The sequence below is a fragment of the Podarcis raffonei genome, chromosome 8, assembly GCF_027172205.1.
Source record: "Podarcis raffonei isolate rPodRaf1 chromosome 8, rPodRaf1.pri, whole genome shotgun sequence".
Taxonomy (NCBI): Eukaryota; Metazoa; Chordata; class Lepidosauria; order Squamata; family Lacertidae; genus Podarcis; species Podarcis raffonei.
Genome location: NC_070609.1, coordinates 17075160 through 17145208, shown reverse-complemented (window position 1 = coordinate 17145208; position 70049 = coordinate 17075160). Strand labels below are relative to the sequence as shown.

The 70049-nt window shown below is 46.2% G+C and overlaps 4 protein-coding genes across 8 annotated transcripts; 1 reads left to right on the top strand and 3 right to left on the bottom strand.

Moving 5' to 3' along the window:
• Window positions 1-5422: 5422 nt before the first annotated feature.
• LOC128418482 (phospholipase A2 inhibitor and Ly6/PLAUR domain-containing protein-like) lies at window positions 5423-19770 on the bottom strand. Its single transcript, XM_053398193.1, has 5 exons — window positions 19719-19770; window positions 16743-16859; window positions 7799-7951; window positions 6540-6715; window positions 5423-5599 (listed from the first exon to the last, which is right to left on the bottom strand). Exons 1-5 carry the CDS (start codon window positions 19768-19770, stop codon window positions 5462-5464), a joined length of 636 nt encoding a protein of 211 aa, XP_053254168.1. The 3' UTR covers window positions 5423-5461.
• A 14144-nt stretch (window positions 19771-33914) lies between these two features.
• On the bottom strand, window positions 33915-45171 carry LOC128418479 (uncharacterized). Its single transcript, XM_053398188.1, has 5 exons — window positions 45062-45171; window positions 39491-39689; window positions 37442-37588; window positions 35879-36013; window positions 33915-34236 (listed from the first exon to the last, which is right to left on the bottom strand). Exons 1-5 carry the CDS (start codon window positions 45077-45079, stop codon window positions 34127-34129), a joined length of 609 nt encoding a protein of 202 aa, XP_053254163.1. The 5' UTR covers window positions 45080-45171; the 3' UTR covers window positions 33915-34126.
• A 1495-nt stretch (window positions 45172-46666) lies between these two features.
• LOC128418476 (uncharacterized) lies at window positions 46667-55004 on the bottom strand. 2 transcript variants are annotated; one of them, XM_053398183.1, is made up of 5 exons: window positions 54783-55004; window positions 50953-51154; window positions 49568-49714; window positions 48024-48158; window positions 46667-46965 (listed from the first exon to the last, which is right to left on the bottom strand). In XM_053398183.1, the coding sequence occupies exons 1-5, from the start codon at window positions 54897-54899 to the stop codon at window positions 46904-46906; spliced, it is 663 nt and encodes a 220-aa protein (XP_053254158.1). In that variant the 5' UTR covers window positions 54900-55004; the 3' UTR covers window positions 46667-46903. The 2 variants fall into 2 exon arrangements, with proteins under 2 accessions (XP_053254158.1, XP_053254159.1); XM_053398184.1 differs by lacking the exon at window positions 54783-55004 and adding an exon at window positions 52308-52492.
• Window positions 55005-55096: 92 nt separating this feature from the next.
• On the top strand, window positions 55097-66842 carry LOC128418477 (uncharacterized). Of its 4 annotated transcripts, none has more exons than XR_008331707.1 (6): window positions 55097-55262; window positions 55669-55727; window positions 61346-61549; window positions 63605-63762; window positions 65010-65162; window positions 66615-66842. XR_008331707.1 is itself a non-coding variant. In XM_053398186.1 (6 exons), exons 2-6 carry the CDS (start codon window positions 55709-55711, stop codon window positions 66704-66706), a joined length of 600 nt encoding a protein of 199 aa, XP_053254161.1. In that variant the 5' UTR covers window positions 55097-55262; window positions 55669-55708; the 3' UTR covers window positions 66707-66842. The 4 variants fall into 4 exon arrangements, 2 of the variants coding, with proteins under 2 accessions (XP_053254161.1, XP_053254160.1); XM_053398186.1 differs by having other exon boundaries at window positions 63631-63762; XR_008331708.1 differs by lacking the exon at window positions 61346-61549.
• The last annotated feature ends 3207 nt before the right edge of the window (window positions 66843-70049 follow it).

Sequence of the window (70049 nt, the reverse complement as noted above, 5' to 3'; positions counted from 1 at the left end):
TATGCGATTCATGGTTCTTAAATTATCATTTATAAAGATGCCCTACTGAAATCCCCCCCTTTTTTTGTCTTGCCTCATTTCCATTCTCCTAATGCGATGGATATAGAAACATACAATGTGCTCCTTCGAGACATTATTGTTTTCATGCAGCAGGGCTACTGAAAGTCTTTCATTTTATTGATATTCTCTTTTTTAAGGATGATGGGTTTTTATTGGAAAACAGGGTATATTTAACATGAGCCATTGCCTTTGTCTTTGCTTTTGTTTTATGTGGTGTCTAACTTGGTTCAAAAGAGCATATATATTTTTATCATCTTCCAGGCCCCAGAAAAAAGCACTGCTGAGGTGGCAAAGCTAGACATTGTTCAGGGTTATTGACAGGTCCCAGGGACAAAGTGATATTCAGTGAATATTGTGCAATGATTCAAAAGGGATTACCAAGAGCTGAGGAAATCAGGTTCTGCAGTTTCTTTCCTCCTTGTTCCAATTGCATCACATTGTTGGGAAAGAGTGGAGATACTTTGGGTCATCTGATATGCTTGCCTTCAGCCACGTTGTCTTCAATTGAACTAAGCTTGTTCTTTACACATAACAACCTCATCTAAATGTATTCTATTTCTCTATCGTCTGGAAACTTTCCTTATTCTCTGCTACCTGGATCATTTTTTAAGTGTATATTTTATTGATTTTCATAAACGTATAACAATCACTAAACAGCTGCACACAATCGAAGTTTGCCACCTTTTCTGCAATCTCTCCAGCTACCACATAAGTATTCATATTTTTCTATCATTTGTTCTTCTTTTAGATTTGCTACAGAATTATCCTACGTTATTTCATCAGCGTTGTATGGAAGCATCCATCCAGAGTGTGGTCATCTTGAACTAAAGAATCAAGAAGGTGACGGCATCCAGATTTGTTCTCATTCTACTGATAACACATTGCTTAGATGCTTTTAGCTAGGATATGAAGTAAATGGCCATAAAATGTCAAAGAATGCACCAGTTGTTTCTTTCCTTATACTTGCACTGACACACTGAATGGCCATTCTGACAGTAAGGAAAGCATTGGGAATGCAGAACATGAATGAACTTTGAATTCTCATGTTAAATGTGAGGTTTCTGAGAAACTCACATCTCCATTTGAAGCAGTTGTTCCTAGCTATTGCCTTGAGGCTCATGTGGTCCTGATGCCACGTTAGATATGGAAGACGTGTACTATCTGCCAAAATTACTCTGTGTTTCTGAAAAATATATTATCTGATTACAAACTGTATATATGTATTTAATAACAACAACATTCAAAATTCAGGAGCTTAATTGTAGCAATACCACTGAGGCTAAATGCACTTTATAATAGCTTGATTTGCACATTTAGAAGGTCTTTCAGCTAAACCATCTTGAGTCAATATTTACCAGCATTTTTGGCTTGGTCTTTCTTTCTTCAGCTGCTAGTACGTAAGATATCACAAGGTGCTTCATTGCTTTCAATTCAACAGACCCACACAGCTGCTATTCTGGTAAGAAATACTCAATTATACAGACCTAAATAAGAGAGAACTTGACAATAGCACATCCTGCTATATCTTAACATATGACAATTCACTATTCCTCTATGTTACACTTATGTTGTTGTTGTTGTTTAGTCGTTTAGTCGTGTCCGACTCTTCGTGACCCCATGGACCAGAGCACGCCAGGCACCTCTGTCCTCCACTGCCTCCCGCAGTTTGGTCAAACTCATGCTGGTAACCTCAAAAACACTATCCAACCATCTCATCCTCTGTCGCCCCCTTCTCCTTGTGCCCTCCATCTTTCCCAGCATCAGTGCCTTCTCCAGGGAGTCTTCTCTTCTCATGAGGTGGCCAAAGTACTGGAGCCTCAGCTCCACGATCTGTCCTTCCAGTGAGCACTCAGGACTGATTTCCTTAAGAATGGATGCGTTTGATCTTCTTGCAGTCCATGGAACTCTCAAGAGTCTTCTCCAGCACCATAATTCAAAAGCATCAATTCTTCGGCTATCAGCCTTCTTTATGGTCCAGCTCTCACTTCCATACATCACTACTGGGAAAACCCTGGCTTTAACTATACGGACCTTTGTTGGCAAGGTGATGTCTCTACTTCTCAAGATGCTGTCTAGGCCTGTCATTGCCCTTCTCCCAAGAAGCAGGCGTCTTTTAATTTCATGGCTGCTGTCACCATCCACAGTGATCATGGAGCCCAAGAAAGTAAAATCTCTCACTGCCTCCATTTCTTCCCCTTCTATTTGCCAGGAGGTGATGGGACCAGTGGCCATGATCTTCGTTTTTTTGATGTTGAGCTTCAGACCATATTTTGCGCTCTCCTCTTTCACCCTCATTAAAAGGTTCTTTAATTCCTCCTCACTTTCTGCCATCAAGGTTGTGTCATCTGCATATCTGAGGTTGTTGATATTTCTTCCGGCAATCTTAATTCCAGCTTGGGATTCATCCAGCCCAGCCTTTCGCATGATGTATTCTGCATATAAATTAAATAAGCAGGGAGACAAAATACAGCCTTGTCGTACTCCTTTCCCAGTTTCAACCAATCAGTTGTTCCATATCCAGTTCTAACTGTAGCTTCTTGTCCCACATAGAGATTTCTCAGGAGACAGATGAGGTGATCAGGCACTCCTATTTCTTTAAGAACTTGCCATTGTTTGCTGTGGTCAACACAGTCAAAGGCTTTTGCATAGTCAATGAAGCAGAAGTAGATGTCTTTCTGGAACTCTCTAGCTTTCTCCATAATCCAGCGCATGTTTGCAATTTGGTCTCTGGTTCCTCTGCCTCTTCTAAATCCAGCTTGCACTTCTGGGAGTTCTCGATCCACATACTGCTTGAGCCTTCCTTGTAGAATTTTAAGCATAACCTTGCTAGCGTATGAAATGAGTGCAATTGTGCTGTAGTTGGAGCATTCTTTGGCACTGCCCTTCTTTGGGATTGGGATGTAGACTGATCTTCTCCAATCTTCTGGCCACTGCTGAGTTTTCCAAATTTGCTGGCATATTGAGTGTAGCACCTTAACAGCATCATCTTTTAAAATTTTAAATAGTTCAGCTGGAATACCATCACTTCCACTGGCCTTGTTATTTGCAGTGCTTTCTAAGGCCCATTTGACTTCACTTTCCAGGATGTTTGGCTCAAGGTCAGCAACCACACTATCTGGGGTGTACGAGACATCCATATCTTTCTGGAATATATCCATATCACTTATGTAGGGAAGTGTTAATTATAAGTTCGAAAAAGCAGAGAAAAAGAAAACATTGTCAGCTACGCAAATACTAGGGTGGTCAAACGGAGCTTCTTTATTTATTCCCCCCAAAATTGTAGTAATGTTTTTTCTAAGGTCAAGCTAAGAAAAACCAAACAAACCCTTTATCTGCTCAGTTTTCCCCTTTCTGCATCCCAGCTACCCAGCAACGCTCTTTTATTTATACATTATTTCCTAAGATTTATACATGACTTGATTGTAAAAGAAGAAGCAGTTACAAGCAGATAAATATGAGAGGGAAAATCAGAATATGCAAGTGTTAAAATACTAAAACAGATTAAAATGGCAACAACTTTCTAAGCATCTGAGTAGGCTTGTCTAAACAAGCATGTTTTTAGAGTACAGTGAGTGCCCCTGACTGTTCTCAGTGCTAGAGAAGGTACTGGCAAGAGATCCTGCACAGCAACTGAATTAATTTACTGAAAGACTATTTCCCAAAATTCAGCCACTTAATGGTACTCCAACTAACAGTAGAAATATGGCAGAGTCACACTCCTCCTGCCTCACTTCTGGTAAATGTCCTACATTCTGGTGACCAGGGGTGCATCAGTCCCATAACCACATGTGAACCCATGTTGGAATGAGTTTAGTACATTCTTCTCATTTAAGAATGCTTGCAGCTGCGCCTACAAAACCAAAATGCCCTTGGAAGCATGACAACCATATAACATGCAAATAGAAAGACAGATAAAACAATAATATATGCTAAGTGTAAGTTTGATTTTGGTACTTCCAGATCACAACACTCTTATCCCGAATGGTCTGCAGTGCCCAGCCCGCTTCACTTACAAAGACAAAAATTGTCTGAGTGATGAGATCATTGACTGCCATGGGAATGAAAATCAGTGTGTTGATATTTGAAGTTTGTATGTTAAGAAGTAAGATTTTTACTGAGCCAGGAAACAAATCCTGCAAATTCCATGGCAAAAGCATGCTTACCTCTTTCTGTCTCTCCCTCCCTCTTTTATGTTGCCAGAAAAGTAAGATGGGACCTTTCTTCTTCTTCTTTGAATGCCAATATCAACACACACACACACACACACACACACACACACATTTGGGCGTCACATGACTCTGATGTGCACTGCAGCCCTAGTCAGCATCAACAGGGGTTAATAATGAGAGTAGATGTTGAGAATGGAAATATTAATCATTGGCTTTATTTTACTTTGTCCTTGTCTAACTGATCATAAAGTCTTTAGTTTCCGAAATGTATGAAAGAGAGAACATAGTCCCCTTGCTTCTACCCTGACTGCCACTGTTATATTGAGAATAGGATGTAGAATAACCTCCTGCCTTGTGGATTCCACAATTTATTACAATTGGGGGGGGGGGTTAATACCTATTTGTGACAGCCAGGCCTTAATTGCACCCCTCTGGCACAGACATTGGTTTAGGCTTCATATGATTCTGATGAGCACTGCAGCCCTAGTTAGCATCGACAAGGGGTAAATAATGAGAGTACATGCTGAGAATGGAAGACAGATCTGGCTGATTAGGACAGAGGCACTTGCATTTGGGTTTGTGTGTGTTCATGCTACCATGTAAATTTAGCAGTAGAAGGAAGTGTCACCAACGACTCTGGGGTTGCGCCGCTCATCTCGCTTTACTGGCCAAGGGAGCCGACGTTTCTCGCAGACAGTTTTTCCGGGTCATGTGGCCAACATGACTAAACCGCTTCTGGTGAAACCAGAGCAGTGCATGGAAACACTGTTTACCTTCCCGCCAGAGTGGTACCTATTTATATACTTGGACTTTGACGTGCTTTCGAACTGCTAGGTTGGCAGGAGCTGGGACCAAGCAATGGGAGCTCACCACGTCGCAGGGATTCGAACTGCCAACCTTCCAATCGGCAACCCCTAGGCTCAGTGGTTTAGGCCACAGCATCACCCGTGTCCCTATAAGGAAGTAGGTTTGAACAAAATACCATGTCAGTTCTCACACTTCCCGTCAAATACCCTTTCTCATCATTCCACACATTCTGCATATACAAAACAGACAGATACAGAATACAGATTCTATGTGTCAGAAGAGTTTATTTTGATCATGAATTCCACCAATAGTGAAAAAGAAAACCCAGGAGGCGTGAGCCCCTCCTCTCACCATAAGCTGTTAATATATTCTGCTGGTACCATGAACGGTGAATTGACAAGGAGGAGATCTTTCCTCTCTCCTACCTACCCTTCGAGCTCAATCTGCTTTGTGGCATCAGAGCATTGGGTTATAATCTTATCCAAATTAAAACGGCCAAGTGTAATCTTTTTTCCATTAAGGGCACAGACGTCTTCAGTTGCACAGCCTTTGAGTTTCAATTTCTTAATTACTGAATCTGGGAAATAAAAAGCATAAGGTTTACATGAGTTCTTTATTAGGTCCTTGGGGATAGGGAAGAACATGGTTATAAAAGATAATGTGTTTGGAACCAACACATGGTATGATTAATGTGTCAGCAAACTATCACTAGTGCATGCCTTAGGAACCTTAACCTGTTAGCCAATGAAGCCCAGCAGGTGGCTAAATTTGTCGCTTTTACCAAAGCTATACCCAATTGCCTTACACCAACAACACATCACATATAATATGTGTCAGGTAGATCTGCTGCTGCTGCAGAACAACCGGGAGCCTTGAAAGCCACTCTGAATTGCTGCTTGAGAAGCAGGGCTTGCAGTCACAGTCAATAGGCTGAACTCCTTGTTGCTGTCAATGCAAATCAGCTGAGTGGCACCAACAGGAAGCTGTGCTGGCATCAGGATCCAAGAACTCAATGCAACTAATTTCTGAGGAAAAATGAATAGTTGTGCACTGGCAGAATGTTTCTTTCTCCCAGCCTCCTTTTAAAAAAACTTTTGGCCAAGGTGTGTGGTAAGACACAATCCTCCTGGACCAGCACTCAATGGTTCATACTGCTGTGCGGAGGAGCAGTCATGTGCCGGCTGGTTCTGCACCTTCCCTTGTATGCCTCTGCCCTGATGCCCCTTGTGCATTAGAGGAAAAGGGTGTGCTGTAAGGAGCCTGTTGTACTTGTTTATGTTCCCTGCACAATGCAAAACCCTGCCCCTGAGTGAGTCTGTCCCCTCTAGTTCTTACGTAATTTTAGCGGGGGGAGATTGGAACCCAAAACAGGACTAGAGCATCCTCCTTTTCCTCAGAGAAAGAAATCAAAGCTATATACATATAACACATATAAAAAGCAAACAAAGATTAGTCATTGCTTTTTGGCAGTGACAAAGAGACAGAGGAGCAGATTTTCTTGGCTGATTGGAAATAATACTCACATGAAGCCAGGGAAGTATAGTCAATGCACTTGGTCTCATTGCCAAGGCAGCTGACAGTCCCCTTACTTTCGCAATTGAAATTTGATCGCAAATAGGTGAGGTCGAAGCAGGCTGGGCACTCTAAACCATTGGGGGAAAGATCCTCACGAGGTGGAACTATCAAAGTAAAAACCTACAGTCAGTATATGAATGCACTTCATCCCCCCTTCTCTTTGTTGTTAACTTTATTTCATGGTTTCTAGTAACTTCTAACCAAAGCTGGAAGTGCTATCTCCATATTGTACTCTATATTTGCCATCAGCTTTGCAGAACCGTAACATCTGCTGAGCATCTATAAATAATGATTTTGTGTTACACCTTTTGTCAGGTATGCTCATTTTCATTCATTTTTCCGTGGTTCTTACTTTGTACAGTGGTACCTCGGGTTACAGATGCTTCAGGTTCCAGACACCTCAGGTTACAGACTCCGCTAACCCAGAAATAGTACCTCGGGTTAAGAACTTTGCTTCAGGATGAGAACAGAAATCGTGCTCCAGAGGCGTGATGGCAGCGGGAGGCCCCATTCACTAAAATGGTACCTCAGCTTAAGAATGGACCTCCAGAACGAATTAAGTTCTTAACCCGAGGTACCACTGTATGTGGTGATCTAGCAAGCTATTTGAAGCTACAGTCAGCTGCATTCTCTTAGAAGTAATCTCGTCTCTGTCTATGGGTGCAAGCAAGTAGTCGGCAGACCCAGAACCCAAATTTGGTAGAGCTATGTCCAGAATTTCCACATCCATGCCTCCAGCCCCAGCCCTTACATGTGTGAAGTTTGACTGATCATCTACTTCATCCATTCCAGATTCATCGTAGAATCATGGAACTGTTGAGCTGGAAGGGACCCTAAGGGTCATCTAGTCCACCCCCTGTAATGCAGGATACCCAGCTAAAGCATCCAGAACAGATGGCCATCCAATCTGCTTCAAAACCTCCAATAAGGTGATTCCACACTGTCCTGATCGAGACCATTCCACTGCAAAGCAGCTCTTAATGTCAGAAAGTTTTATCTGAAGTTTAGTTGGAATCTCCTTTCTTGTAACTTGAATGATTCAAGGATCAGTTGTAGATACTTATTAGACCCTTGCACCTAGTGTCTGAATGGACTGAAAGACAAAGATGCTCTACTTTGCCTGTAACTGGGTGGAAGTCAAATGACGGGTTAATAAGCCATTAACTTACAGAGATGCAGATACTCACCATACAGAGGTTCCTTATTACATTTCTCTGTTCCGCAGCAGAAGACCTTCATCTGGAGGTATTTACCACTGGCTGAAGTTAAACTGTAATCACCTGAGTGGCAACGTTCGGACTTACTACATCCCCGGAAAGTTGCCACTTTATACTTTGATTCTGCAAAGAACAAAAGGAAACAAATCACAAGATCTGTGAGAATTCTGATTAATTCCTCGAAATGTATTTATTTTTAATGATGCTTCCCATTAACTAAATTGTTTACTCTTCAATGCGAAACTACATAATGCAAAGTTCTTGAATCAATAGATGAACCTAATCACCCTGTCCTGAACCAGCAGCATAATCAGGGTACCCCATTAGAAGGGTCTCGATGGAAGTCTCCATTCCCACCAATGTCCTTATCAAGTCAAGTCAATCTGGGTAGACTGGCGCCTTGTGAGAGGCCATATTTCATGACATGACCCCGAAGTGATTTCAGCCCTCCAGCAGGAGATTGGAATGACCGCTCCCCGCTTAAAAACGGGGGGCGCCCTTTGCGTGGACGCGTGCAGCCCCTGGATCTCGAGCGGCTCCAATAGCTTAGGCTTGGCCTTGCCTTCCCTCAGGTGGGGTACCTGGAGGTCTCCGCCTACCTCAGTCATTTGCCCAATCCCACCTGGGGGAAGCGTTGCCAAGGAGACCAGTCCAGGTAGGGGAGGGATTACCTGCCCACACAATAGAGGGAGGATCTTACCTGGGAATCCTCACTTGGCTCCAGAGCTTCTCCAGGAAGGACGTCGCTGGACTTCCTTGCTCCAAAAGGTAAGCCTGGGGCCTTTGGCCTCCCCCCCCCCCCGCGACAGGGTTCCCAGAAGATAACGGGGGGGGGGGTAATGGATTTCAGGATACCCCTTTTAAAAGGGGATCCTTTTCCCGAGGCGGGCCCTGATGCCCCGGGGTGTTGGGTGGTGGCATGGGGGCCCCTCTAGCTGCCCCCCCATGCCTGCGGGGGCGTGTGGGCCGCGGGGGGGGGAGGCAACGCCACACGCGGCACTTCCCTTTCCCCGCCAGGCCTGGCGGCCCCGGGGTACGGCGGGTGGTGGCGGGGGGGTACCCAGTCACCCCCCAGGGCCTTGGAGGCCACCAAGCGGCCTCGTTTAGGCCGCAGGGAGGCCCGCCGCGTTTTTGTGAGGCCTTACTGGGCCTCAAGGGGGGCTCCTCCGCATTCCGCGGCCTAGTTGGGCCTCCCGCGGCCCTGGAGCCTCCCCTGGGCGGCGGGGGCCTTCCCGCTGCCCCCGCGATCGCCAGAGGAGCCGCGGGCCGCACCGCGCGGCCTCCCCGGCTCCGGAGGCCTACCTGGGCCTCAATGGGGCCTGGCTGGGCCTCGAGGAGGCCTTGCCACGTTTTGCGGCCTAATCAGGCCTCTGGCGGCCCAGGAGGCTCTCCTGGGCGGCGGGGGCCTTCCCGCCGCCCCCACGATCGCTGGGGGGGGGCCGCGGACCGCGCGGCCTACCCCGGCTCCGGAGGCCTGGCTGGGCCTCGGGGGGGGGGGCTCTGCCGCATCCGGCGGCCTAGCGGGCCTCCTGTGGCCCTGGAGCCTCCCCAGGGTGGCGGGGGCCTTCCCGCCACCCCCGCGATCGCCGGGGGGGCCGCGGGCTGCGCTGCGCGGCCTCCCCCGGCTCCGGAGGCCCAGCGGGGCCTCAGGGAGGCCTGGCTGGGCCTCGAGGAGGCCTTGCCGCGTCTCGCGGCCTAGGCAGGCCTCTGGCAGCCCTGGAGCCTCTCATCGGGCCTCCGGTGGCCCTGGAGCCTCCCCCCGGGTGGCGGGGGCCTTCCCGCCACACCCACGATCGCCGGGGGGGCGCGGGCCATGGCCCGTGCCCTCCCCTGGCTCCGGGAGGCCTGGCTGGGCCTCAGGGAGGCTCCGCCAGGTTGTGCGGCCTAGTTGGGCCTTTGGCGGCCTCGGAGCCTCCCCTGGGCGGCGGGGGCCTTCCTGCCGCCCCCACGTTCCGTGGGGGGGGCGCAGGCCACACCATGTGGCCTTCCCCCACCTTTGGCCGGCCCTTTGTGAGGGCGCAGGGAGGTCCTGCCGCCTCACATGGCCTACGCCATGTCTCTGGCGACCCTGGAACCTCCCCTGGGCGGCGGGGGGGGGTCTTCTGCACCCGGCGGGCATACCCACCCCCACCCCCCGGGATGGCCTCTGCATGGCAGCATGGGCCTCTGCTTGCCCCACACCCCCATAAACCATGGCAGGGCCTGCTTAATGGTGGCTCCACGTCTGCAGCCATTTCAATGGTGACCGCATGGCGGCAGCCATTGTGCCGGTGGCCGCATGGTAGCAGCCATCCTGGATCTGGCTGCATGGCGGTGGTCATCACACCTATGGCCTCATTCGGTACGTATTGGTTTTACATCTCACCATCATGGCTTGCCAGCAGGTGCAGCGGACAGCAGGCATCGCGCTCATTATCAACAAGGGGAGACCCATGGACCCCAACTGAAACCTGTGCAGTGATTTTCTAAACTATTGCTCGTCTTATTTTGCAGCCTTCAGTAGCGATCCCTGCTGCGACTCAGTTCTTGCCTTATCCCCTCCCCTCCCATCAATTGTACCCTTACCTTTATCACTAGTCTGTGTTTGCAAATTAATAGTGGGCATTTCCTACCAACCATTGCCCCCCCTTCTTACGGATTCCTTAGCATACCCCACTCTATTAGCCCCACACCATGCCACCAAAGCGTCAGGCTGCTTCTCCTCCCCGCACCAGAAGGGGCACCGTAAGGGGTGCGCCCACCAAGCCTGCCCAGAGACAGGCAACCGGACAGCGGAAGGCGCGTGCAACCAGGGAGGAGCAGCCCAAGCCCAAGAAAGCCGCGCCCAAGAGGGCAGCGGCACCTAGAGGGTCTTCTGGGTCCATAAGCCCACTAGCCTTGGCAAGCCGTGCCGGCAGGGGGTTGGCTGCCAAGCCGAGACGTGCAGAGAGCTCCTCCTCCACCCGCTCCTCTCTTAGTAGCGGTCTCTCGCACTCGGTGCGTGGAGACAGTAGGGACAGGACCATCGCCCGGCTGAGGCGCCGCCTGGAGCGGCGGGATTCGCGCAGAGGGAGCTACGGGTCACCTCACGGCCGCAGGCGAGGGCGCAGTAGCAGCTCCTCTGACCGCGGTGCTCAGGAAGGCGGGTCACGTTCATCATCCGCATCCACCAGGCGCAGAGGTAGGTCCCCCCATTCCAGCTCCTCGGACAGGTACAAGAGTGACAAGAGCCCTGAGTCGCGCAGATCGCGTCATCGCGGGAGGAAACACCACAAATCCAGGAGGAGGGGCCACAAGTCCAAGAGGGACTCGTCTGGATCATCTAGTTCCTCAGGTAGGTCCAGCTCCACTGATAGTGAACGGGGGGGAGCATCAAAGGCTATTGGGTTACAGGCCCCGACGCCCCAGGGCTGCCGCACTGGGTCTGGCGGCGCCGCAACCGGAGGCACAGGCGTGAACATGGTGCTATCGCGCCGTGCGGGGAGGAGGGCATTGACTCCAGAGGTAGAATTAGGAAATCCAACCACAAAAGAACCGACCAGCCCCCAGGCATTCGCATCCGTGAGAAGTTGCGGGAACGCATCCTTAATGGGGAGTTCGTGGATGTGTTTGATCTGCTATCCCCTGCCGCTTCGACAGCCCTAAAATCTAAATCCGCCGAGCAGAGAAAAAAAGATAAAAAAGTGAGTGTTGAGCGTACCTTTCGTAATTGGCTCACTGCATATACCAATTACATGGGTATTATAGTCGCCAGTTACCCTGACAGGGGTTGGCACCTCACCAACTACCTACTCATCATCCTAAAGGCTGAAGCCATGGCGGGGGGGGAGGCGGCACTCGCCTATGACCAGGCATTCAGGGAGCGGGCGGCAGAGGACGACACAGTTAGATGGGATATCAAAGATGACGACGTGTGGTCTGAGTTGGTTTCCCCGTTCTTCAAGAAAGGGCCCGACAATGTGAAACAGTCCAAATATCAATCCAAGGCCCCCAAGAGATCTTGCTGGGAGTATAACAACGGCTCCTGCTTCAGAGAAAAATGTCGATTTGCTCATGAATGCGAGCGCTGTAGTGGATCTCACCCCACCATAAAATGTTTTCGGGGGAAGAAGCTTTTTCGAGGCTCCCGCGGATCAGGCGCAAGCACATCTCAAGACAAAAGAGAGGCCGGAGCCTCTACAGGCTCCTCTGGCGCCCAGCAAAGCAAAAACAATGCCCGCAAATAGCGCTCTCCTTTCCCTAGCCCCCTCACCCATATCTCTATCAGCAATGCTGCCTTTGTTACACCAGTACCCCAACAAAGAGGCAGCAAAATACATTGAGGAGGGCTTTAAGGAAGGTTTCCGCATCCCAGTGGTAGGCACCCCCTCATGCACCAATCCCCCCAACCAAAAGTCTGTCCGAGATATGCCACACATTGCCGAGAAGAAGATCACCAAAGAATGCTTGCTGGGGCGAGTGGCAGGTCCCTTCACAGAACCTCCATTTCCTAACCTCATAGTGTCTCCACTAGGTATTGTACCTAAGAAGGCCCCAGGCGAGTTTCGATTAATACATAACCTTTCTTACCCAAAGGGTGGGTCAGTAAATGATGCCATTCCCCAAGAACAATGCTCAGTCAAATATGCATCTCTTGATCAGGCAATCAGGCTGGTTAGGGAGTGTGGCCCGGGCGCGCTCATGGCAAAATGTGACATCGAATCAGCCTTCCGTCTGTTACCAGTCCACCCCAGGGACTTCTGGTTGCTAGGTTTCAAATTCCAGGACCACTGGTACTTTGACAAAGCTATGCCCATGGGCTGTTCCATCGCATGCGCTGCATTTGAAACCTTCAGCACATTCCTGGAATGGGCCATGAAACGCAGGTCAGGGTCCCACCGCATTTCCCATTACCTAGATGACTACTTTTTCGTGCAGCCAGCAGGCTCTGACGCGTGTGCTAGGGCGCTGGCATGCTTCATTCAGCTGGCAGCTGAATTGGGCATCCCATTGGCGGCGGACAAGACCGAAGGTCCGACCACTGTCATCTCATATCTGGGTATTGAAATGGATTCTGTCAGCCAAACCTCACGCCTGCCCCTGGCCAAACTCGCCACGTTGAGGGAATTGATAACTAACATGATGGCCCAGAAAAAGACCACGTTGCGTCAGGTCCAGACACTCTTAGGACACCTCAACTTTGCATGCAGGGTTATCTCGCCCGGTCGCGCCTTTTGCGCACGCTTAGCCCGTCTCACAGCTGGCGGTGTTGCCCCCCATCACCACATCAGGGTCACCCACACCATAAGGGAAGACCTCAAAATATGGCTAACCTTCCTGGAAAGTTACAATGGGGTATCCTTCTGGCAAGATTGGCTGCTGCCTAAGGAACAGCTACAGGTGCACTCTGACGCCTCTGGTCGCTTTGGCTTCGGCGTCTACTTCAGGGGTCACTGGTGCGCGGAGCCTTGGCCGACATCTTGGCACGAGGAGGGCATTACACGTGATTTAACTTTTCTTGAGTTCTTCCCAATCCTAGTGGCCCTCCGTGTTTGGGGGCACCTCCTCAAGGACACCAGGGTGTGCTTCTGGTCGGACAACCAGGCGGTGGTAAGAATCATTGCGAAGCAATCCGCAAAATCCAACAGGGTAATTCGCGTGCTCCGTCTCTTCGTGCTAGAATGTCTGAAAGGTAACATCTCCTTTTCTGCGCGGTTCATCCCGGGCCTCAATAACGACATTGCAGATGCCCTGTCTCGCTTTCAGATGGAGCGCTTTCGCGACCTAGCACCCGAGGCCGATCAACTCCCAGAAGCCTTTCCGGAGGACCTCTGGGAAATTGGACGGGAGAAGTGACAGCAGGAGTTCTGAGTGCCCTTGCACCATCAACGCTGCGGTCCTACACCAGAGCATGGTCCCAATTCGAGGGGTTCAGAGATAAGTTTGGCTCACGACGCAGACGTACAGCTAAGGAGTCTGATGTTCTAAAATATTTGGTTCACCTAAAGCGTAGGGGCATGGCCCTTAAAACCATCAGCCTGCACAAGGCCGCTATCTCCTACTTCAGCAACTGTTTTTGGCTCCCAGACCCCTGTAACACTTTCCACGTAAGGAAGCTTCTTGCGGGGTGGCGTCGCTCCCACCCGCCCATTCCAGATAAGAGGAGGCCAGTAACCATAGAGATCCTCCAGTTGATATGGGATGCGCTCCCCAGTATTTGCTGGTCCAACTATGAGGTCAGGCTCTTCAGGGCAGCCTTCTCCCTGGCCTTCTTTGGTGCGCTCCGTATCGGAGAGTGCATAGGGGGCACATTGTCACCTCATCGCAGGGGCTTGTCTGTGGCTGATATCAACCTTGACAGGCACATGATACAAGTCAAAATCCGAGCCTCCAAAACCGATCAACTAGGTAGGGGTTCCACGCTAAGTCTAGCCTCCTCCCCGCACACTGGACCATGCCCTGTTGCGGACACACGCAAATTCCTGAAGGTACGTCCTCCAGGACCAGGCCCTCTCCTCATTCATGCATCAGGCCGCCCCATGACCCGTTGCCAATTTGTCTCAATAATGCGCAAGGCCATCCACGCTTGTGGAGGCGACCCGGCACAATTTTCCGGGCATTCCTTTCGCATCGGTGCAGCAACCACGGCAGCTGCAAGCGGCCTCCCGGCAGAACACATAAAGACAATGGGGCGGTGGCGTTCAGCTGCCTTCAAAGGCTACATTAGAGACTACCAACAGGCATTGACAGATTCCATATAATCCTTTCTTTCAGGCTCAACCCCCAAACATGTGTGGATCTTCGGCCACAGCATTGTGCATTGGGCGGCCATCCATGCCACTACTGGTCCAGGCAGAGAGCATCTGGGTCTTCAGCCAAAGATCTCCATTTCCTGGTTCGGACAACGTGGAATGCGGTGGGATGCCCTGCTCCCTCGGTTGCGTCACGAACTTGCGTTCCGCCACCCGCCAAACGCGGTTGTGCTCCACCTTGGCGAAAACGACTTGGTCGTGCGTAAAAGCATAGTTCTGATCAAAACAGCTATCGCAGACCTGGAAAACATACACGCCACTCACCCCAGTATTACGATTTTCTGGTCCGAACTTCTGCCACGCTTGCATTGGCGTGGCAACATCAAACCCACCAGACTTAACTACACTGTGGAAAAAATCAATAGGGCACTGCGCTCTGCAACCACTCGCATGGGAGGTCGCGTCGTGAAACACCCCAACATTAAAGTTTACAGGCAGGAGCTATTTCGGCCCGATGGCGTGCACCTATCGGACCTTGGTAACGAGCGTTGGCTGAGCGACATCAGGCATGGCCTGACTGACTGGTTGGAGGATGGCAAAGGCGCTTTTCAGATGTAGGTAGTCTTGGCGGCGAGACCGCAATCTTTGCGGTCTCGGGTGGCGGTATCAGGCCTTGGGCGGAATCCTTTAGTCCATCTTCCTCTTTGCGGCGGCGATACCAGGGTTCCCCGTTAAAGGGGTTTCTGAAGGGAGGCTTTGGCCGTGCGCCGAAAGGTTGTCATTGCTCTCCCCTGCGGCGGCGGCGTAACGGGGGCGGCTGTCTCTGCTTGAACATATGTTCTCCAGAGCCGGCCCATCCCCCACACACACACTGAAAAACCCTGATGCTCCCTAGATCCCCGGCTGGGGGCTGGGGAGGGAGAACGCCCAATGCCTGAGCCAAGGTCTACCCACATTTGAAATTCAATAAAGTTGTGGCCAATTTAATCCCATAGCACGTTGTCTCGAGTCGTTATTCCGCATGACGGGGGGACCGCGGGGGATCTGGGGACTCCGCCTGTCCACGCAATGACCGCTCCCCGCTTAAAAACGGGGGGCGCCCTTTGCGTGGACGCGTGCAGCCCCTGGATCTCGAGCGGCTCCAATAGCTTAGGCTTGGCCTTGCCTTCCCTCAGGTGGGGTACCTGGAGGTCTCCGCCTACCTCAGTCATTTGCCCAATCCCACCTGGGGGAAGCGTTGCCAAGGAGACCAGTCCAGGTAGGGGAGGGATTACCTGCCCACACAATAGAGGGAGGATCTTACCTGGGAATCCTCACTTGGCTCCAGAGCTTCTCCCACCCTACCCACCCTCAGTTAATGCCTTATTTTGCAGGTTAACTTTTCTTCACAGGTTTCGCAGGTTAACTTTTCTTCACAGGTATGCGGGCGCTGCTACGTAAGGTCGCTGTTAAAGGGCCGGAAAGGAATTTCCCTGCATTGGCAGGTTTCGCCTTTCCCGTAGCAAAACGTCACAACTTTGGCAGTATCAGGCCTTGGGCGGAATCCTTTAGTCCATCTTCCTCTTTGCGGCGGCGATACCAGGGTTCCCCGTTAAAGGGGTTTCTGAAGGGAGGCTTTGGCCGTGCGCCGAAAGGTTGTCATTGCTCTCCCCTGCGGCGGCGGCGTAACGGGGGCGGCTGTCTCTGCTTGAACATATGTTCTCCAGAGCCGGCCCATCCCCCACACACACACTGAAAAACCCTGATGCTCCCTAGATCCCCGGCTGGGGACTGGGGAGGGAGAACGCCCAATGCCTGAGCCAAGGTCTACCCACATTTGAAATTCAATAAAGTTGTGGCCAATTTAATCCCATAGCACGTTGTCTCGAGTCGTTATTCCGCATGACGGGGGGACCGCGGGGGATCTGGGGACTCCGCCTGTCCACGCAATGGATTTACAACCAATGCCTGAGCCAAAATTCTACCTACACCTGTAATCAATAAAGTTGCGGCCATTTTTAATCTAGATCATTTTCTGTGTGAGTTCATTAAATCACACCTCACACAGGGGAGGGTGGCACTGGGACTGGTACCGAAACCACGTACAGCACATTGTGCTCTTTAGAAAAAAGCTGGTATTTAAATGCAAGTTATAATTTTAAAAATTATATTAATTTACACATGAACATGGGGTGAACAAGAGTAATTGAAAAGTTTCAGCTCACCTATATTGTTATCCAGAACACCAGAAACACAGATTTTATTAGAGTAACAGAGCGTGGATCCATTGTTTTCACATGAAGTTGCCCTACTATGACAGTCAGAACATTCCAGAGATGTCACTGTATAAAGGAGATAGAGGTTGGTGCAGATTTCCTGAGATGGTAACGAGCTTAATGGTACATTGGATGGAAATGGAAAGTAAGTCGATATAAAACATGAGAACCCCACATGCAAGTACCGTATTTTTCACCCTATAGGATGCACTTTTCCCCCTCCAAAAATGAAGGGGAAATGTGTGTGCGTCCTATGGGGCGAATGCAGGCTCCTTGGCTTCAGCGATAGCAATACGAAGCCTCCAAAGCCTGCACTCCGGAGGCTTCGTGTTGCTTTCGCTGAAGCCAGGAGAGTCTGCTCTTTGAGGCTAGTGGTGGGGGAAAGCAGCGCTTCCCCCCAGCACCAGCCCCAGAGGATCAGGGGGGTAGTGGGAAGGCGCGCGACACCTTCCCGCTACTCTCCGACCTGGTTTGGAGGCTGGCGGTAGGGGAAAGCAGCGCTTCCCCCCAGCGCCAGCCCCACAAGCTGGGTCGAAAAGCCCGCAGGATCCGCGCAGCCTTTAAAGAGCGCGCCGCTCTTGGGGGCTTTTCCCCAAGGAGGGAGAAGGGACTGACTGGCCGAGTCAGTCCCTTCTCCCTCCTGTGGGCTTTTGCGGGAGATGGGGGAATTCCCCCACCTCCCGCAAAAGCACGCAGAAGCCGTGCGCTCTTTAAAGGCTGCACGGCTTCTGCTGGCTTTTCTACGAGGTGGGCGAATTCCCCCACCTCGTAGAAAAGCCTGCAGGATGCCGCGTACCCTTTAAAGAGCTCACCGCTCTTGGAGGCTTTTCCCCAAGGAGGGACAAGGGACTGACTGGCCGTTTCAGTCCCTTCTCCCTCCTGGTCGAAAAGCCCGCAGCAGTCGTGCGCGGCTCCTGTGGGCTTTTGCGGGAAGTGGGGGAATTCCGCCACCTCCCGCAAAAGCAGGGAGAAGGTCTTGGAGTAGCGCACAGGCTGCGTGCGGCCTGTACGCTGCTCCCAGAGCTGCGGGGGGGGGATCATATTTTTTTTCTTGATTTCCCCCCTGAAAACTAGGTGCGCCCTATGGGCCGGTGCGCCCTATAGGGAGAAAAATACGGTATATCAAATATATTTCCGATTTATACATTAAATTTATGAAGGCAAATGCTGTTTTACAAACAAGCCAAAATACTTTAAAGTGGGAGAAGGTGTCCTTCTTCCTAAGGAGGTGGCAGACAAGCGGGTAAATATGTTTTCAACAGGAAGGCTGTCACTTTGATAGTAATGACTGGGTGCCAATGCAACATTCCCATCCCAGTAATTAGGAACAGAATCTTGATATGTGTTGATTGTTTTATGTAGTGAACTGTCCTGTGATTTTTGAATGAAGGGCGGTATACAAATTTAATAAGTAATAAATAAATAAATAAGTAAATTTTGTGCTCTTCTCTCTTTCACAATGGGGCCTCAAAAATTATTTGGAGGTGTTCAGTACATACTGTCAATAAGAAAACCTATCTATAAATTACTCTAAGAGAAAGATTAAGTAAGATTAAGATTTTGGCTGTTGTCTTTGTCCATGGAGTTTTCTTGGCAGGGATACTGGAGTGGCTTGCCAGTTCCTGCTCCAGGTGGCTCACGTTTGGTCAAAACTCTCCACTATGACCTGTCCATCTTGGGTGGCCTTGCACGGCATAGCTCATAGCTTCTTTGAGTTATTCAAGTCCCTTTGCCATGGCACGGACTGCAAGAACATCAAACCTCTCCATTCTTAAGGAAATCAGCCCTGAGTGCTCACTGGAAGGACAGATCCTGAAGCTGAAGCTCCAATACTTTGGCCACCTCATGAGAAGAGAAGACTCCCTGGAAAAGACCCTGATGTTGGGAAAGATGGAGGGCACAAGGAGAAGGGGACGACAGAGGACAAGATGGTTGGACAGTGTTCTCAAAGCTACCAGCATGAGTTTGACCAAACTACGGGAGGCAGTGGAAGACAGGAGTGCCTGGCGTGCTCTGGTCCATGGGGTCACAAAGAGTCGGACACGACTAAACGACTAAACAACAACCCAACAACAACAAGATTTTTGGCAAAAGCAGTCCTAGGTGTAAATGGAGTTTAGATCAGCAAGCTATAGAACAAACCTGCTCATGAAATCCCTACGTATCCTGTTTGGTTAAACTCATCTTGGAAGTGTCAGATGGACACAATGAAATTCAAACACAGAAAACCATAGGGGAATTGATGAAGTTCTATCACAATAAGGGAGGGCAGCTGAATGAACCTGTCCTAAAGATATTTGGTAGCAAAGTGCTTACTAGAATGCTCTGTGGTATTGAATAAAACCTTTTTTGAAGCTAAACTCTCTCCCATCAGTAATATCAACAGTTCTTATTTGTACAGAATCCAGGTGGCCAACCAATAAGGCAAGAGATGATTGCACTCAGTTCAGATTACTACTCTTTTCCAGACCTGACCTCTGCATTGACCTTATTTACTTATACTATGATAATAATAATAATAATAATAATAATAATAATAATAATAATAATAATATTTATTTATACATACATACCCTGCCCATTTGGCTGGGTTTCCCCAGCCACTCTGGGTGGCTTCCAACACAATATTAAAATATAGTAATGCATCAAACATTAAAAGCTTCCTTAAACAGGGCTGCCATATTATGGTTAGTCATATTCCTCCATCACATAAATACATGTTTGGAATAGACTATACTTGGCTGTTATGGCTTAAGTGCTTAAACATTTGAGTTGACTCTCTCCTACTTTCCTTGTAACACAGATGTCCTTACACTCCATTATGCTCATCTATTTTACTCACTCTCCTTCCATCCCCAGGAGTAAACATTTTCAGTGTCATCGAAAGATGATTAAAAGAATCCAATTCTGCTGGTTCCTACTTACCTGGAGAAAGCAGGGCCAAGAGGAGGCAGGTGCTCAGAAGTGCTTTCTGCATTCTTGAAAGATTTGGCGACTCAGAGCAGAGATGTACCAAGGCAGAGAACTGGTAGATGCTGGTAGAGTCTTACATGGAGATATTTAAAGGCTATAGACATGATGTGGGCAACTCTTGGGAATAAATGGTTCAGTGAGGTCTGGGAGTGGATACTGTGTGTTTGCCAAGAAATTCAAAGCTCTGTGCCAAAATTGGCTGATTTATTCATCTTTGAGTTCCATTAGCTGTTGCCAGACACTTCTCAGAATTCTTTTTCTATATAATTATTTTTCAATTTACTCATAACTCATATTAGCTTTATATTACATGGATGCACTGAAATGGATATGCAGCCAATGCCTGAGCCCAAATTCCACCTACACTATTTTTAATACAGATCATTGTCTGTGTAAGTTCATTCTATTGCACCACACAGTACTCACTGCGCAGGGGAGGGTGGAACTGCAGGCCTCAGATGTATCGCCTTCACATGGGGTTGCATTACGATGACAGTAGGAGCATTTCAGAGTTGTCACTGCATTAAAGTGATAGAAGTCGATGGTTATGAACTTAATGGTATATTGGATGGAGATGGAACAGTAAGTCTATATAAAACATGAAAGCCCCACATGCAAGTATGTCAAATATATTTCAGACTTATCCTTCAAATTTTAAATTTAAATTTGAGAAAAATCAGAATATGCAAGAGTTAAAATACTAAAACAGATTAAAATTGCAAAAACCTTCTAAGCATCTCAGTAGGCTTGTCTAAACAAGAATGTTTTTAGTAGGTGCTGAGCAGAATACAGTGAGTGCCCCTGACTGTTCTCAGTGCTAGAGAAAGTACTAGCAAGAAATCCTGCGGAGTAACTGAATTATTTTGCTAAAAGACTATTTCCCAATATTCAGCCACTTAATAGTACGACTAAAAGTGGAAATATGGCCCTTAGATTGTTCTAAAACAACCTTACCCATATGGGTTCCTGTGCCACACCTGGGCAGCAACCCCACTGCACTCTCAAAGGACACACAGTGCACTAAGCACAGGTGCACATCTTGACTGACCCACATTTTGGGAAGGATCAAAGATGCATGAATCAAAATTTGCTCTATACTGTTTTCAGGACCAAAAATAGCAGGGATTTGACCAGGGGAAATGCAAGGCATGCAAGGAGTGAGGAATGGACCTAGTTCTCTACCCTTAACAACTTCCTTAGCAATCTTTTTAAAATAATGACCTCCATCTGTTTCACTGATTTTAAGCTTTGGCTAAACCAAAAAACTCTCAGACTAATATTTGTATATATGACACAGGCTCCTAAAACCTTTCAAATTGTAAGTAATATCATCTGGGTCTGGATAACCCTTCAAGACCTTTCGTAAAACTAACAAATTGATGGGGGTTGATTGTTCCCATACAACCTTATATACACAACAGAATACATTTCTGAATGTATTTCCACCCACCCCAAAAGTTCTATTTTTGGACAGCCCTGCCACAAGCGGTGGCATGGCTCCCTCTAACTAAAAGCTCTGCAACACATTGGTTCTTTTCAGAAGCAATATGGACCATTGCTCTGCAACTCTATGCCATCTATGTATTACTTGAATGTCCAAGGGACTATGGGAAGTTACAGGGTCCTTGGTGGACAAAGGAATATACTGGCTATGAAATACCATTGCTGCCTTTCCTATAACTTGGTGTGAGATCTAATTTGGTTCACAGAAGCATTAAAAACCCCCCCACACAATAACAAACTTCCATGACCCAAATCAAAGAACAGCTAAAGACTCAAGGTATGGCACGGGTGCCTGCTTAAGTAGCCAAGCTAGATAGAGCTCAAGGGAATTGGACAGGGATAGGAACACCATGGTATGCACTGAATATTGGACAATGGAGCCAAAGTTATAATAATAATAATAATAATTTATTATTTGTACCCCGCCCATCTGGCTGGGTTTATTACTGAGACCTATTAAAATCACTATTATGTGGAACATTATGTGGAACATTGTTTCTCCTTGTTTCAATTGCATCAGATTGTTGGGAAGAAGACAGGATACTTTGAGTCATATCTGATCTGTTTGGTGAGACTGTACTGAATTGAACCAAGCTTGTCGTTTATGCCTCCTTCAAATCCCATCTTCAGTGCCATCCTCATGCATATGTCTAAAACAGAATTTGGAGAGATTGGTTGGCTTTTACTTGCAGATAAAATGGAAAATACTCTCTTCCAAAGGTTTTTAACATGGGGGCATGACCACCCCATATGGATAAATGAACCAAGTTTTCCACAGCTGTTCGAACATGAAGGGGAAAGGGAGGGTTTAACCTTTGCCAACCAGACTGGCATCCACTGCCAGTGGAAGATGACCTTGAGTGTGGTTACCTGTAAGTGAGCAGAGATCATTTAAGGAGGGGAGGGGTCCAGGCACCTTCCCATTTGTGCTATTCAGTTATGTGGTCTAATTCTGATTCCCATACAATTTCAAGGCCTCTAGCATTCTCCGCTTCATAATCTACTAGATTGCTGTGTATTAGGGAAGCGGCACACTTCATGTCATATGCTAGATTTCTGCATAAGGATTCAAACAAGTGTATGTAGGTGTATGTATGCAAGTGTATGTATGCAAAAGAATGTGCCTGAGTGACTTGAAACCAGGTACAGTGGTACCTCAGGTTAAGTACTTAATTCGTTCCAGAGGTCTGGTCTTAACCTGAAACTGTTCTTAACCTGAAGCACCACTTTAGCTAATGGGGCCTCCTGCTGCCGCCGCGCCGCTGGAGCACAATTTCTGTTCTTATCCTGAAGCAAAGTTCTTAACCTGAAGCACTATTTCTGGGTTAGCAGAGTCTGTAACCTGAAGTGTATGTAACCTGAAGCGTATGTAACCTGAGGTACCACTGTAGTATGAATGCCTTTTAATTTACCTTGCAGTTCCTCTTTGGAAATTGCTTTGCGAAAGAGGCAATGGATTGTGTAAATGCCTAACATCTTCCCTCCACATGTCCACCAGGTCCCATTCAGTTAATATTTCTGCCACGTTTGGGTTGCAGATTTTGTTCACAGATTGGTGCCTAATTTGATCCTTGGTTTTATCTCTGCAGTTACTGAAGTCTCCACCTATTGTAGTTTGTCTTCTTTTAAAATTGTTCTAATTCTGTGAGCGTCTTCCAGAGAAAGCATTATTGTGCTGAGTTGGGTGAATATAGACAGGTGATGGTGAATGGATGGCTGCCTGTGACACCACAAACAAAGAGATATCTCCCCTTTGGGACTTCCAAACTTCCCCCAACACTCAGAGGGCCATGCTTGCTTATCAGGATAGCAACTACCAAAGTTTTCCCAGAACCAGGAATTTGTAGTTGCTTGCCTAGCCAGCATCCTTTGAGATAGGCAGCTTTTTGGTTCTTGCATTGATGTGTCTCCTGCAGGAGAACAATGTCTGGATCAGGGCTTTTTTCAGCTGGAACTCACCATAAATCAGTTTTGGCACCTCTCAGGTGGGCACCATTGCCATTCTAAGAGAACTGTAAAGTCTGATTGGGAATGTACTATACAAACTTAATGGGCAGGTCTGTATTTTAAGGTATATATGTATCAATTGGTTATCACTGTACTTTAATTGTGCATCTATGCATATTCTGCAGTATCCATAGAATATTTTTTATCTGCTTTTTGGTTGAAATGACCAAGATGGTTGCAACAACAACAACAAAACTTGGATGGAACTGAATTGACTATCAAATACCCATTCTCTTCACTCCACACATTCTACACCTATAAAACATACAGATATATTAATGCAGATGTTATGTGCCAAAACCATTTATTTTGATCATGAATTTCACCAACTGTGAAAAAGAAAACCCAGGAGGCCAGAGAATCTACTCTCGTTACTAGGCTCCAATATTCTTCTGTGGAATTCAAAAGGAGGAGACTTTTCCTTTCCCCTATCTACCCTTCATGGTCATTCTGCTTTGAGGAGTTCTCAGGGTCGTAGCATTTGGCTTCATATGCTTTGGATACAATTATTTTATAATTTAAAAGTTTTCCTTGAAAGGCACACAAGTCTTCAGATGCACAGCCTTGGAATGTCAGTTTCCATGTGAACGTTCAATCTGGGAAATTAAAAATCAAAAGGTTTGCATGAGTTTGGATTATGATGGTTATTTAAACTCATTGTGCTTAGAACCAACCCACTATATGATTAATATGGCTACCAGATATCCTTGGTGCATGCCTTAGAAACCTTACCCTGTGAGCAAAATTAAACCTAGCAGTTGTCCTAATTTCACCCTTTTACCAATTCCAAATCACTTGCCTTCAACTGACGTTCTACTACATCAGATATGTGGCCCGTAAATTCACTGCTACAGCGAAACAACTGGGATTTTTTGAAAACCACTCTGAATTGCTGCTTGAGAAGCAGGGCTTGCAGACATAGCCAAGGAGCTGGACCCCTTGTTGAAAGAAAGGTATGGCCCTTAAAAAGTTGGTTATATTGTTTATGTATGCTACCATTGCAGCCAGAATTTTGTATGCACAGTTCCAACAAAAGTGGAGTGGGCTTTAAAACTATTGGTTTTAAACTACCGTATTTTTCGCTCTATAGGACGCACTTTTCCCCCTCCAAAAATTAAGGGGAAATGTGTGTGCGTTCTATGGAGCGAATGCAGGCTCCTTGGCTTCAACGATAGCAACGCGAAGCCTCCAAAGCGCAGAGGGAGCACTCCCTCCGCACTCCGGAGGCTTCATGTTGCTTTCTCTGAAGCCTGGAGAGCGAGAGGGGTTGGTGCGCACCGACCCCTCTCGCTCTCCAGGCTTCAGGGATAGCCGCCTGAAGCCTTCGGAGCACAGCGCAAGTTCCCGCTGCTCTCCGCAGGCCTCGGGTTCCTTTCGCTGAAGCCAGTAGAGTCTTGCTCCGGAGGCTTCGGGATGCCTTCTGCCTTCTGCTGAAGTGCACCAACCCCTCTCGCTCTCCAGGCTTCAAAGATAGCCACCTGAAGCCTCCAGAGCACAGCGGGAGCTCCCGCTGTGCTCCGGAGGCTTCGGGTTCCTTTCGCTGAAGGGTAGGTGCCCCTTCAGCTAAGCGGTAGGGGAAATGGAAGGGGCTCCATTTCTCCTGCTGCTTCACTGAAGGGTCGCTGCACAGAGAGGGGGAGATTTTTTTTTCTTGTTCTCCCCCTCTAAAACAAGGTGCGTCCTATGGTCGGGTGCGTCCTATAGAGCGGAAAAGGCTACACTCAGATGACACTTCTTTTCCTTTTCCCAATATTTCCTTATCATCTGTTAATTTTTGCATTTTAAGTGATCTTTCACACAACATAAAAGCCAGATCTAGTGGAATCTAGCAGATGTTTAGCACTAATTTAGCACTAATCTCCATGATAATTGTTTCCAGAAAAGAAATCCCTCAGCAGTCATGTTGACTCAAAATTGCCTGGCACCCTTGGGTACAATGGAGGACACTGCCCTGTTGCCGGTGTTGATGTAAAAGTCAGCTGTCAGTCAGCTTTTGTACATGGATTAGGAGGCCAATCTCATCTTGCCCTTTGCCTCAGGCAGCAAAATGCCTGGGGACAGTCCCGTGAATGACTGAGAAAAATGCATTCATCTCTATCTATAGCTATAGGTGTTATGTGGAACTAAGATGGAGACATAAGAATTATCTTGGAAACAGAAGAAATATCTTTTGTTTCAGAGCAAGAAACAAATTTGCTTTTCAGTAGTGGCAATGTGAAAATAACCTAGTAGCAGCTGGGATACTGCAAGTGTTCCTGTAGGACTATATTGGTATTGCACAAATGCCCTTCAGCATCCCAAATGGGTCCTGATGTGGTGACATGACTGCTGAGATTATGAATGTCTATTGTCCATTTGGACTTCAGGACCCAACATTTGCCCCACAGAGTAGAATGCCTGTGCTTGATCAGTGCCTGTGAGATGACCAATGAACCCCACATTAAAGATACTATTGGAGGCAAGGATTCCTTTTTTTAAAAAAAGTCTTGTCCAAACCACCACCAGCTCTTCAGAGTGTCCAAGACCTTCTTCAGGTCAAGCAGATGGTCCCCAGTCCCTCACCATTCATTTGACAAGAGAGGGGTTTTTAAAAAAAATATTTAAAAATCTGATTTATTTATTGTGAATTTTGCAAGTAATATACCCCAAAATGTGGAGAGACATGGACAATTGTCCTAGACACAGAAAGGGATGTGTTCTGTGTTCGGCAGAAATGGTTAGTTGTGAAATATCGCTGAAGAGGCCGCACCCCTGGGGAAGTTCAAGCAGGGCAGTTCCAGAAGACGGCTTTTCAGAAGTGACTTTGTGGAAACAGGCATCTCCCAGAGCCCCTTCCATCTCCAAAACATCAGCACTGTGCATTGTCCAAACAGGCTCCAGGACCGTTGAGCTTGTTTCAGAGAGCAGAATGCCTATTATGGTGGGCATGGCCCAGCAAATATCTCATTACAAGACCCTCCTATCTGCTGGTGTGACGGACCAAGGGAACTTTATTTGCTCTGCAGTTGTCACGGTGCTTCTTCTGCTGGGGTTATTTGGGTGGCTGCCTTTTTCTGGGCTGAGACCAAGTGCATGTACCACCATAGGTTGACTGTAGCTAGAAAAGAAACAGAAAAAGTAGAGGCCTTTAACCACCTGCCTACTTCCTTTAAAGCAGGTGTGGCAAAACCTTTGCCCTCCAGCTGTTGCTGAGCTATCACTCCCCATCATCCCTGTCTACGATTCCCCAGAGTGGGTTAACAACCAATCCTTCAGCCCAGGGAATTCTGGGAATTGCAGCTCTGTGAGGGGAACAGGGGGTCTCCTCTCGGGAACCTGAACAAACGACAATTCCCAGGGTTCTTTGGGAGAAGTCACAACTGCTTCTCCCAAGTGCTTTAAATGTACGGTGCAGATGTGGACTAAACACTATCTGTGTATGCCAAAGGCAGAAATCCCAAAGCCTGTCCCTTGCACTGATAATGCTTATTTATTTTGGATTCTTTGGCGTGGGTCTTTTTTTAAGCCACAACAAATGCTTTGAAAATATTCTGCTCTCCCTCCTCGTTTAAGGGCAATTTAATTTTGTGTGCACATTAGCATGTGGAGCTTGCAGAATTTTGCCCTGACATTCCTGTCCACCTGGCATTGCTTGACTACACAGCTCTGGATTCTAGCTTAAATGAGACATTGGTCTGCTTTAGATTGTTGGGCCAGACTACTGAGTTCACCATCTCACTCCACACCCTCTGGCCTGCCAGGGTATATTTACCTAAGGCGAAGAACAGAACAAAGACAAAGCAACCAAGGAAGAAATCCTGGCATGGCGACAGGAGCACAGCATCATGTACTGAAGTTCTGAGCTTTGTGTATATAATCACTAGAGCAGTCAGCATGCAGATTGCTGCAGGCAAAGAAGAGAGTATTAGGGTGTGGTGTCCTTCATGATCCCCTAACAGCTTATCCCTGCCTTCCCCAACCCAGGGCTCTCCAGATGTCATTGGACTACAACTCCCATCAGCCCCAGACAGCATGGCCAGTAGTCAGGGAGATAATGATAGGATCCGTAGTCCAACACACCTGAGGGGCATCAGGTTGGGGGATGCTGGGAGCATTACAAGCCTTTAAATTCCCCTCCATGCATTATATAGGGGAAGTTTCAGGAGGGAGGAAATGGGAAATGGCACCTGACCTCTCCCCTTTCTGTTCCCAGAAACCTCCCCTCCTCCCCAATAAAAGATAGTATTATTGGGATAGTTCTTCAGTCACCATTCCTGAAAACAAAAATTGGCTCAGACTGGAGGGATCTGCTCTTTTGCAGTGAGCACATGTCAGGGAATCAGGAGCAGGAGCACTGGGGAGAGAGGATTGGGAGAGCGAAGGGGAAGAATCTGAGGGCAGCGTAGGGGAGTATGACAGTGGCCCGAGAGATTCCATGAGCTTCTCCAGCGAATCAGAAGATTCCCAGAAGGGGGCGCCGATGGTCAGGGCAAGGGGGGTCCCAGGGGGGACGCACCAGAAACAAGGAGCCAGAGGGGAACCCCAAAGCAGCAGTGGAGGATCGGGACCAGTTTCCCCACCAGAGCATAGTGGGGGGGAGGAGTCACATGTGTCAGGGCCAGCGTCTCCTCCAGAGAGGGAGTCAGGGCTGACCACGCCTCCATCGGAGAGTGGGGGAACGGAAGGGAGGTCAGTTGCAGCTAGCCCCCCCGAAGGGGGAAGCAGTGGCAGCAGCAGTGAAACGGTCAGGAGGAAAGCTGCTGGCTGGGCGCGCGCGCCAAGTTCAAATGTGCAGGCGCGCGGTACAGCAGGAGACCCGGATGGGGAACCAGCTCCTAAAGCCCGCCGGAGGGAGGGAGAAGGCTCAGGGGAATCAGCGGGAGAAGAGGCTAGAAAGGGCGGAACCCCGGCGGGCAGGCGGACCCAGAGGAGGAAGGAGCAGCGGAGAAGGTGGAGCAAGGCTAGGATCTTAAATTGGTGTCAGGGGGGAGGAGACTCAGACGGAGCATCAGTGGTCTGACACTTTAGACGTGGGGCTGCGCGCTGCGGCTCTGGAAGTGAAACTGAACTTCAATAAAGACTTTTATACTTAACAACGAAGCAGCGTTGGTCCTTTGTGAGCTGGGACCTAGGGCAGCCCTGACAGCACAGAAGCAGATTTCTGGCGGTTCCCTTATTGCGAGAAGCAAAGCTACAGGGAACCAGGCAGAGGGCCTTCTCTTGGTAGTGTGGAACACCCTCCCACCAGGTGTCAAAGAGATAAACACCTACCTAACATTTAGAAGACATCTGTTGGGTGACTACCCTGTTGTTTACTGGGTCTCAACCGTCCTCTATCAACTGTAAGGTTTCCTTTCCTCTCCCCCCGTGCCGTTGCTGATTCTCCAGGGCATTTTTTTGGTTTGTTTTTGTTTAATGCCAAGCCTAAATAAAATGTCTTTAAAGCTCAAACACTTACTCACTGTACGTGTGTGCACGCACACACCCCTCCCGCCCCCCACAATATGGTGTAGTCATTAGAGTGCTCAACTAGGACCTGAGAGGCAAGGGTTCAAATCCTACTTCAGCCATGAAGGTCGCTGGGTGACCTTGGATCAGGTCACCGTCTCTCAGCCCAAACTACCTCACAGGGTAGCCGTGATAATTAAATGCAAAAGTTGAGAACTAGGAGCTCCCCTACCCTCCAACATTTCTCCAATGAAAATAGGGACAACCTATTCCATAATAACAATAATGTTATTATTTAAACCCTACTCATCTGAATGGGTTGCCCTAGCCACTCTGGGTGGCTTCCAATATATATAAAAACATAATAAAAGGTTAAATATTAAAAAATATTCCCTATACAGGGCTGCCTTCAGATGTCTTCTAAAGGTTGTAGAGTTACTTGTCTACTTGGCTTGGGGGGGTTGCATAACTCCATACCCTCCAACATTTCTGCAATGAAAATAAGGATGTCCTAAGGAAATGTGAGACATTCTGGGATCAGATCAGAAACCGAGACGGCTTCTGTAAATCTGGGACTGACCCTGGAGAATAGGGACACTTGGAGGGTCTGAGCTCTTTGGAGGAAAGGTGGGATGCAAATGCAACAATAATGAATAAAATCTACAGCTGTAATATAAAGGCATGCTGTTACTCTACCACCCTTCGTAGGTGTATGGCATATACATAATACCTGCAATGAAGTTAGTCACAAACGACATCATGGCTTTGTCAGTATTCTCTTTCAAACAGTAAGAAAAAGAAGTCCACGATGTGATCAAGGCCATTAAACCACAGCCAATGGCTATTATCAAAAGGGCCCGTACAACAAATAGATATACTAAAGGAAAGAGAAAATAACAAGTACATATAAAGTTGTCTTACTATAATGAGTCATTCTACTGAGAGAAAAGAGTTTCAGACTACGGCCTGGGCAGCGGTCTCCACCCAGCCATGAATACTCATTGAGTGACCTTGGGCCAGTGCTCTCTCTCATTGTCCCCTTGACAGGGTCCTTGTGAGGCTAAAAACGGGGAGTGTGGAAACAACTATGTCAGGATGGGGAAATTTGTGGTCCTCCAGCTGCTGGTGGTGTCCCAACTCCCCATCACGATGGTGGAAGTTGTCGTTCAGCAACATCTGGAAAGCCAAAGGTTTGCCATACCTGGGTTAACTCCACAAAGCCCCATAGCCCTGACCTGGGCATTTACAGTTCCACAAGAACACCAGCCATTGGCCAGGCTAGTCAAGGAATTTGTTTGTTTTTCATTCGGTTTAGGCTTTTGTCTAGAAAGACAGTTCTTTTTGCTCAGACCTATGGGTAAAAAGGGGACGCGGGTGGCGCTGTGGGTTAAACCTAGGGCTTGCCGATCAGAAGGTCGGAGGTTCGAATCCCCACGACGGGGTGAGCTCCCGTTGTTTGGTCCCAGCTCCTGCCAACCTAGCAGTTCAAAAGCACGTCAAAGTGCAAGTAGATAAATAGATACCGCTCCGGCGGGAAGTAAACGGTGTTTCCGTGCACTGCTCTGGTTCACCAGAAGTGGCTTAGTCATGCTGGCCACATGACCCGGAAGCTGTATGCCAGCTCCCTCGGCCAATAAAGCGAGATGAGTGCTGCAACCCCAGAGTCGGTTACGACTGGACCTAATGGTCAGGGGTCCCTTTACCTTTTTATGGGTAAAAAGCTTCCCCCTAAGAAAGTAGCTCAGTTTTCACTAACTGGAAGCTGATCTTATGATGAGCACCTGTGTTACCTCACGTAGGTGGGTACCTCAAGTCCACAATGGCAGTTTGATAATTCCTCAGTCGTGAGATAACACACTTCCTTTAAAGTTCTGAAAAGCCAAATCCTTTTGAAAAACTACATCCTACAGCCTGATTGGCTAGGAAGACAGACCAGTTGTTAGGCCAAATTCTGGAAAGTTACTCATATCCCTTTCTTTTTTTTTCTTTTTCTTTTTTTTTTTTTTGAGAGCCAGTATGGTGTAGTGGTTAAGAGCGGTAGTCACGTAATCTGGGGAACCGGGTTCGCGTCTCCGCTCCTCCACATGCAGCTGCTGGGTGACCTTGGGCCAGTCACACTTCTTTGAAGTCTCTCAGCCCCACTCACCTCACAGAGTGTTTGTTGTGGGGGAGGAAGGGAAAGGAGAATGTTAGCCGCTTTGAGACTCCTTAAAGGGAGTGAAAGGCGGGATATCAAATCCAAACTCTTCTTCTTCTTCTTCTTCTTTGGTGCCTCTCATTTTCCTTGACTGACACCTGGGCTATAGCTAATATTATAAAATGTCAGCAGCGATCCCTCCTCTAGAAGGAAGCCTGGCTCAGAAAGGGCTGGTGCCGGTGCAGTGTGGTGTAGTGGTTAGGGTGTAGGACTAGGATCTGGGAGACCAGGATTCAAATCCTGTCTTAGCCATGAAACCCACTGGATTGCCACATTGCATAATTTAGGCAGATTGTATAACTGCAACATCCCCGATTGTAACTCATTTGGCCAAGGACACTAAGCGATGTGAACACAAGTCGTGTCTCTTACCTGACCTTGCAGAAACGAGGCCACATTTTTTCTGAAAGCAATAAGTCCAAACCCCCATAGTAAAATTGTTTTCCTCTGCAGAATACCCCAGCCAGTAGGGAGATATGGTGATGATTAAAAGCACCAGGAAGTTGACACAGCTGGCACCATAGTGTAGTTTTTTGTAGAAACCAGGCCGGAGATTGAAGAACTGCAGAGGGAGGGAGAGGAAAGCTCAACATCAGAATAGTAACTGGCACTGGCTCTTCAAAGCACTCCACATATGTGATGGAGAGGGACATGTGCAGAGGAGGGTGACCAGGATGATGAAGGGTCTGGAAAACAAGCCTTCAATGAGGAACGTTTGAAGGACTTGGACATGCTTAGCCTTGAGAAGACTGAGAAGTGATATGATAGCCATCTTTAAAAACGATACCCTGAGACCTCTGGGTATAGGGCAGTATATAAATTCAATAATAAATTCATTCATATATATATATATATATATATATATATATATATATATATATATATGAATGAATGAATGAAGGGCTGTCACAAGAAGTGCTGTGAGATTCAAGGACCCTTCCAGCCATTTCTTTACTGAGGTGACCTGTAAACAGGAACCCACTGCCTTGGCAATCTTACCTCTTCTGTTGTGTCAGCTTCCATGTCAAATCCACTCCTTGTTCCATGGTTTTCTCTTCATGCTTCTTTCAAAAGGGATCTAGAAGGGTTCTCCCCCTGCTCTTCCAGAGATCTTAGATAATCGATTGTTTCCCCTTAGGGATTTCTCCCCCTTCTCACTTCTGCACACACATAAAGTAAAGGCTGAAAAATATTTTCAATGTAGGCAGGTCACATGCACATCAAACTTACTAGGTCTAACACATCCTCAAAACACACTCCCCATTCTGCGACCAGGGTTATAACTAGTGCTGATTTTCTAGAAAAAGAGGTGCTGGAACTCACCGTAAATGCCTCCCTTGTTATAAGGAAAGTGGTGCCCACCTGAGAGGTGCTGGAACTGAGTTCTGACAAGTTCCAGCTGAAAAAAGCCCTGGTTATAAGCAACCTTACATGCCTCTAGTCAGCAGAGGAAGGGGTTGAGAGTAACAAGTGGGGGGAAATGCACTTTGTGGTTTCCCACCAAACTCTGGCCCTTCCTCTCTCCTGCATGAAGCAGCCATGAGAAACTAGCTACCTTCGTGCAGGTTTAGAATCCCAAGCCATCATTGTAAGTAAGAATAAGCAGTGAGTAAAGAACCTTTCTTCCCCCTTTACCAATGGGATCTCTGTGTGTTTTATTTTATATTTTTAAAGCAGTGTGTGTATTAGACATAAAACACAACATAAAGGGTGATGGCTACATCTGGCTTCCAAGCTCTTAACTCTGCTCTAAAATAGAAAGCAATTTAAGCCAAAAATTTCAATCTCGCATCTTCAGCCCACAGCCCACAACCCAATGCCTTTGTTTACGCCAGAAATGCCCATTCCACTCCCTGGCAAGGCAGGTTTCTTGATCGCAAAGAGACTGTGAATATGTTCAGGCAAATGCACTTACAAGGTCTCTCTGATAACCCATTATGTTGCTTTCCAGGTGGGGCAGAGATGCTGTATAAGCTGTCATTAATATTGCTAGGGTTCTTGTTATCCTGGAAATGTCCTGTGGCTCAGGACTGCAGTAAGTGGAGGAGCGGAAGCACAAAGACCCCCCCCCAACACACTCTTGCTTTTGGTTTCACCACAATTGAGCCTGAAAAAAAGAAAGTTTCAACTATCTCCCATTCCAGCCATGCTCTCTACGCTCCTCTTTGTTTGCACTCCTCTCTTGTCCTGACCCTAACAACAAAATGGCCGCCCAGCTTCCAAGAGTCTTGGCTTCCAACTGCCATGGAATCTTCCCTCCGTCCAGGAATAGAGTCTCGAGGAGAGAGACCAGAGTAGCTGCTTTTCATTAGGAGACATCCTCTTTTGTTCCTCGGGAGAAATTCACACTAAAATGGTGATTGACATAAGGGCTTTTAAAAATAACTACAACGACAAAACGGGGGGGTGTCAATTGCAGCAGAAGAGTGGAGAACTGAAATTTTCATTTGTTTATTTATTGTGTTTACATCCCCAACGCTTTCTCCAAGGTAGCATACATGGCTCTCCCCCTCCTCATTTAATCTCTGCAACAACCCTGTAAGGTAGGTTAGACTTAGAGACAGTGACTGGCTCAATGTCAACCAGTGAGCTTCATAGCTGAGTGAGGATTATGAACTTTCATGTCTTAGTTGAACACTCCAACCACTAAGCCGTACTGGCTATAAGCTTGGAAATATGAGGAAACTGAGATAACTGGAATGGGCAGGTTCTTACATTCCTCCTGTTGGGAGGTAGTTAGGGGCTGTCCTGGCCATGAGACATCACTACATCCAGTAAAACCGGGTGCAAACATGGATGGGACTGATGGTATGAGGCAGGCATGGTTGGGGGAACAGCCTGGAGATGCCAACTCAATCCCTGCCTACATATGAGGCAACAGGCAAGACTGAAAAATCAATACCCCTGAGTAGAACCACTGATTAGTAGAGAGACAAAAAATAGCCATGAGGTATTGGAGAATTATGTGATCATCTGTTGTCTTGCCTCTGACTGAGAAACACCCAGCTGTCAACTGTTTTTATTATTTTATTGTATTTTTCAATGTTGCTGAGTAAAAGTGATGTGGGTAAAAATTGAGAGTAAAGTAATCAGCTGTTCCGGAGAGATGTGGAGGCCACCAGGTTAGCCAAGGCAGACCATCCTAAACCATTATCCAATCATGTTCCAGGGTCCCATGTTTAGCTCCAATAGGGAAACGTCTGTGGTTGTAGATATGGACTATGGTCTACAATTGCAGCTCTGTGTGGTGGTGTGTACTCTTCTCTGGGGATATTTCCACGCACAACCTCTCCTCTGCTGAAGTGAAGCCCAAGTGCCGCAGCAGGCTCTGTGTGCCTGGAAAAGAGGGAAAGAGCGGATCATAACGATTCGTCCTGCAACTTGGCTGTTTCACGGTGCATTTTTTTGTAACTAGTAAAGACGCCCAGGTGACAGTGTCACCAAAGTAGTTTCAGGTGAGCACTAACAACTTCAGCCAACCCACCCGTGTTAAAGGACACTATCTTGCTGAAATGGTGAGTCATAGCTCAGTGTGCAAACACTCAACAATCCTGCAAAAATATTTAGCAACCCCCAGCTGAAAACTGGTAGAAGGGAAGTCCAGTCTGTAGCCACTGAGAGTCACTGTCTGAGGGGAGAAAAAGCACTGAGTCAGCATAAGGTCGCTATGAGTTCCTATTGTGCATAGTGTCATCTTTCCTAAAGGTAAAGGTAAAGGGACCCCTGACCACTAGGTCCAGTCGTGACCAGCTCTGGGGTTGCGGCGCTCATCTCGCTTTATTGGCCGAGGGAGCCGGCGTACAGCTCATGTGGCCAGCATGACTAAGCCGCTTCTGGCGAACCAGAGCAGCGCATGGAAACGCCGTTTACCTTCCCACCGGAGTGGTACCTATTTATCTACTTGCACTTTGACGTGCTTTCAAACTGCTAGGTTGGCAGGAGCAGGGACTGAGCAACGGGAGCTCACCCCATCGTGGGGATTCGAACCGCTGACCTTCTGATCGACAAGTCCTAGGCTCTGTGGTTTAACCCACAGTGCCACCCGCGTCCCTGTCATCTTTCCTAGGAATGCTGGAAAAAAACAAGCAACCTTTGCTTTGAAAAAGGTTATGGGAACCTATTTATCCCATACTAATGATACTGCTAGTGATGTGTTTGTTTTGAAAGCTTCAACAAATCAAGGACCTCTTTAATGCTCATCAGTCTCTACTCTTCGAACTGGCCAGCGTGGTAACATTCTGCTCAGTGAACACCTTCTTGTGGAAACAGGGAAACAGAATCTACAAGTCACTTCCATTCATATTGCAGTTTCTATAGGGAGCCTAGAGAAAGGTGGGCTTTTCCCTACTGAGAGTTCTATGCAGACGACCCCTTGGAACTTTGACCTCTTTCTGTGTAATAGATTACTCTTTAAATTAATGGCATGGCAAACCAAAACCCTTCTATCTTCAATAGCAATGAGGAAGCAGATGGTAAAGCAAGAACTTCCTTTTGGTATGTAAATTCATCTCTATTCTTTTTATGTATTTCATGCTGTTTGTATCAAGTGTCATGTGGGACTGGTCAGTTTCAGATACTCTCTGTTTCTAAATTTCCCAGCCTTAAGTGCCCCCCCCCAATTTCCACATTAGTTTTGTGCACTTTTCTTCAGGAAGTCTGCCTGAAAATCTGCATGCACTTTCACAGAACAAGATACCTTTTCACTTTGCCATGTCTCATTATGGTGTCCTTGTCTAGATTAGCACTCCAATAACAACAACATGAAAAAGAACAACATCAATGCACAAATTCAGTCTCTCACTCCCACAAATTATGTGGAGTCCCTTGCATTTGGGGAAATCCCAGGGGTCAGCACACCCTGAGAAATCTACCTTCATGACCATGTCAGGTGAGATTGTAGACTAGCTCTCCTAGACTCCCAGCTTCACCTGCATCCCATGCCTCCCACCTGTGCCATGGTCCCATTGAGTGTACTCACCCAAGAGAAAGCACAAGATGCAGACAAAGCAAGCTAGGAAGAAACCGCAGAAAGGTGTGAGGCGAGTGCCATCTGTATCTACTTCGGTTCTAAGCTTCATGTCTGTAATCACCAGAGAGCACACCAGGATGATTCCTGCAGGCAAAGGCAAAGAAGCGTGGGGTGATGTGTGTCCCTCCTTGCCTTTGGAGCCTGGTTTCTCTTTCTGTCCCTGTTCATCTCCTCCACTCTTCCCACATTCCAGATCTTCAGCTGACCGGAGGTCTCCCTTGCCATTAAACAATTCCACCCATTATCCCATGCTGCCGTGTTGCTGCTGGTTGTCAGGACTTCAAAGCACTATGCAGGACTCTCTTCAAGCACCCAACTGGCTGGTTGTCAGAGTTTGTAAAGGGCTGTGTGGGGTGCTGTTCACAGTGCTTTGCAAATCCTTTGTTGGCTCTGTACCATCTTTACCTGCACACCTGATTTCATATATGCATGCAACTCCAAAGTTCATGTAATCAAAATCATCACACGTCTGTCCAAAACGCCATTCCCACCTTCCATTGCTGTTTCCTCATCAAATGTCTTAAATTCTAAATTCCAGTGGAGTAAAGACCTGTCTTACTTGTTGTTTGTGATGTTCTAGGTATGCAGCTAGCACAATATAAATATAATCGTCATAATGTACAGTGGTACCTCAGGTTACATATGCTTCAGGTTACATATGCTTCAGGTTACAGACTCCACTAGCCCAGAAATAGTACCTCGGGTTAAGAACTTTGCTTCAGGATGAGAACAGAAATCGTGCTCCAGCAGTGCAGTAGCAGCAGGAGGTCCCATTAGCTAAAGTGGTGCTTCAGGTTAAGAACAGTTTCAGGTTAAGAATGGACCTCCAGAACGAATTAAGTACTTAACCCAAGGTACCACTGTACTTTGAGCTGTTATCATTACTATGGACATCAGGCACTGTGTACATTTACAGCCAGTGTGGTATAGTGGTTAAAGTTTCAGACTGGGACCTGGGAGACCAGAGTTCAGTTCTCCACTCAGCCATGAAGCTCACTGGGTTCCCTTGGGCCAGTCACTGTCTCTTGGCCTAACCCACCTCACAGAGTTGTTGTGGGGATTAAATGAGGATTGGGGAGAACCATGTACACCCCCTTGAGGTCCTTGGAAGAAAAAAAGTGGGATATAGGTGCAATAAATAAATAAAATAAAAACATTATAAGAATGTATTTTATCATTATTACCAAGAACATCGGCCAATGTGTACATTGACTCAATTAAATCAACAAGGTTTATTTAATGTCTCATTAAAAATAGAAATTCTGTGCTCAGTTGATCCTGATCAAGGATTCAAATGACCCCCTCCCACCTCTATATATTATGCCAATGGTGCGGAATTGCATATTTTCTCTGATTTAGTATGCTTTATTTTTTTATTTTTGTTAGTTAGGAGCAAGATGCTATTTGAGCCACTGAAGGCGTACATTGCAGTAAATGGTGTCCATCTCTCCCTGGCCCCAGACCTCTGGTTTCTGAGGTTTTAGAGACAGTGCCACATGCTTTCAAGCATACCTGTGCTGAAGTTAGCCAGAGAAGAAATCAGGGCTTCACATATCTTCACGGTTGCAAGGCGAGAGAGGAGATCCCGTGATGAAACCACAGCAATTAAACTCATAAGGACAGCTAATATTGAAAGGATCTGAGTAGCCTCCATATATCCTGGAAGGGTTTAAACACACACACACACACACACACACAAAATTATTAAATATTAAGCTTCCTTAGACTAACTCAGGCATTGGTGACTCACCTGTGGCCCTCTGGTTGTCACTGGACTGCAACTCTCATCAGCCCTTGCCAGCCTGGGCAATGACCAGGAATGATAAGAGCTGTAGCCCAGCAACCTCTGGAGGACCACATGTTCCTCACCCCATTTCTGCCCCAACTAGAATTTTGTGTGTCCAAGACCTTCTGCATCCTCCTTCCTAGCTTTTTGGAGATTTGTTCCAAGCAGTATTACAATACATAGGGCTTTTTGGAGATTTGTTCCAAGCAGTATTACAATACATAGGGCCAATACATAGGGCCAACCCACCCATGAGACAAGGTGAGCTGACTGCCTCAGGCAGAAGAATCCCCTCCCACCTTGCCCCTGATGTAGATCTTGCCTCACCCCTCTTCCCTGGCAGGGAGGCGAGCACCATTTTGGGGACCGCCTCAGGTTCTGAAATGTCTTGGGCCACCCCTCCAACATTTCATTTCAGATCATTGGCTTTGACCGTCGTGCTGAGGTCCTGAGCCTTTCCCCCAAATGATATGTCCCTGGCGAGTGTTTTATTATTTCATGATTAATATCTGTCGCATAAAGCAATTCTTCTTGTCTCAGAGAGAATTACATTTTTTTTAAAAAAAGCAGTGAATGTCAAATTGAAATGCACAAAAGATTTTTTTAATTAAATAATACCTAAAAATACTCATCCTGCAACAACTTTAAAAAGCCACATCTAAAGGTCAGCCCAGCTAAAGGATGGACACCAATTAAGAGCAAAATGTCTTTGCTAACTGGATGTTCTGCCTTTCCATATACAGTGGTACCTCGCAAGACGAATGCCTCGTAAGACGAAAAACTCGCAAGACGAAAGAGTTTTTCGTTTTTTGAGTTGCTTCGCAAGACGAATTTCCCTATGGGCTTGCTTCGCAAGACGAAAACGTCTTGCGAGTTTGTTTCCTTTTTCTTAAAACCGTTAATACCAGGGTGCATCCGTGCTTCGCAAGACGAAAAATTCGCAAGGCGAAAAAACTCGCAGAACGAATTAATTTCATCTTGCAAGGTACCACTGTAAAATGTGCAAAGCAGCAAACAAGAAAATGCATAGTGAAAGATAACCAATCAAAAGCAACAATAAACCTGTCAGCAATAGCTCAATGAGAGCTCCACCTCGTTCCGAGGAGATGGAGGTGTTCTTTGTTGGGATCATAATGGAGAGGAATGAATCTGGCCTCCCCTGCCTGCATGCTGTGGCTCTGGTGGGAGTTGCTCTCCCCATAACACCTGTTTACTTATTTAGAATTCTTATATCTTCCCTGTATTGCCCCCAAAGGCTTTCAAGTGGCTTTCAAAATATTTTCATGATCAAAACCATACTCAAGTCTGGTATCAAGAACAGGAGTAACCAGGTGTCTCTATAGAGCCAGAATTATCCAGGTGGCATTTTTCTGTTCTCTCTCTTTGACTTCTGCCTACTGGGTAGCAGAGCCCCCATGAATCATCTCTAAGAAAATAGATCAACTGGATCTTGCTCATGATGGAGGCACATGTTACCCTGCTGCTAGTTGAAGTGCTGGATGGACGGGAGAAAAATCCCAGTGTGTCTCGTACCTACAATGGTCCGACCCTAAATTTGGCAAAGTAGTAGAAATGTGCAGACTACAGTATGCAGTTTAAAACATGCATTAATTTGCTCAGTTGGTTGTTTTTGTGGTGGTGATAGTATTGCTAACATAGCATAATTTCAGCTTAGCATACTGCACCATTTATAGCCCTGATAATCAATTAACAATTACCCATTTGGCCCAGGAACTCCCCACCCATCCCCAATATTAACCAAGCATGCCACTTACCATTTATGACAAAAATGGCATCGCATCCTAACTGATCACATATGGTCCACCATCCCAACATTAAATATTGAGCATCTTCATAATGATGCCATAGCATTAAGGGAGATCCTATGACAATTACGAGCAAGATGAGGTTGATGCAGCACAAAGTAAAGTATGTCTTTTCCCGGAAAGTTGCCTGGCAGATCTTGAGGAGGACCTGCAGAAAGGGGAGGGGGAGTCCAGTGTCATCAGGCATCACATTGATATGTCAGAGCAGTTGTGGGGAACTGTCCTGGTAACAGGAAGGAGGTGATAAAACAATGCAGGTTGCTTGTTTCAGTACCATTGAGACCTCCTAGTGAGCAATGTACTCTCATAAGGCTTGGGATGGTCACACTCCAGTCCACCTCGTCTAGGCTACGTCTCCTTTTGAACAACTAGAGTCTCTTAAAGGATCAGCCCTCTGGCCTGATGAATGGCACATCTCCTGCACTCCATAGGCTCCTACCAGATGTGTTCTCTGTGCCATTGGACTTGCAAGGTGGTTTGGGAGGTGCTCATAGGAACAAAGGAAGCTCCCTTATATGGAATGAGACTATTTGGTCCATCTCAGTAGAGAATGGTCCATTTGGAAGAATGGGGAAATGCCCAACAAACCTCAGTCTGCTCTCAGAAAATCCTCACATGCCTGCCTTCTTACTTCGAACCAGTTGAGAGGGTAGTACTTGTCAGGAAATTCAAGCCCTTCTCATGAGAAGCTGGCAGCAATCCCAGGCACCCGGCTTGATTCCCTGTTGACCTCCCTGGCTGCATTCCCCAGCAAGCGCAGGCAAGGTCTTGATCGGCGATTCTTCTCAAACGTGAGAAGAACACACCCCCTCTTCCCCTGGCAGGGGAAAGAGATAGACAGAAACATGCTTTTATTTCTGTCTTTGCAGCGTTACAAAAAAACATGACTGCTCTCTTCAGACTCCAGCAGTGTTGTAACAAACACTTCCTGTACATCCCAGACAGGAATAAACGGAAGAGCTCATATTTCACTCTGAGCTAATTCCGGTGCTTCACACTGTGAATTGACTGTCCCTCTTTTTCCCACGGACAGCCCCAACATTCCCATCATGTTTACTTTTCAAGCTAGGACTTTGCAGCAGCATTGCTTCATTATCGTAACATACTCCCCCATAAGAATCAATGTGCACTGCGAACATAGCTTGATCCAGAGAAGAAAACAAACAGTTGTTACATATAACACTCCCCTGTTGTTTCAGTTCCACCCTTGGAACTACCCGCCACTGGTTTCCCCAGTGTACCTCTCTGGTTGTCTGACTTCCAAGGAATGAGTGCATCTGCATTACCTTGGCTAGGGAATGTAGTGTTACGCTTAGCAACTCCCTGTTGTGTCTTGTCTCTGACTTAGACACAGCTTCAACCTGTCTTGAGTTGTTAACAATAGTAACACATGCAACAGCTGAGTTAGCAAACTCTTTGGAATACCTCTTGGGTGGTACACCCTTTGTAACTCTCTCGGACCTGCGTATGAGGTGCTGATCCTCTTTGCTCACTGGTTCAGTCTCAGGACTCTTTGGAGAACCAGTTCCAATAGTAAACAGTGGTTCATCCTCCACCTGTGAAGGTCTAGCCATTGTGTGAGATTTCCTCTCAATGACTGTGTCAACTGAGCTCCTTGAGCTATCACTGTCACTCTCAGTACCACTGTAGTCAGTAAAATCATCATCACCATCTGAATTATCCTCAGTGGGAAATGTGTGAACAATTACTCTCTCCTGTTCAGGAGCACTCTCTAGAAATTTTGTGAGAATCACCTGACCAGATTCAGACAAAATTACTCTGTAGAGACCCTTTTCATAACCCACAAAAATGCCTTTGGCATTCTTTACTTCACCTGGAGCTTCAGTCCTGACTTGGGACCCAAAAACCTTAAAATGGGCTACAGAAGGTTTTCTGTGAAATAGCTTTTCAAAAGGAGAACATCCCAAACCTTTTGAAACCTTTCTCAACCACGAGTAACAAAAACACAATAGCGATTCTGCCCAAAACTCATGTGGCAAATGTGAACTCAGCAATTGCGCCTTCATCCCATTTTGCAATTCTTTGTTCACTTGCACACAGACACTTTTGTTCCATGCTCCTGCAGAAACAGCAGTCTTGTGCCTTATCCCTTTCTTATCCAGGAAATCCTGAAAATCCTGTAAAAGAAAAACTGGCTTTTCATCTGTGAAAAGACAATCAATGTTAGCATCATGAACAGTTTTAACCTTGTCACAAAACTCTTTAAACCTTTCTAAGGCTTCTTGTGGTTTCTGCAATATGTATATCCATACATAATGAGTGAAATAATCCACACACACAAGATAATATCTTGCATTGCCTCTAGATGGGGCTAGAGGACCAATCACATCAGCATACACTCGCTGAAATGCACTGTTAACTTTGGTCGCCTTCCGGACGTCGTTCAACATACCTGCAAGATAAATCATGTTAGATTCAGATGCATTACACTTTATGCAATCACTTTGATCAAAAGTCAACAAATACAGTCCATCTTTCTCTCTGGCGGAAAGATACAGCTCTCCATCTTTGTAGATTTTGCAGCTTTCTCTATCATAGGACAAAGTCAGTCCTTTCTTTGTGATCTGCGAAAGACTCAGCAGATTGAACTTTAAATCAGGAACCAAATACACATTGTTAATAGTCAAGTTCAGACTTTCAAGATACACAGTTCCAAACCCGGTCGCTTCCAGCTCCTGGCCATTGGCCTGTTTCACAGCGAAGCTTTGCTTCTTAAACGTTGAAAACAGTCCTCGGTGAGATGTCATGTGTTGGGTCGCTCCAGTGTCCAAAACAAAAGTGTTCTCCACTTCTGGTGTGGCTTTTAGTGCCATCAAAGCCATTGCAGGTTTCACCTGGGACTTGGTACGACTTTTGCCTGACGCCTCAGGCTTTGCAGAGCTCCCTTTAGCTCCTTTCTGTTGATGTGGCCTCTTACAGTTCCGCTGAAGATGCCCAGTCTGTCCACAATTGAAACAACGGACAACGTTCAAAGCAACAGCCTGTTCTTCTTTTGCACTAGCAGTGGGGGTGTTAGAACTCCGAACTTCTCTCCCCCTGTCTTTGACATCTATTGCAGCAAGTCTGTCTCTCTCATTGAGAATCACGGCACAAATTCTCTCCGCCGTTAGATCTCTGGCTGGTAGAGAACCCAGCTGACTTGCAACCGTTTTATAAGTCCGATTAAGGCTGTTAATAATCATGAAACAGAATATCTCTTCCTGTAGAGGAAAATTGCATTGCGCCATCTGCTGGCGTAAGAATTTCATCTCTGTCAGATGCGCTTGTATATCTCCATCAGGCGCTAGCCTAAGATTGGTCAGCTTTTCAAAATGCAGCAACGCTGAAGAACCAGCATCTCTTTGATGTATTCTATGCAGCGTTTGCCAAATCTCACGCGCGTATTCCAAATCCTGAATATGCACAAGTTGATCATCTGAGACACACAGAATTATGGCCGTCCTGGCTTTCACATTCTGTGAATTCCAACTTGGTGTTGGTGCAGGAGGGATGGGGTTATCAATCACCCCAAAAATCCTCTGATTCTGAAGCAGGGCTTTCATCTTTACAGACCATGAGGCATAATTGTCATTAGTCAGTGGAGGTGGGTAAGGTAAGCCTCCCCCCTTCTTGGTATCCATTTTGAATCCAAGTCTGAGCTCTCACTCTCGAGCCTTCTAAAATCTAATAGCTGGCTGTTTACTCTTTGCACCTGGCAGCTAAACACTGGCTGCTTTGGAAAGTCCCTCCAAGAGCAGTGAGATAGCAGTCAAAACAAACGTTGTTTTTCTTGCCTCTTACAGTCCCAGCCTCACTTCCGTGTTGGCTAGTAACTTTCCACTTTTCTGAAAAGACTGAAGTCTCATTGCTTAGCAACTGGACATTCCAGGATTCAGCAGCAAACTGTTATCAGTCCCAAGAATGTGAGGAATGTGGCTGTCTCTCAGTGCTGTTTTTCTATCCAAAAAACAGCTTTTGTGAACCAGAGAAGTATCAATCTGCGTTCACTCTTTTTAGCCCATAAATCAGCATACCTTGGGGGTTCCGTTGCTCCTTGCTTATCAGCAAAAACGTCTGCTCCGGTGTTCAGCCGTTCGTTGTAGCCTCCATCCGCACGCTACCACAAACACCTTTATCTCCTTGCAGAGGATGAAGTACGATCCATCAACCTCTTTAGCTGCTTTCATGGATCGATGCCATCGGCTCGGTGCTACTATATGTCGGGAAATTCAAGCCCTTCTCATGAGAAGCTGGCAGCAATCCCAGGCACCCGGCTTGATTCCCTGTTGACCTCCCTGGCTGCATTCCCCAGCAAGCGCAGGCAAGGTCTCGATCGGTGATTCTTTCACTCTGAGCTAATTCCGGTGCTTCGCACTGTGAATTGACTGTCCCTCTTTTTCCCACGGACAGTCCCAACATTCCCATCATTTTTACTTTTCAAGCTAGGACTTTGCAGCAGCATTGCTTCATTATCGTAACAGTACTATCTGTTAGTTTCCAGGCCTTCCTTAGTTTTCGTGTTTACCCTTGTAGAACATAACTTGGGAAGCCGATGGGGACAAAACTAGCATTAGTTGGCTCTGCTCTGGGATTCTTCTTAACAGAGTTCCACCTGCCCTAACTGCACTACACATTGGAAGCAATATCATGTCGCCTTAAACAGACACAGCTTCCTCCAGGCAGAGGGCCTTCTCAGTAGTGGCACCCGCCGTGTGGAACGCCCTCCCATCAGGTGTCAAGGACGTAAACAACTGTCTGATTTTAGAAGGCATCTGAAGGCAGCCCTGTTTAGGGAAGTTTTAAATGTTTGATATTTTATTTTTATTTTTTTCAAATCCTGTTGGAAGCCACCCAGAGTGGCTGGGGAAACCCAGCTGGATGGGTGGGGTATATATTATTATTATTATTATTATTATTATTATTATTATTATTATTATTACTCCTCCAAAGGATCCTAGCAGCTGTGGTTTGCTAAGCGCGTTGAGAGATGTTAGGAAAACCCCTTTCCTCCCCATGCAGAGATACAGTTTTCAGAGTTCCCTGGAAGAGGGATTGATTGTTAAACCCCGCCAGAGTGTTGGACCCTCCACTCCTGGAAAAGGATGCCAACTGCCTGTGCTTCCCAGTTCATTTTCCACACATGTGTCCCTAAAAGAAAGGGGTAAAGAGGAAGGAGAAGGGGGGGGATGACTGGAAGGCAGAGGGGCAAGAACTATATGGAACTTAAGAACACAAAAGGACCTCTTGGATCAGGCCACTAGCTCATCTACACAAGCATAATGTTCTCTCAGTGGCCAACCAGATACCTGAGGGAAACATTCAAACAGGACCCGAGAACAAGAGCCTTCTCCTCTCCCACAGTTTCCAGCTACTAGTATTCAGAAGCATTACTGCCGCTGGAAAAAAGTTTGTGAATAAAGGAGCAGCTTGCCGGAGTCTTGCCTGCTCTGTCTTCTTGACCAGATGCAAGATACAAAATGATTTGGTAGCATATTCTTGGGTCTGTGGATTGGGATGTACCTTATTGCTCAGTATCATCTCTCCCTATAGTTGGTTCTGTCCTTCAGCATCAGATCACAGGAACACTGTCTCCTTTCCTCTGTGCTGCTCATCTAGCAAGCATGATTCTGGGTGGTTTCCATGTCTGCCTTTGTGATATTTCCAATGATGTCACACACCCCTCTTTCTGCCTAGACCTAACAATCCCCAGCTCCCATGGGAACAATGAAAGTCATGTTTTAATAGCAATGTACTAGCTGTCCTGAGGGACGCAGGTGGCGCTGTGGGTTAAACCACAGAGCCTCTGGTGCTTGCTGAATGGAAGATTGGCAGTTCAAATCCCTACAATGGGGTGAGCTCCTGTTGCTCTGTCCCAGCTCCTGCCAGCCTAGCAGTTCAAAAGTATACCAGTGCAAGTAGATAAATAGGTACCGCTGCAGTGGGAAGGTAAACAGTGTTTCCATGCGCTCTAGTTTCCATCACAGCGTTCAGTTGTGCTAGAAGCGGTTTAGTCATGCTGGCCACATGACCTGGAAAGCTGTCTGTGGACAAACACTGGCTCTCCTGGCCTGAAAGAGAGATGAGCGCCGCAACCCCATAGTTGCCTTTGACTGGACTCAACTGTCCAGGGGTCCTTTACCTTTTACTAGCTGTCCTACACAAAGTTTCTTCTTTAGAATGAAAGAAGCCTCTGATTTCATACCACAGGTAGCCAATGTGGTGATTTTAGCACTCAGAAGGGTCTGTTGGCAGTCTTTCAGATATTTGGGGCCTCATTTAAGACTTTAAATATCCATGTGAACACCTTGAATTGGGCCTGGAAACTCTTCTCATCTCTTCCTCTCCTCTCCCCCCCCCATGCCAGAAAAAGCCTCCCTTGTAGCCATTGCTTGGCTGCAGAATTGTACTACAAAATTCAGATAAGTACATGTTTTAAAGGATGGATGTGTTCCTGCTCACATATCATTGTGCAAAAGGCAAGTGAGGTAAGTTTGCCTCTAACTGCGAACTGAATCAAATTTCTCCCTCATGTTCACCAGACTAAAAATAGTGCAAAGTTGTCCAGAAATATGGGAATCTATCAATTCCAGTTTCTCTCAATTTCTTATTCACATTTCCACATCTGTATGTGATTTTAAAAAAAACCCACAAAAACAAACAAACAAAATGTTTCCACATGAAACATGGGAAATCCTCCTGAAAATTGTGTTTGCTTCATAGTTTCTTCGTAGTTGCAATTTTACCAAATTATTAACATTATTTCAAGCAGCTTCCGACTATATAATACATGTTCTTCTGCCATTCTACCTAACATAAGCATTTTGATGCACACTTTGCCCCTCTACACACACTTACTTCTGTACCCATTGTGGGTTTGGAGTCATATTACAAACTTCAGAGAAGTGCAAATTTCAAAGGATAGCTGTGTTTCAGTTCATGTACTGATTTGGAAAGTGAATTGTTCATGCTGAAAACTGAACTGACTTTCTCCCTCATCCCTAGCCAGAAGTGAACAATTGGAGAGGTGTGGGCTTTTGAATAAAATTAACGCAGAGACAAAACTAGCCACGAGAAACTGAATAATAAAGTGAGTGTGCATAGCATTACATATCAGATTGAGAAACATCTATTTGACAAATAGTTTATTTTTAATGCTGCTATGTGTATCTTGCTGAAGTCCTTAAACATCTCCAGTGACTCTGTTAAGTGACATCACCACACAGAATTTCCATTTTCCAGACAGGCTCCAGGAACTGGTATGTGGCTTATGGAGAAGAATGTCTGCGATGATGGGTACAGCCCAAAGACTGCACATGTGATCCAACAGTAATGCACTTTGAACCCACGGCTGGTGTTATTTATTTAGATCTTCATTATTTTATTTCCAAAGAACCACCTCCTGTGCTGCAGCAGACTTAGGGTTCCTAGGTGCAGGGGAAGTAGAAAATAAAAAAGCCATCACTAGTCCAACAAGACTGTTGTTCAGAATCCACTAAGCAAGTAATAACAATAATTTTAGAATTTCAGCTATATGATTTTGATTTATTTAGCTAGCAAAGGTGTCAGAGCTATAATTCTCAGAGTGGCTTAAGCCCATCCCTCTTCCCAGAGAACTCTGGGAATTGCAGCACTGTGCAAGGGTCTCCTTACAACTCCCAGCACCCTTAACAAACTACACTGCTGAACAGGTGTTGCTCACCAGGGGTGCCAACTTGAATAAAATAATGGGGGCCCAGGTAAGCCTCGCTCCACATAATCAATCACAAGATGACACACCATTTGAATGGCAAGGGCCACCAACTTTGCAGGGTTCTGGATTCCTCAAATATTTTATTGTGGGGGTGGATTGATGGGACCTCATCCCCTAGAAGTGCCATGGCTGTTGTGCTGCTCATTGGTGGTGGGCAACGCCAAGTCTCCTGCAGCTCTCCCTTCTGACAGCTCCTAATCTTAAAAGTGGGCTTGTGCCAGTCAACTCTTCAAGTAGAGGGTTGCCCTCTGAAAAGTAAGGTGCCTGGGCAGGGTTGGAGTGCCCTGTTTTGCTGCCTAATGTGAAATGGGAAGGTACAGCCAGTGTGGTGTAGTGGTTAAGAGTGGTGGACTCGTAATCTGGTGAACCGGGTTCGCTTCCCCACTCCTCCACATGCAGCTGCTGGGTGACCTTGGGCTAGTCACACTTCTTTGAAGTCTCTCAGCCTCACTCACCTCACAGAGTGTTTGTTGTGGGGGAGGAAGGGAAAGGAGAATGTTAACCGCTTTGAGACTCCTTCGCATAGCGATAAAGCGGGATATCAAATCCAAACTCTTCTTCTTCTTCTGTTGCTCCCACTGCTGCCCCCTTTACCTAGGTGTCACGGCGGCTCCCACAATGACAACAATGGCAGCAGGCTTGTGAGATCTTGCAGGGTAACTGCCATTTCTCTGCCACCTGTGGGGTGCCCACTGCATGGGTGAGCCACTCCTGTGTATGGGCTGTACTTACCTAAGAGGAAACACAGGGAACAGGCAAAGCACCCTGCGAAGAATCCCAGGTATGGTGCTGCATGAGTCCCATCTGAATCAACCTCAATTGCAAGCTTGCAGTATGTAACCACTAAAGAACAGAGCAGGAAGAAACCTGCAGGCAGAAGGAGGACGAGAGAAGGCTTTGTGGTGATCCCATTCTCCTTTCCCTCTTCTTCTGGATGCCTTAATCTTATTTTCAGAATTATCTGGTATGGACACCTTAAACATACATATCCATCAATAATTGACATAAGGTTTCCAAACACCCAAGATCAACTTAAAACCACACATAGTCAGCCCTATACTGCATGGCTGAGCAACCTTTGGCCCTCCAGATGTTTTTGGACTGCAACTTCCATCAACCACTGGCTACGCTGGCTGGGGCCGATGGGAGCTGGAGTCCAACAATGTGTGGACACAGATACTTGACCCCTGCCCTACTCTCACTTCCTTGAGAGTAAGTCCCATGGACCTTAGTAGGCATTATTCTCAGCAGACATGAATATGAATGCATGAGCAATGCACATACCTGTATAACAACAACAACAACAACTTTCTTATTTATACCCTGCCCATCTGGCTGTGTTGCCCCAGCTACTCTGGGCATCCCTGTCAGTGATAAAGGGAAGAGGAGGAGGAGGAGGAGGAGGAGGAAGGCACTTGACATAAGAAATGACCAGCTCAGCCTGGCCTTGTTCATTCACATGCGTGAGTTTCTGACTGAAATAGGAAACCCAAGGTCTTCACATAAGTTGGGGGGAAGTGAAAGGGGTTTAAAGATATCTGACCAGGAGAAGTAACATCCAGACATGTGCATACAGATGTATTATTTATATCTGCCAGCACTCGGTGTACAAAGCTGGGGCTTAAACAGAAAGGAAATGAATTGTATGGACTATTTTCTTTTATAAGATCCATTTTTACTTTTGACCTTCTTGTTCCAACTTGTTTACTTCACACACACACACACACACACACACACACAGAGAGAGAGAGAGAGAGAGAGAGAGAGAGAGAGAGAGAGATGACTTAAGCAAGGGACAACCCCTATCAAAGTAGTGTTCATTTATTTATAAAGCCCATTTGCTTGACATAATGGCCTTCATGAGCCCTGGGAATTTAGAGGCTACTTGCCTCCTGCTTTCCAAGCCAAGTGTGGGGTACCTTTGCTGCTTCCTCCCAGATGTTGCCAAACTGAAGTTCTCATCATCCCTGCTCATTGGTCATGATTGGTGGGGCTGTTAGGAGTTGTAGTTCAGCAGTATCTGGAAGGACAAAAGCTTCCCACACCTGCTCTAGGGAAAGACTATCACTCAGGGAGGAGGCCTCACCGTATGGCACAGGATTCCTGTCCCCTTTCACATTTACTCGCTTTTGCAGTGTTCACAGTTGGTCCTTTCTCTTCAGTCCTGAATCAACACTCTTCCAAGGCTCACTGCTCTGTGGTTTTTAGCTGGTTCGGTGGGGGGGGGGTCAGGAGTGCTGTTCTATCATATATTGCTATTATGGCTTACACAATACCTGCGCTGAAGTGGGCCACAGAAGAAAGCAGGCTTTCGGATACCACCTTTTTCAGGACCCGAGTAAGAAGCTCCCATGACAAAAAAAGGGCAATGAAATCACTGATTAAGGCTAGTATCAAAAGGAGACGGACCACATGCAGATATTCTAGAGGAAGTGAAAGGAGGGGGAAAGAATTAATGATATATAAAGCTGCATTATACCATATCAGGTTACTTAGAGTTGGAGCGGTTCAGTGTTTTAGGCCACATGCAAAGCACACATTTAAAGTGGTATCATAAACAGTGGTGGCTTCTGGGAGAGAATTCTGGGAGCCATTGTTTGTTAAGGGTGCTAAAAGTTGTTAGGAAACACTTATTCCCCTCACAAAACTACAATTCCCAGAGCAATTGCTCTGCCCAGGGAAATCCAGGAATTATAGTTTTGTGAGGGGAATAGGGGTCTCTGCTGACAACTCTAAGCACACTTAACAAACTGGAGCTCCCAGAATTCTTCGGGGGAAGTTATCACTGTTTAAAGTGGTGTGACATACCCTCCAACACTTCTCCAATGAAAAGAGAGATGTTCCCTCCAAATGTTTCTCCGATGAAAATAGGGATATCCTATTCCCTACCCCCAACACTTCTCTGATGAAAAAGGAAAAGCGGGATATTTCAGGATCAAATCAGAACCTGGGATGGCTTCTGTAAATCTGGGACTGTCCCTGGAAAATAGGGGCACTTGGAAAGTCTGGTGTCATAGTATGTTTAATGTGTGGTGTGAACATAGCCTAGGAGTGGACAGGTGAGGGTTCAAGTCAACACTCAGCTATGAAGCTCTCTCACTGGTTCATCTCACATATCCTGTGGTGTACAGTGGACGCTCGGGTTGTGAACGTGATCCGTGCGGGGTGCACGTTCACAACCCGCAGTATCTGCAACCCACAGCAGCACGTCTGCGCACGCACAGTTTGTGATTCAGTGATTCAGCACATCTGCGCATGTGCAAAGCACGATTTAGCACTTCTGCGCATGCGCAACCACCAAAACCCAGAAGTAACCTGTTCCGGTACTTCCAGGTTGTGGCAATCCGCAACCTGAAAAAACGCAACCTCAAGCGTCTGTAACCCAAGGTGTGACTGTACTGGTAAATTCTGAATAGCAGGAGTTAATAATGAGAGACCCTGTAGCCACACCCCCAAGGAAGGTCCAAAAACACAGCAAACCTCCCCCCACCCCAGCTCAAAGAGCATCAGTACTATTATAGCATGATAGCCAGTTTCTTGTGAACAGCACATCCTCAATCCCCTGCAATTTACCATGGAACAGAATGTATACAGCCCCGATCATTCCTAACTCATTTGTCCTGGGACTCAAGAAAATGGAAACCAGTCTTGTGTCTCTCACCATTGACGGGGAGAAAAACGTCATCACACTCTAGCTGATGGTTGCATATGGCCCACAATCCGAAAACAAAATAGCCGTCCACATAGTCGTGTCGGAGCCATAAGGGAGTCGCCATGACATTCACAAGCAGCATGAAGTTGATAAAGCACAAGGTGCAGTAGGTGCTTCTGTAGAAGGATGCCGAGCATATCTTGGCAAGGATCTGAGGAAAGAGGAAAGCCCACATCAAGCCATCCTAAGAGAACAGTAAGGCTTTCATGGTGGTGATTGGTACAATGATGGAGAGCATTTATTATTTTGATGGGAGGCACCCAGAGTGGCTGGGGCAACTCTGGCAGATAAAGTTGATGGATTATGCCGAAATGGCAAAAATGACCGGAAGAATCAGAAATCAGGAAGCTCCAAAATTTTAAGAAAGAATGGGGGAAATTTATAATTTATCTATAATACCATTGTAAACAGTGGAAATTGTTAATAGGATTGGAATAACACTTGTAGATTAATGGTGAATTTTGGATGTAACAGAGATGTAAAAGATTTGAATTATTATAAAAGGTGCAGGAGGAAATGACTAACAATAGGACCCACAAAGTGGAAGAGGGAAGTCCAGGAGATTTTTTTGGAATCTTGTTTTTAAGTTGTATGTGGGATATGTGATTGTAAAACTGTAATTTGAAAAGCCAATTAAATAAATTAAAAACAAAACAAAAGGGAGTGGCTGGGACAACCCAGTCAGATGGGCAACTAATAATAATAATAATAATAATAATAATAATAATAATTAATTTCTATCCCGCCCTCCCCAGCTGAAGCCGGGCTCAGAGTGGCTAACAACAACAACAACAATTTGTTGATAGACTAGCTGACCGACAGAGTTTTAATTCTAATAATGTCTAATAGCTGTTTAATGGCTGTTTTTAATATATGCTTTTAGCTGTTTCTATTTTATCTGTAAGTCACCTTGAGTCCCTTCTGAATAAAAAAGGGATATCAAGATGATGATATCCCTCTCCTGCTGTTGCATCTTTACTGTAGCCCTTTCCAACTTTGTATTTCAGACACGTGTCTCTTGAGAGCTGCAGTACAGGTGTGGGCAACATTTGGTCTTCCAGAAGTTGCTGAACTATAACTCCCACCAGCCCCAGCAAGTGTGGCCCACGACCAGGGGTGATGGGCGTTCAGCAACATCCAGAACGCCAAAGGTCCCCCACACCTGACCCCACAGGAAGAATGAGAGGGTGGTGAGAGAAAGAGAAGGGAGGCGAGATCGAAAGGAAGCAAGAGGCAGAAGAAAGAATACATGAATGATAAAGGATCCATTTGTGTCCGAGCCTTGCCTACTGTGTCCTGCTTACCAGGGGCAAGAGAGCAGGCAATCTGGCAATGGATCTTTGGATCCTATGTATTGTCAGACACTTCTTAGTCACTATCATCTCTGCCAGGAGTTGTTACGGATCTTTGGCATCGGAGAATAAACAACTGGTTTGAGGCCTCCTTCACTCTGTGCTGGTCACCTAGCAACCACCACCTGATGTTTCCACGCCTGCCTTTGTGATGCTTCCAGTGATGTCACACACATTCCGCAGAAGCGGATTTAGGGGAGCATGGCTGGTTCTCCCACACTGGGTGCTGAGCCGAGAAGGCGCCACAGGGAGTGCTGCAACAATGACTTAGAATGGAAGGTGAGAGGCAGGGAACATTGGATTTTGGTGTTGCATACGGCGCTGCTGAAATTTGAAGAAGTCCGCTACTGCATTCCACACATCACCTCTCTTCCTGCTTGTTCCTGGCGTTCCCCAGCTTCCATGAAAGCAACTGAAGTCATTTATATATATATATATATTTATGTTATATTAGTATGCTATTCCATGAGCCCGTTGGCCATGATACAGCTACGTGGTGCCAAGTGACCTCCATCTATTTATTTGTTTATATGCATTTATAAACCACTTGATTAATTTTTATAAATAAATAAATAAATCTCTGCGTGGTGTACAGGGCTGCTGCAATTCTGCAAAAGCGTAAAAACATGGAGCTGGATGCATAATCCACTGTCTCGAAAAACTCAGTTTCTGGTGCTCACCTACTGGAATGATACAGAGAATACCAGCAGGAAACTCAGGTTTCTGTTTTAAGGACCAGGCAGGTTCCCAGTCCTTCCTGTTGTGAATATATGCTCGCAGGTGTCAGGGGAGTGCTTGGAAAGGCCTCATGAGCCATGGGAGCTGCTCAGCTTGTGCATTTGTTACATCTGAAGTAGCAATTAAGAGAGAGTTTGGATTTGATATCCCGCTTTATCACTACCCGAAGGAGTCTCAAAGTGGCTAACATTCTCCTTTCCCTTCCTCCCCCACAACAAACACTCTGTGAGGTGAGTGGGGCTGAGAGACTTCAAAGAAGTGTGACTGGCCCAAGGTCACCCAGCAGCTGCATGTGGAGGAGCGGAGACGTAAACCCAGTTCCCCAGATTGCGAGTCTATCGCTCTTAACCACTACAGCACACTGGCCATATCCATCCCTTACTGACTGTCTCAGGCATTAAGCTCTGCAGTGGGAGCTTAGTTGGTAGTTGCATCACCCTCAGAAGGACAGAGAATAGCAGCCCAAAGAGGACGTCCTCCATGACAGCCCCTATATTGTGGAATTCCCCCTTCTTGGAGGGGCATCTAGCAGCTTCAGGATACAGTTTTTGGCACATGCTTAAGATGAACCGTTTAAAAATTAATATTTTGTTTTTCATGACCCACCTGAATTTATGTTGTTGTGTTCCATCCTGGAACAGTGTTGTGTGTTTTAAAATTGCAGTGATTTTTATCCATTTTAAAATCGCGTTTTGTGTTTGCTGTCACCCACCCTGGCAATGTGGGGATAATAAAGCTTATCAACCAATCATATGCTTACATTACTTAGACCAGGGATCTAAGCAGCCATGGACACAAATAATGCCAACTCTGTCCCTATATCTACTCTGGCAACACACATTACAGGACCTAACCATGTCGCCCATAGCATCAGGGGGTTCGTTTGTTCACAGATCACCCCCAAAAGAGGAAATATATCACCAGGACAAATGAGGACACAAATCGGCAGAAATCTGGCACACACCAATTTATATGTACAGCTGCAAACTTAGAAATCATGGCTATCAATTAAGCAGAGTCACAATGTATCCTTTGCAGTGAGTAAGACCAGGTGATCTGTGTGCCTGCTCAGTCTGAAACTTCAAGGTCTTTACTGCATCTCCCCCTTTCGATGGTTCTTTATCTCTAAACCAGACTTGGGTTGGGCAGTCCTTCAAATAGACGGCATAGTCCTTCCTGTTGTGAATATATGCTTGCAGGTGTCTGAGTGCTTGTAAAGGCCTCAAGGTCCACCTTCAAATGGAGGACCATCTGCTGAAAAGTAGGACACCTGGACACCCTTGCCATAGGCTATGGCTCTAGTCTCTCTTTCCCTTAGTAATGTCTACCATTACAGAACATGCGGTGTGGCATGGGACCACCATGGAGAGAATTTCCTGGCCATACTTAATTAAGCAAGGTTGAGATATGGCATCACACGTTTTCAGTTTTGACACCATCGATGGGAGTCAAGCTTGATCCCCATTCACAAGCTGCTCCATCACCCACCCACCACTAAAACACAGGGCCGGCTGGTGCCTGTGGGGTCTAGTAGGGCAGAAGGTAAGGAGACCGACATTAGTTGGCGCCAGAACCAATGACAGCCAGAGCCAACTCACTCTAATTTTGCTCCCGTTCTTCTGCCTGCTAAGTTCTACAAGGGCAACACTGAGCTTGAGGGGGAGGAAGCTGACAGGCAGTTCCACGCACCTGGACTGGTTGCAAATACAAAGGTAGACAGGCAGGGACTGGCTGAGGGCACACTGAGATTGGCAGGGCGGTGGCCCATTTACCCAACTGGGCCAGCCTCCCCTGCAAAGCTGTCATATTGAGAGTTGGGTCTGGGTGTGGGGAGGGGGCTGAGGAGGGAGTGTGGCCTGGAAAGAGTCCCCAGGGGCATATAAGGAGGCCTGGAGGGTCAAAACTGGGCCACTGACTCCCACCCCTACTCTTGTGGAGAGAAGTTCTTCTGCGAGCCAGGTGGGTGAAGAAGGTTCTATGGCAGTTACAGACATTTGGAACCTGGCTAGGAGATTCCAGAAAGCTGAGCTGAGCTGGGGATGTTCTATGGAAGAAGGGCTGCGTCCCACTGAGCTTGTTGCTGTGGCCAGAGGAACTGCTGACCCTAGAGGGTGAAAGCAAGCATCTAAGAAGCAAGCCTGAGTCACGTACATGGGAAACAGAGGACTGGTAAGTGGAGAGGAACCAGAAAAATAGCCACAGAGGGAAACAGATGTATGACAAGGATAGATACTATTTTAGAATAGCCCTCCTCTACATTGGTCGCCAATGTGGTGCCCATGGGCACACGTGTACCCATAGAGGTCTTCCCAGGTACCCCTACAGCAGGGATTACCAACTGCCACAGGTGGGAAAAGGTAAATATTGTCTCAAAAATCCACTATGCATGAGAATTGGCTTCAGTATGGTGATGTCAGAGCGAGGGCAGGAGAAGGAAGTCCTTGCTCTGCCTTCATTCTGGACTCATCATCTGCACAGGAAGAAAAGCTTTGGCCTCTGCTCTGTTTTTATCCAGTGCTAAAATCTCTCTGCTGAAAGCTGAACCCAAGTTTCCTTTGGTTGTGTCTCTTGACAGTGCCTCTGCTGTGTTTGTGACTCTTTCCCACCGCTTAAAGATGCATTTTACGAGGAAAAGTAAGTATGAACAGCACAAAAGATTTTGACGGAGACATCTCCATTTATTTAATGTGCCTACTATTTAATATGAGTTAGATACAGAAGTGTAGAAAGAAATAGATCTTATGATAAAATAATAATAATTTTATTATTTATACCCCACTCATCTGCCTGGGTTTCCCCAGCCACTCTGGGCAGCTTCCAGCACATAAAAAAAAACATAATTAAAAAGCTAAACATTAAAAACTTCCCAATACAGGGCTGCCTTCAGATGTCTTCTAAAAGTTGTGTAGCTCTTTATCTCCTTGACATTTGATGGGAGGGTGCTCCCTGGGCAGGGTGCCACTGTCTGTCTGTCTGTCTATCCTATCTCTATGACTTCATCTGTGTTATACATTTAAAGCAGTGCTATGACACTTTAAACAGCAATGGCTCCCCCCCCAAAGAACCCTGGGAAGTAGCACCTTATGTATGCATAGCAGATATCCTGCCATTAATCTACAGCCCGTCCTTGAGTGCTTTTGCCTGGCTGGAATGTGCTCTTCAGCTGGGACCATGCCTCTTGTTTGTCTGGAGAGAGGCAAATGGCCTTTGTATATATGCAAACCACTGACTCTTGGGTGACTGCAGCACAGCCTCCTATAAAGAGTTAAGTACAATACCTGTTGCTTTGCCTACTTTTGCCTCAGTTCCTGTCCACCTTTGCTACATGGTCCCTGGAGAATTGTCTATGGGGAAATGAGGCTCTTGTTGTAGGCCCCCTTGAGCTTAGAGGAAAGCTTGGTGGGAAACAGCAGGAGGAAGCAGCCCAGATAGCAGTTTCAGCCCCTCACCAGCAGCAACCTGAGGCCAGAGCAATGGAACAGAAATGAGCAGATGGTGAGGGGCTACATCTGGGAGCTCTTGGAGGAAACTGATTTTCTAGATCTATTTCAGTTGAGATTTAGACACAGAAACTGCTTTGTTTGCCCTTTACGATAAACTCTCTTGGGAGAAAGACAGGGGAGATGTGTTCCTGTTAATTCTCTTTTTTAAAAAAAATTTTTATTAAGTTTTTCCATAATATCTCCAATCATACAATTTTAACATCACATATTTTAACTTATTGAACCTCCCTCAACTCCTCTGACAATCATCCATAATTAAATTTCTATCTTCACATTCCTTAATTATAGTATCGCCTTTTAATACATTTTTCTATCCTCTTTTACATTTTTGCGATATTCCTTATTTTTTTCACAAAGCTTCTTTGAAACACACTAGCATTGTATTTTCCTCACATGCAGTTTTCAAATAATCTCTGAATTTTCCCCAGTCCTCTAAAAACTTATGGTCTCTCTGAAGTCTGATTTTTCCAGTTAATTTGTCAAGTTCTGCAAAGTCTGTTAGTTTTGCTCTCCATTCTTCCAGAGTTGGTAGTTCTTCCTGCTTCCACCTTTGGGCCATCAATATTATCGCTGCTGTTATTGCGTACTGAAAGAGTTTACAGTCCCTCTTATTTATATCGTTTTTCGTTATTCCCAATAGAAAGATCTCTGGTTTCTTTACAAAGCTATATTTCAGCATTTTCTTTAACTCATTGTATACCATTTCCCAGAATCCCTTCACTTTCTTGCACTCCCACCACATATGGATAAATGTACCCTCCTTCTCCCCACATTTCCAACATTTGTTACAAATTTTGTACATTTTTGCTAATTTAGCTGGCGTCATATACCATCTGTATACCATCTTCATAACGTTCTCTTTCAACGTAGTACATGCTGTAAACTTCAAGTTTTCATTCCATATTTTTTGCCAATCTTCCAAATCTATACTATACCCTAAATCTCTGGCCCAGTGGATCATTACTGTTTTGACTTCCTCATCCATCGTGTGCCATTCCAATAAAATTTTATACATTTTTGAAATTATCTTACAATCATTATTGACAATTTCTGTTTGAAATTTCGAATCTTTTTCTTTATACCCTCTTTCTTTCACATCCTTTTTAAACATATCACTTATCTGATAGTAGTGCAGCCAATCAAATACATGTTCTTTTACTTGCTCATATGGTTTCAATCTCCATTTCCCATCTTCTTTTACCACCAAGTCTCCATAAGTAATCCAATTACTTCTCATATTAATTTTCTTGACTCCCATAACCTCTAATGGGGATAACCAGTGTGGGACCCCCATTTCTAATATATTCTTATATCTGTCCCACACTTCCATTAACGATTTCCGGAAGATGTGGTTTTCAAACGATTTATAACCCTTTTTCTTCTCTTGCCATAAATGCGCATGCCACCCAAATCTGATGTCGAAACCCTCTAAATCCAGTAATTTGGTATTTTTAAGTTTTATCCATTCTTTTATCCAGCAAAGACATGATGCCTCATAGTATAGCTTTAAATCTGGCAGGGCAAAGCCTCCTCTTTCTTTTGCATCTGTTAGTAATTTATATTTGATTCTCGGCTTTTTGCCCTGCCAGATATATCTTGAAATCATTCTTTGCCATTCCTTAAAAATCATTACTCCTTTTAATATTGGGATCATCTGAAATAAAAATAACATCTTTGGGAGCACGTTCATCTTGACCATTGAGATTCTACCCCAAAAGGATAGTTTTAACCTTCCCCATCCCTCCAGATCTTTCTTGATTCCATTCCACACCGGAACATAATTATTTTGAAACAAATCAATATTAACCATATTCCCAAATATTTAACCTTTTTAACAATTTCAATACCCATTTGTTGTTGCAGCACTTCAATCATTGTTTGATCCATATTTTTGATTATAATTTTAGTTTTTTTCCTATTTAACTTAAAGCCTGCCACATCACCAAACTTTTCAATCTCCTCTAACACTTCAGTTGCACTGTTCATCGGGTCTTCCACCATTATTACCAAATCATCGGCAAAGGCTTTAACTTTATATTCATTTTGGCCTACTGTCACCCCCTTTATCCTTTCATTTTTCCTGATTGAACTCAGAAAGACCTCCAAGACCATTATAAACAGCAAAGGTGAGAGCGGACAGCCCTGTCTAGTGCCTTTTGATATTTTAATTTCTTCTGTTATCACATTATTTACTATCAATTTCGCCTTTTGTTCAGTGTATATTGCCTTAATTCCATTAAAGAAATCATTCCCCATTTCCATATATTCTATATTTTTCAACATAAAGTCCCATGATACGTTGTCAAATGCCTTTTCGGCATCTACAAACATTAACATTGCTCGTCTCTCGTTCCTGGCTGTCAGATATTCCAAAATATTTATTATATTCCTCACATTATCTCTCATCTGTCTGCCAGGAAGGAAACCCGCTTGATCCTCATGAATGATTACTTGTAAAACCTTTTTTAATCTCTTTGCCATTATTCCTGCAAAGATTTTGTAGTCCGTATTTAATAGGGAAATCGGTCTGTAATTCTTTACTTGTGTTTGATCCGCATCCTCTTTTGGAATAAAGGTTATAAATGCATCTTTCCATGTCTCAGGAATCTCTCTCTCTTTTAAAATGTTATTCATTACTTCTTTTAATGGTGTCGTTAGAGCTGTTCTCAACTCTTTATAATACCTTGCTGTGAGCCCATCTGGTCCTGGGGATTTCCCATTTTTCAATTCTGTTATTACCTCCTTAATCTCCTCGACATCAATCGGGGTGTTCAGCCTTTCTGTTGCTTCTGTCGGGATCTTTTGCACCTCTTTTTCTTTTAAATATCTTTCTATTTTCCTCATGCTGTTCTTTTCTTTATTCCTGTACAGTTGTCTATAAAAATCCAAAAATCCTTTTCTAATACCTTTAGGACTAACTATCTCTTCTCCTTCCACATTGATTTTATTTATTGTACTTTGTTCTTTCCTTTTCTTGATCTGCCAAGCAAGCCATTTTCCTGATTTGTTTGCAAATTCAAAGTTCTTTTGTCTTAGTCTTTTAATATTCCATTCCACCTCTTTGTTTATTATCATTGCAAATTGAGTTTGCAGAGCCTTAATACTCTGTCTAATTCTTATATTGTTTGGTTTTTTGATTAGCTTTTGTTCATTTTCCATAATTTGTTTTAAAATCTTTCTTTTCTTTCTCTCTATTCTTCTTTTTGATTGAATTTTGTTGTATAAGAAACCCTCTCATCACTGCCTTGCTTGCGTCCCATACTATACTCATCTTCGTTCCTTTATTACAGTTGTCCACAAAATAATCATTCACTTTCTTCTGTGCCTCTTGAACAAATTTTTGATCATCAAATAGGCCTTCGTTCATTCTCCATCTGAATGATCTTTCTTCAAAGCCTTTAAGTTCTAACTTAATTGGACTATGATCTGAAATTACTCTTGGTTCAATTTCCACTTGAATGATTCTTGGAGTTAATTCACTCAAAATCCAAATTTGATCAATTCTAGACATCGACTGATTTGGTTCTGAATAGAACGTAAATTGTTTTTCCAATGGGTATCTTAACCTCCAAATGTCAATTAAGTTGCAATCTTTTACCATTTCAAAAAATGTTTTGGGTAGTTTACCTTCTTTTGTTTCACTGTCTCTCAATCTATCCATTTCTGTTGACACTACCCCATTCATATCTCCCATCAGGATTATCTTTTGATCCACATATTCCAGCAGATGGTGAGGGGCTACATCTGGGAGCTCTTGGAGGAAACTGATTTTCTAGATCTATTTCAGTTGAGATTTAGACACAGAAACTGCTTTGTTTGCCCTTTACGATAAACTCTCTTGGGAGAAAGACAGGGGAGATGTGTTCCTGTTAATTCTCATCTGACCTCTCAATGGCTTCTGGAGCAACTGTCTGAGTTAGGGCAAGGAGCCACTGCTTGGTGGTGGTCCTGGTCTTTCTTGAGTGGTCATTTTCAGAGGTGATGCTTGGGGAGAGCTGTTCAGGCCCATAAAGCCTTCAATTTGGGCTTCTTCGGGGTTTGATTTTATTCCCCTATGCTCTTTAACATCTACATGAAACTGCTAAGTGGGTTCATCTGGAGGTATGGAGTATGTTGCCAGCAATATGCTGATGACACACAGCTCTGCTTATCCTTTACATCTGCAGGTACTTGGACCCTTGTCTTGCCTTGGTAATGGACTGGATGAGAGCCAATAAACTGAAGCTCAATCCAGATAAGACTGAGGCACCATTACTGGGTGGTTCCCTAGACCAGATGAATGGGAAGTCGCTTGCTCTTGATAGGGTTACACTCCCTGTGAAGGATCGGGTATGCAGCTTGGATCCTTTGCTCAAGCATGCTGGGTATATGAGGCTGGTGACCCTACAGATTTTTTTTTTTTTAGTTCGATTTATATTTACAAATTCCAGAGCAGTTCACAAGTCACACTGTCAAAAATAGAACATCATCATCGTCATCATATGAGCAGACCTTTCCAGACAGGATGCAAGACTCTTCTTTTCCATAATGAAGGTGCCTGGTGCCTAACATCCTAGCAGAGGATTCTATGCTGGCATTGGATGTTAGCACACTATTTAGAATACTGCTGCCTGCTTGTGTTTTTGATGTGGATGTTTGGAATTTAATGTTTTCACGAACCATGTTTTATGGATGCTGGTGCTTCTGGCTTGTTAGAAGGGGTTAAAACATCTCACTCCCATCACCCCTTCCCATCCCACCTCCCGGCAGAAGTCCACCTTTCTGAAGATAGCCATTTGTCCTTCCGGTACAAGTTCTTCATCAGAATATTCAGCTGCGTTGGCCTGGTCGGTTTGTTTATCAGTCTTCTTTCTCCGTCCTGGATTGAGATCTTCCACAAGGATTTCGTCACCAATTTGGGCCTCTGGAACATATGCATAAACAGAAGATGCAAGAGAATTAGGCTGAACTCAAGTAAGGCAGCCCCCTTCCCTCCCTCCCTGCCTCCCTCCATCTTTCCCCACCCCGGCAGTGCACCTGGGTTGGTCTTTGAATTTCAGCAACCCATGTCAAGGATTGGGGAAATGTGTTGCCAGGTCCAGCCCTACCAGTGAATGGCAAGGGAGGAGGTGGAGTGGGAAAGTGATGTAGGGTGGGGCTACAGGTGCTCCTGCACCCCCTAAGTCAGGGTGGTCCACTATGCAGTCCTGAAGACCTGTTTTGGCAGGCCGGCAAAAGCTTAGTTTACCAGCACCAACTATAAACGGCCTTGGGTGCCTCAACATCCACACCGTGGGGTGTCCAATGCGACTTCCAGTGTCTTGCAAAGCACCTAATGTCACATCTGAGGCCTCATGGGTGTCAGGAATGTGCCCCCCCCCCGAGCGCAGCAGAAGAGTCAGCCTCAGAAATTGAGCTGAGTGAGCAAGGGGCTGCCTCTGGGGATGAGAGCTGTCTGTCAGAGTTTAGAGAAGACAACCTGCCCCCCCTCCTTCCCAGAGAACAAGCTGTTAGCTCCCAAAGAGAGAAAGAGCTGGAAGTCGGTCCAAGTGTTGCCAGGCAACCAGCAGATAAGCCAGAGTCGGAGGCTGCGTCTTCTGGGGAAGAGATAGGCCGGTTGTGCAGTCCCCATATGAGGAGGTTGGAAAGAATCAGAGAGCAACAGAAGGGAAGGAGAAGAAAGGCGGGATTTTGGCATCCTTCCTTTTGGGGGAGGGACAATGAGTCAGACTGGGCAACTAAGGTTAATGAGAGCAGGCAGAACGCCATGCCCTGGATGTGCTTTTCTTGTAAATAAACTGATGAAGAGTCCTTACTGCTTAACAGGCTGCTTGCCTGCCAGATATCATTATAATGGGGGCCCCAGGTGCTGCTGCAGCGCATGCAACGTGACGCAAGTTGATGCCCTTGGCTTAGTGTTTTCCCCACTTTGGGAACAAGGTGGTAGGTCTCTAGGACCCTGCCAGTGTCTCCCACTTCCTTCCCAAAGCCTGGTACCACAATTAGTCCACCCGCCGTGTGACACGGCAGTGTGTGGCCTGCAGGTCTGAAGTACCCTTGAGGCCCACTTGGTATGAAAAGTTGGACCGCTCTGCCCTAAGGGGTAGTGAGGAACACTTTCCTATTACCAGTGTTGAAGGAAGATTGAGGTGCCCGCCTGATTGGCACACAGGAGTGGGATGCCATCTTGTCCTTTGCCTCAGGTAGCAAAATTTCTTGAGCCAACACCATTGTCAGGGAGTGGCTGGAAGATGAGGAGTGGTTGGAGGCTTCAGCCAGGGAATTCCCAAGGGAAACTCCAGAGGAGGAGTGCTCAGAGCCAGGAGGTTAGTGGTGGAACACTGGGGAAAGGTCAGAGGGAGGGAACTGGGAGAAGGGGCTGGATGCTGAGGGGGGCAACAGGGTTTAGTGAGCAGGGAGAGCCTGTGACAAGCAGAAGTTCAGACTCCAAGGCTGCTGAAGAATCCCAGGAATTGCCGTCTCCTGCTGCAGCAAGCCCCTATCCCCCCCTGGTCTCCAAGAACATGCAGAATAATGAGAGCAAAACAGTGGCCAGAGGTGTGCAGACACAGTTTGAGACAGCTTGGAAAACATCTGGGGAAAGAGGAGCCTTAGAAAGGGTGAAAGGCAGGGACCTTCAGCCCTGGCAACTGTCCATAGAGGCAAGACCTGCTGGGAAGGGTTGCTGAGTTGTCTGCCGTTTCCTTGAATAAAGAGTTAACTTCACTGACAATTGACTCTGCCTCTTCCTGCTGACGTGCTTGGCTGACTCCAGCCCTGGCACCTGTGTGCTTGCACAATCTCCCTTAAAAAATGCTTTTCTGTGCTCATTCTTTGGTTGCAGAACTGTGCTGCAAAATTCACAGGAGTGGGGATTGTAAAGGACAGCTGTGTTTCAGATTCCACGCTGGCTTGAGGAGTGTGCGTGAGGGAGCTCCTCATTAAGATGCAAATAAATTTGAATGACCCCCCCGTTCCCTACTGTTCTGTAATGCTAAGAACCGATTCTCTCGCACATCTGTCTTTCAGCATCACTCACCTTTGATTCTCCCCAGACATCCTCCTTGTCATCAGAATCTTGATGTCAATCAGCACATTCTTTGGCTTGGTGGCAGCTGCCTGCACATTGCTGTCCAGCACCACCTTAAGGCTATCCAGGTGGCCAGCTGTCACCAATTTATGCACAGGTACAGCTCTCTCTGCAAGGCTTTGCCCTTAGCATTTGTGTAATACTTCAGTGCTACTATGCCCACGTTGCATTATTGTGATCTTTATAGCTCCCCTGTTAAGTAAGTGAGTATTATTCAGTGCTGGGATGACCCTCCCAGTTTTATTACCCCGTAATCGCTGCACTCCCCATAGCCTTGGATGTGATAGGGCTAATGTCTCTGGGCCACCGGTTCCAGCCCCACATTGGACAAAATATTCCTTCATTGCAAAGGGTTGGATTAGATGGGCCTCATGGTCCCTTCCAATTCTACAATTCCATGATTCTATGTTTTATTTCCCAGTTTATATAACACCCAAGTAAGGCTTTAGGGTTTCACCAGCCTCTTCAGCAGGCAAAGAGGGGAGGAAAAGTTGCAAACGTCTAGCTTGTTCGCAGCTTGACTCCCCTTACTTGATCTGCTAGCGGGAGTGTAAGTAGGATGTTGCAGTTAGAATATTAGGAAATTTATACAAATAGGATATTAGCAGACAGAGGGAAAGCAAAGAATTGTTGCAGAGGAAACAAGGAGATAGAGAACTTTTTTCAGTCCAAAGGCCACTGAGGTCCAAAGTATTGCTGGGAGGGCAGGTAAGCCTTGCCTGCAAAATCAATCACAAGACATATATACACACATCATTTGAATGGCAATGGCTATCAACTTATTTGGGGGGGGGACTGTCCCCCTCCAATATTTTATGGGGGGGCCCAAAGGGACCACAGCTCCTATGCTTCTGGGCAGTCTTCCAGGAAGCCCATGCCAGAGGTGGGCACTGGCCTCTGGCGTCACATTTCAATGATGCATTATGAACGTTAAAGGCAGAACGTAATGTGTCCGTCTGCATTATGAAACCCATTCCTTAACGCTTCCTTAGCGTTATAAACCACGAGTGTAGATCCGCCCTCACCATTCTCTATCCTCCAGCCAGGTGAGCAAGAAGCATAGTCAGAGTTCAAAAATGCATTTCAGCCAGGCAATTGCATTCAAGGAGGGTGCGAAGCAGCATCAGTAAGGGGTGTCCTGGGGAGGGGCAGATGGAGAGGCCTGGAGGGATGCTGTTGGCCTCCAGGTCTGGGGTTTCCCTTCTTGTTTGAGTGAAATGTTAAATGTGGGCTGAGGATCTTTGGTACATCGAATAGCATACTGTAGCATACTGTAGCAACTCCCTGCAGGAGAAGGGCTTTTGTCAGGACTTTCTGCTGAGTCCTCTTTTTTCATACCCACAGGAATCATTTCCCTGGTCACCATGGTGTTGTACGGCACGTCAATCTCACCCAACAGCACCTTGGGCAGCCCAATCCCTCATACAACCTCTCCAAAGTATCTCTCCTGGTCCTTTGGGATAGGCTGCTTGGCCAGCTTCCTGTTCCTGACAAACAGTGAGTTTTCCTTTTGCGCCCTGATATACGGGGGATGCAGAAAGGAGGAGGGAGACAGAAGGGAGGGAGAGGAGAAAAGAGAAGGAGCCGGCTGCTGAAGCCATGCCATGCTTGGCTCTGCATTTTGCCACTGTGCTTTCTAGATGTTGAAGGGACTCGGCCCCACCCCAAAAATATTGGGAAGGAGCTGGCATCCCAGGGGGCTAGAAATTCTTTAAAAATATTTAACAGCTTAAAAGCATAGGCATGAAGTCCCAAGAGTCGCGGCAACAAAACTACTGCAGCAGCAGCAGCAGCAGGCACTCTCCTGGACCGACCTGCGCAAACCGCCTTGTTCTGAAGGACCCCAGCCTTGCCTCAGAGCGAGCCAGAGGGGAGGCGGAGCCTGAGGCTGAAGGCATGGCAAATGGTACCCACATGTTAGTGGCTACAAAAGTGTTAACAAGGGGAATGAGCAAGCAGGAGCCAGGACAGTGGGGAAGAGGACAGGGGTTGGTTCTGGAGAGACGTGTGCAGAGCCAGCACACCCATGAAGCAAGTTTAGGTGACCGCCTCGAGCAACAGGATCCACTGGGGCAGCAGATCCAACCGCCAAGGAATACGGTGGCAGCAACAGCTGTGGCACACTCCTTAGAGGCCAGATCTGCTGCCACTCTTGATGAATAGGCGGCGTGGCTGGTCTCCTCTTACCCTTGTTGATGATGTAGACCTTTGTTTCTTCCTTGTTCTTGATGGGAATCTTCACTCACCCCTTCTTCCCTGGCTGGGGGGGGGCACCTCAGGTTTGCCTCAGGTGCCAAAATGCCTTGGGTCAGCCCTGGCCATGTGCGAGAGCCAGCAAGTGAGTAGAGAGCCTGGGGGCCAAATTCACACCCAGCCATGCCCACCACCTTAGGCATTGCCTCCTTTTGCCTCAGGATGATAGAGCTGGCCTTGAACACGTTGATGGGGGCCGATGACCACCAGCGCATAGCTCTGGTGCTCAAAAGCTTGCACTGGCCGTGCATAGATGACCGGGCCTGCTTCAAGACACTTGCACTGATTTACAAGGCCTCTAGCATCCTGGGTATAGTATAGTATCCCTTATACCCCTTCCTGATCACTAAGATCTTTGAGGAGTCTCTGTCATGGCTGACATGGTTCAGATATACAGCTTGAAACTAACTGCAAACAATGTATTCAGTGTTGTGGGCCGAAACCTGGGGAACTCCCTCCCACCTGACATTAGAGACAGTGCCCTCTTTGCTGAACTTCAGGCCCGTGGCAATGGGCTTCTTATTCCAGGAGTCATTTTAAGGCCGTGTTTGGTTTTATGATAGATTTTTATTTTTATTTTTTGGGTCCCTGTTTGGTCTCTTGCTTAGAAATGCTGATGATTAATAAAATAATAAATTAAGTCTACCAACAACTTGTGTTCTCCCCAATCTCCCCCACCCACCCTGCCTCAAACAGTACTCCTGTTCATCCTGATAGAACTTGAGGGAAACAACAGCACGCATGATGACCTCAAGCCAAAACAACGTCGCCTGATCTTGGTCACATAGAAGAGTGCGGAAGCGCATCGGACTTGAACCAATCTAGAATGTCCACATTTAAGGATTCTGATGCAGGAGTTTTTTCTCCCCCCGTCGCTGAAGAAATACCCTGGAAGGAATATCCAAAAAATCTTGTTATATCAGAATGCAGGGGTTTTTTTCCTAAAAAAAGTTTTTTATTTATTTAATTTTTTTTAAATTAAGGATGCAGAGTGCAAGAAAGAAAACCAAGCAAGAATAACCATGTGCAAAGAGCTTCCTGCACATCCTGCCTGAATCCACAATGGTGTGAACAGGGAATCCCAACATAAAGCAGAGTCACAAGATCCGAAATTTACTTTAACAGGAAAGGGCCAGGAGGTCAGCCTACTTCTTCAAACCCCAAGTGTGCCATTCAGCTATTATTATTTTTTACTGAGAGCTGAACCATTGAAACGAACATCCATGTGGGGACTAAGGGTCCTGTGTTCTGTATTTCTATGCACAGGTCTGGGCTTTCCCAGAGTTCAAGGGCTTTAATTGTTTGTTTATTTTTGCCCCAGCGCTTTCCCCATGAAAACCCCACTCTTTGCTGCTGAAAACAATTACCATTTGGTGGTAAAGATTGAGTTTACCTGGGGAGAGTGGCAGTGCAAGGGTGAGAGGTAGGTGTCAATGAGCCTGAACTTTGGTCCCTTAATTTTGATGCATTTACTTTGAAAATTTGTTCCATACAAACCCACTGCTATGAAATTTAGATTTGGTAAAGATGCTAACATGGAATGCAAATGCTTGTGTGTGCATCTTTCTCTCTCTTTTTTAACGTTCCAACTCCTAACTTTTTCCATTCTCCTGGGACGAACTTTGATAATGTAGCACCCTGTGCAAGGTTAAAATCTCTGAACCAGAGGTAGGTGGAGATGGTGGAGGGGAGATTTGCAGCCCAAGGCTGACGTGGTTGCAGCTCTTGTAGCCCAGTCACCCGAGGAAAATCTCAGCCATCTGAAGGGGGGGGCAGCTTTATTGCTTATACTAATATTGTGCAGGTTGAAGCAACTGGATGCATAAAAACTGACTCCTTTTGGAACAAAATATTGTCCAGACCCATCAGATATTACTCAAAACTCTATTTGCAGAACTTTCTTCAAAACAGAACAGAAAAACAGTAAATGATATATCAAAATAATTTCACACAATATCTTGCACAAGTCCAGCACGTGTTCAGCATCTTAGGGGGAAAAAGATAATTCCAAACAGAGCCAGTGTGGTGTAGTGTTAAGAGCAGTAGACTTGTAATCTGGTGAACCAGGTTCGCTTCCCCGCTCCTCCACATGCAGCTGCTGGGTGACCTTGGGCCAGTCACACTTCTCTGAAGTCTCTCAGCCCCACTCACCTCACAGAGTGTTTGTTGTGGGGGAGGAAGGGAAAGGAGAATGTTAGCCGCTTTGAGACTCCTTTGGGTAGTGATAAAGCGGGATATCAAATCCAAACTACTACTACTACTACTACTACTACTACTACTACTCTTCTTCCCCTTCTCCTCCTCCTCCTCCTCCTCCTCCTCCTCCTCCTCCTTCTTCTTCTTCTTCTTCTTCTTCTTTAACCAATAGTCTCTCTCCTTACAGTCTCCATTTTGCTTGGAGCCATTTCCTCTCCCTTCAGGGGACTCGTTTACACATCCTTACTCCCACAGAGCCTGAGAAACAGACTCAGCCACCACCCTTCCAAGATTGAGAACTTGCAATTCAATAGCCTCTTATGTGATCTAAGGTTAAACACTCATGTCAGAGCTATCAGAGAACAATAACAGTTAATTATCAATGCATCAAGAAGTTCAGATATCAGTTAGTATACTCCAGTGGCATTTCCCCATGTTACACCTTTTCAGTAATACACAACAATTATATTTAACAGGAATTTTTTTGGGGGGGGGGATTATAGAGTGTTCTTTGACACATTCCTTTACAAATTTCTGGGGTGATTTTTGCACCCCCTGGGCTCAGTGCTTCATGTGGGGGAACCAGTAACACTGCCCTAAATCTGCCTCTGGTTAATTCTTCTGTGGATCAGGCCACAGTTATCTCTGGGAAGTGTGGGGGACAGGACAAAAAAAAAGGAAAAAAAGAAAAAGGTATGGGGTATGGGACAGAATCTACAAGTGGACATGCCCACACACTGTCTCCTAAAGGCACAATCCTGCCTCTGATCTGTACCGTAAGGTTTCAACCATCAAACAAAGAGGCCCAATCTGTCTGTTTGCCTTGGAGACATTGGCCGACCCAGGGCAGCCTTCAGCTGAGTTTTCTCATTTCCCCAATATGCCTGTTGAGGATTCATGTGTGTGAACTGATTTACTCAACATTTCCAAACTTCACCTCAACTTTTGTATGGATTTCAAAGCTACAGCGACACCTAATGGTGGCAGCGGTGGGAACACACCAGTGTGGGTATGGCAAGGTCAGGGTGTCCACATAAGGCTTAGCGGTGATGTGGTGAGACACCAAAACCGACAGATGAGCCCATATCTATGCACTGCCCCTCATTCAGGGCACACGGTTTTGAAACTTTGCGGTCCCAAAATTGTCTTAACCAAGGGCAGTGTGCGCGATTGTTAACCAAAGAGATACAGCACAGCAATAGGCCCGATAGGAAAGTCTGTGGCCACATCCATGCCATACATTTAAAGCGTGTGATTTCCCCACCACTGTAAAGAATCCTGGGAACGGCAGTGTGTTAAGGTTGCTGGAAAATGCAGTACTGCAAGGGGTAAACTACAGGTCCCAGGAATATTTGGGAGAAGCCATGTGCTTTAAATGTGTACACCGTCTGTGCAGCTCCCCTGTGTGGTGATGCACTGAACTGAAGGGGGCAGGTCCCCAATGAGGCACCTTCAGACCCTAGACTGGCTATGTCCACCCAGCCTGACCACTGGATCCTCTAGGACAGGAAGCGGGGATGAAATGCTTCCTGTTGCAACTGAGCTGTGCTTGAGCATCATGGTCTTTTTATATCCTTGGCTAGGCCTGGCCACTTCATCCTGCCTCCTGGCTTTGGTGCTTTGCTCACTGATTCCTGGCTTGTCCCACAGTTCCTGGTTGCCAGCTTCTGGTTCACCTCTGATGGCTATCCCTAACCAAGCCTGGGCAACCTGCCACTGTGCTCTGGAAAGAAGCATCAGTCCTTCATTCCAGACATGTGGAATGTGTCATTTCTGTTATTACAGTGGTACCTCAGGTTACAGACGCTTCAGGTTACAGACTCTGCTAACCCAGAAATAGTACCTCAGGTTAAGAACTTTGCTTCAGGATGAGAACAGAAATCGTGCGGCAGCAGCAGGAGGTCCCATTAGCTAAAGTGGTACCTCAGGTCAAGA

Coding starts and splice junctions, on each gene's coding strand:
- LOC128418476 (XM_053398183.1), bottom strand. CDS start 54,899: ATGACAGCTTTGCAGGGGAGGCTGGCCCAGTTGGGTAAATGGGCCACC. Junction 49,715..50,952: donor CGTTTTTCTCCCCGTCAATG/GTGAGAGACACA, acceptor CACTTCCTCTAG/AATATCTGCATGTGGTCCGT. Junction 46,966..48,023: donor TTCCCTGTGTTTCCTCTTAG/GTAAGTACAGCC, acceptor CCCTGCACCTAG/GAACCCTAAGTCTGCTGCAG.
- LOC128418482 (XM_053398193.1), bottom strand. CDS start 19,770: ATGCAGAAAGCACTTCTGAGCACCTGCCTCCTCTTGGCCCTGCTTTCT. Junction 6,716..7,798: donor TAATAAGGAACCTCTGTATG/GTGAGTATCTGC, acceptor TTACTTTGATAG/TTCCACCTCGTGAGGATCTT. Junction 5,600..6,539: donor GTGAGTATTATTTCCAATCA/GCCAAGAAAATC, acceptor TCAGTAATTAAG/AAATTGAAACTCAAAGGCTG.
- LOC128418477 (XM_053398185.1), top strand. CDS start 61,264: ATGGATGCTGGTGCTTCTGGCTTGTTAGAAGGGGTTAAAACATCTCAC. Junction 63,763..65,009: donor TGTCACCAATTTATGCACAG/GTACAGCTCTCT, acceptor TCATACCCACAG/GAATCATTTCCCTGGTCACC. Junction 65,163..66,614: donor CTTCCTGTTCCTGACAAACA/GTGAGTTTTCCT, acceptor TGCCTCAAACAG/TACTCCTGTTCATCCTGATA.
- LOC128418479 (XM_053398188.1), bottom strand. Junction 37,589..39,490: donor TGCCATTTTTGTCATAAATG/GTAAGTGGCATG, acceptor AAACCCTTCCAG/GATATATGGAGGCTACTCAG. Junction 34,237..35,878: donor CATCTTGTGCTTTCTCTTGG/GTGAGTACACTC, acceptor CCTCTTTTCCAG/GCACACAGAGCCTGCTGCGG.